General features: G+C 39.7%; 3 protein-coding genes, 1 long non-coding RNA gene and 3 pseudogenes across 4 annotated transcripts; 2 read left to right on the top strand and 5 right to left on the bottom strand.

Moving 5' to 3' along the window:
• Positions 1–5,262: 5,262 nt before the first annotated feature.
• LOC147909610 (uncharacterized) lies at positions 5,263–5,986 on the bottom strand. The gene has a single exon (XM_087406833.1). It carries the CDS (start codon positions 5,812–5,814, stop codon positions 5,263–5,265), a length of 552 nt encoding a protein of 183 aa, XP_087262959.1. The 5' UTR covers positions 5,815–5,986.
• A 921-nt stretch (positions 5,987–6,907) lies between these two features.
• On the bottom strand, positions 6,908–9,191 carry LOC147909609 (uncharacterized; annotated as a pseudogene).
• A 4,164-nt stretch (positions 9,192–13,355) lies between these two features.
• LOC147909608 (uncharacterized) lies at positions 13,356–14,884 on the top strand (annotated as a pseudogene).
• Positions 14,885–15,806: 922 nt separating this feature from the next.
• On the top strand, positions 15,807–16,530 carry LOC147909607 (uncharacterized). Its single transcript, XM_087406832.1, has one exon. It carries the CDS (start codon positions 15,979–15,981, stop codon positions 16,528–16,530), a length of 552 nt encoding a protein of 183 aa, XP_087262958.1. The 5' UTR covers positions 15,807–15,978.
• An 8,728-nt stretch (positions 16,531–25,258) lies between these two features.
• On the bottom strand, positions 25,259–26,334 carry LOC147909606 (uncharacterized; annotated as a pseudogene).
• Positions 26,335–49,619: 23,285 nt separating this feature from the next.
• LOC147909605 (uncharacterized) lies at positions 49,620–50,376 on the bottom strand. Its single transcript, XR_015545440.1, has 2 exons — positions 49,822–50,376; positions 49,620–49,725 (listed from the first exon to the last, which is right to left on the bottom strand). It is a non-coding gene; the product is annotated as an uncharacterized LOC147909605 (long non-coding RNA).
• A 1,279-nt stretch (positions 50,377–51,655) lies between these two features.
• LOC147909604 (uncharacterized) lies at positions 51,656–55,178 on the bottom strand. The gene is made up of 3 exons (XM_087407099.1): positions 53,975–55,178; positions 52,408–53,896; positions 51,656–52,274 (listed from the first exon to the last, which is right to left on the bottom strand). Exon 3 carries the CDS (start codon positions 52,222–52,224, stop codon positions 51,676–51,678), a length of 549 nt encoding a protein of 182 aa, XP_087263225.1. The 5' UTR covers positions 52,225–52,274; positions 52,408–53,896; positions 53,975–55,178; the 3' UTR covers positions 51,656–51,675.
• Between the last annotated feature and the right edge of the window lie 16,911 nt (positions 55,179–72,089).

Raw genomic sequence — 72,089 nt, 5'->3', positions numbered from 1 at the left:
CGCCGTTTTTTAATAATCAAAAACCTCGAATTCTATTCCGGTGGCGACTTTTTTTGAGCATTTTAAACCCAAATGCCTTTAAAAAAAGGGTGTTTTTTTATAGATATATTTTGCATTAACTTGCATAGCTCAACAAAAATTTCGCTCGCTCTTCGAAATGGTGAGATCGAAGGTTTAAAATTTTTACACCGCGCCCGTCAGAATAGGGCCTTTTCGAACGCCTTTTCGGACCGCCAAAACGAAGTTTACTAATGCAAAATTCCACGCACGTTTCCTCGACTCCGATTTTGCGTGATACAGCGATCAGTGTTGCTATTACCGATTTTTTAAGGGGGGGCGATTGATACGGCTCTCTCCCCCAAGATTTATAAATTTGTCGCTCGCTTTCCCACGCGCTGTAGTTATAAAACAAGCAAAGGGAGCTTGCTCAAACAAAATTTGCCCTGTTGCCCCTTGGCGTCGAAGACTAAGACATTTTTTGACTAAAACTATTTTTTTTTTATCATAGTACCCATTTTTTTAAAAAAGCTTAAAAAAATGTCATGCTTTGAAAAAAAATTTTAAAAAAAACGCTAAAAAGCACATACTTTGATTTTAAATTGCAAAAATATTTTTTTGCAAGGGGTTTTAAATAATTGTGACCGTCAAAACACGTAAAAAATTTTTTAAAAAAATTTTTTGTTTCGCTGCAAGATTTTATGATACTTGCAAATTTTCTGCTTGCAATTTGGCGGGTCAGATTCAATGATGTTTTATGGGGCCTTTAAAAATTTGTAAAAACAAAAATTTTCATTTTTTTTTTTTGTCATGATCAAAAAATATCTTTAAATTCCGCAAGTTTTGTTTGGAAGTCAGTCTGTTAAAAGGGCTAATCGTAATTGTTTACTGCTCCCGCATTTAATTCGTAACTTTGGTTTCCGCAATGGTGTTAATACGCATTAATATTTGGTGGTCAAAATACCAAATAGCATAAGATTACATTTCAATAAAAACGTTTAATAAAATGGAAATAAGATCTGAAATTCATACGTGTACTCTAGGCACGTGTGTTATAGTTGACTTTGTATCTTGGGCGGAGACGTATGTATATTACCGACCTGCATGTCTATTTTTTCTATAGATAGCTTATCGTTTATTCTTCTTCATTAAACGTTCTTCACATACAATTTGTGAGGACGGCGACTTCATATTGGAGCGGAAGGAGATATTATGTGTGATAAAATATATGTAAAATAAATAAATAAATAGATAAACTCCGATTAACTTGTGTTCCAAAAATTATTTATTCTCTCTATCATTCCTTCTATCTCTGCGGCATCGTGTTATGCGCGCGTCATCACGCGCGATACCATGCGCGCGATCGTATCATCGCACTTCTCTCTAAAATATAGTTATAATTCAGTAGAATAAAAATATTTCATGAATCGCATGTAATAAACGCTGAAGAGAAGATTACATAAGAAAAGGATAGCGACGCATAAGCGGAAACAATTGATACATTAATGTAAGTAAACATAGCAAGTATAGCGCGCGGTAGAGATCGCGTTGATGGTGGCGGCGGGGAATTGGCGGCAGCGAAACTGCGCTGAAGGCGGGCCATGTTCAGAGCGGGCAAAGGGGGACCGGCGGATCGTAAAGACGCCATTGATTCCGGCCATGTTTATCGCGACGCGGAGCAATGCCACACACCTCCGCTACGTAATTTCCCGCACCGGGATATCCCGGGACATTCTCCGCATCCCCGTACCTCCTTTCCCCCTCCTGTGACGTCCACCCGTTAGTGACTTACCTCCTGTGGCGTTATCCCTCACCTCTTCCTGTGACGTCACCTTCCACAGATAAGTAACATTCCCCTTCCCCTCCCGCAGATCCACCTCCGCGCCGCGGATACCCCCTGCCACTCCCCTCAGAGCTCCTCAGAGTTCGTTAGAACCGACCTTGTTTACTACTGATGCGCCTGAATAAACTTTGGCTAGCCAACAGCATTAGATCGCTGCTGGAATTCGCGATAGTTACTGCGATCGCGAAGATGGCACGAATCGGACATGTCGAATAAATTAAAAAAAGCCAACGTTATCCGCGTAAAGTGTAATGTAACCGCGGGCGCTTTATCGCTGTCGCACGTGCAATCTGATCTCCTTTCCGCGAAAATCGACGCGATATTGCAACGACAAAGATGCATACATGATACATGAATTTTCGCCAAGCGTGCCTGCCGGAATATAAGATATCGGAAGATCCGCGTAGATTCATTTATCTACCGACTTTGCACGAGCATTACGGATCTAACGATACGCGTCGTTGATTAGAACGGACAATTGTTCTATTTTTCGTAAAGAGGAGATACAGTTAGATTGCATGTGCAACAGCGACAGCGATACGCGAGCGTAAAATGCTCGTATTGAACGGAGCGGAGCGACACAGCAGAGAGATAACGCATTCTTTACAAGGCCGATTGACATCGCTCCATAACGCTCGCTCATCTAGCCGCATCAGCAAGAAAAAGCTGAACGCGTCGAACATTAATTTTTACAATTTTTGAGATTCGCGGTGCGCAACTTTTGAGATTGATATCTTAATATACGGCAAGCCGATTTTTGAAGATTGCATCGTCAAGATTGAGACACGTACAATCGCCAACACAACATTGGGTACAGCGACGAGATACGAATATCCATACTGCAACAGGATTTGTACAGTTTGCCGTGCAAAAGTTTCTTCTATATCGAAGAAAGATTAACGGTGAAAAAGAAATACGATCAGATGCCATTCGACGTTTGTAAATAATTGTGTGGTGTTTATGTCGATGGAATTCGATATGTACTCAACGGTGTGGAGGATTTGACCGCAAAAGAAACGTAGGCATAACTAATACACTCAAGAATTAACATATCAATAACGTACGAAAAAACTTTGATTTTTGCACTGAACGCTGGATGGAACTCTAGATCCGACAAGGAGAAAGAACATTTTAATTTTTGCATGCCGCGTCAGCATGCTGTTGAGCTTTTGCGAAGATTACGCCTGATCTCAACCATCGCCACGAATTGATTTTGATACAAGTGCGCAACGATTACAATTGTTTAGTGAGAAATCCTGTGACGGAGTCTAAGATTAATTATTTAAACTAGTGGATGCACACCTCATTTTGCGTTAACAGGATCATCAATGAATTATCAATGCTACGAGCATTGAAAAGCGATTGTATTTGAGCGTGATATTTCGCTCGTACGGGATCTATACGAGTATCCTCTATTATGGACAGAGCATTCATGGGCATCAAAATGTCCGATTCAGTTTGAGAATCTGCGATACGTTATCTTTGCTCTGCAGACCGATCGAAACAATATCATGTCACGAGATATTAGCGTGTTTGACGATTGTAATTTGAGTAACGTGAAATTTTATTTAAATTTAGCGTTTATCTTTATGACGATTTAAATCTAAATTTGGCAAAAAAAAGATATGTCGCTCTGTTTGATACGTACGCGCGGTTTCGTAGAGCATATTATAGAATCGATTGCTTCGAAACGCTTATGTGCTTTCAATTATCGAGAATGGGCCTCTTGTGATCATTGAGTGTTCGCAACAAAACAAATCCGTCAAGAGTGTCATTGGACATACGCAGAATTTGAATGCAAGGAAATGTGCCTGCAAATACAACAGCCTATTATCTCATCATACACGATCGCGTGGCTCAGTATAATCCGTTGACCAACGTAGTGTGCAAAATCATGTAATGTCGACATGATTTAGAATTTTAAAAAGAGAGAAAAAACTAGAGGGAGGTGCAGTCTCGAAAAATTGCTTGTCATGGCCACGTTTATGCCGACGTTATGAATCTGCAAAGAGATTCATCATTAACAATAAAGTTATCGTGAAGAAAGTGGCGGTATTGAAACAGGGGGCTGTTCTCATGCATTATATCTTTACGAGCCCCGTGCCATGGAAATTTTTAAACAAGATCTGACAAGTCATGCGCTTCTTGATTGATTGCTTGTCATCATGAATTGTGGGTGTACGGGAAGATCCCGTACAGCGAGACGAAACGCTTAATAACGATGGCTATATTTGAAGATGATATATATACATCAAATGACGCGAGAAACGCACGTGGCTGTAGAAATTTCTTCTGGCTGACAAGCGAGAACGCATATAAGTAATTAATACAGTGGCGGTTCTAACCCAGGTCCTCTGAGGGGGACGCGGGGCGCGGGGGATACTCATAGGCGCGGGGGAGTAGGCGCGGGGAGTACTGATAGGCGCGGGGAAGGGAGGGGAGGCGCGGGAAGTCTCGGCGCTATCGGTGTTTACTGATATGATGAGTCCCAGCGCTATCAGTGTTTACTGATATGATGATACGTATCGCCATTGTGATGTCAAGTATTATTGGGACCGCCGCCACCCAACACCCCATCGCCGCAGACGCTGCCGCCACCGCCGCCACCTCACATCCCCGCCGCAGGCACCCGTGCCATCACCGCAGACCTCGCGTCTATCTCAAAAAATGCGTTTCAGACAGCCACTGCGGAGTCCATTCCCTAAATGCGTGGCAGTAGTATAACGCGAACAAGAAATATTAAAGAAAAAAAGAAAGAAAAGAAACTATATAATAAAAAAATATTCTTACTTTCTCCACACCCTCTCCCTCTCCGTCCTCCTCCTCCTCCTCATCTTCCGCTGAATTCTTATTCCTCTTCCTCCACAGTCTCATCGAGATTGTCGATGAGATGGTTGAATAATTGATCTACATGCAATTGAGTGAGATTAACTATGATATTATTCTGAATCTCCTCTAAGAAAGAGGAGAAGGAGGAGGAGGAGGAGGAGGCAGTCCTCCTCAACTTTTGTCCTTTGCATGCTTATAGCTGCACAATAAAAAAATTATCACTTCACTTAATCACAGAAAATGTGCAACGATATTCTATCATTAACGCTAAATGGTAGAATATTGTTGCACGTTGGGGAAAAAAAAATATCACTCACGTCTTAACACGTCTTGCGCGCGGACAAAGCAGGACAAAGACTGACGTTGAGAATCGATCTTCGCCGTTGAGAAGCGAGCCTGCCTAGGATCTATAGGGGGGGGCAGTTGTATATAAAACACTTTAGATCATAAGTGCCGTCACGAAAAGTTATCGGTATAGCGCGTCGAGATATAGGATGAATGGATGGATGGATGGATAGACGGATGGAAAGTAAAGAAAGTACATATATATAATGATATGAACAAAAAAAATTTTTTATTCACATATTATTATATCATTTCTTTTTTGTATTAAAAACTAAAGCTAATAGCTCGCAATCGACGAGCTGATGTTTGTTAAAGATATCACTATCGCGTATAGCGTTTTTGGACGCGATATTGGAGAATCGCGTATACTTGACATCAACCGTATCGACGAGTCGGATTAATCGTTCGAACGTTACATCGATACATTCGTCAAACTCAAACATACGTCGTAGCGTCGTTTCGGTCATCATCATCATGCGTACGGACGAAGAATTGAGACGTACGAGCGTAGCATCGTTCAGCATGCAAACGCTGACAGTTAGCGGTCCAACACTTATAAAATTGTCCTTGTATTTGTTTCGCAGCATCTTGTAAACATTCCATCGCTGCTCGTAGAGACCCTTCCACGTTTCGAGAGACAGCAACAGTTCATGTCCGCGATGATCTCCCAGGGCGATCTCCACGTAACTCGGTGGATCAACGTTGATTCCAATTTCCAAAAATTTGTAGCCCGTAGTCGTCAGATCGTAATGTCTGCCCAATAAACACATCTTGCGATGCTCCATGCTGTGTATATACATAATATTAAAAACGTTTCTTTTGTGTATAGAATGTTAAAACTTACATGTTATTGCAGTTCTTCTTCTTCGTTTCGTACGATGTGTTGCTGTCTTCAGCGAAGTACATTTTTTTTTTCAACCGTTTGTACAAGCAAATATCGCAAGACTAATTGCACCCACGTAAATTGCGATATATATAAAACTTCTAGAATCGAAGAGGGGGGTAACTCTCTCCCCTCTTTTTCTAAGAATTGCGAACCTGTCGCAACACTTTCTACGTATTTTTATTTTTTTTATTTTTTGTTCGCGAGTTTATCAATGCTTATACTTTATGATTTATATTTCGATGGCATCGATGACGTTGGTGATGAGCACGTTGGCGACTTTGACGCCTTTTCTCCAGGATATTCCCAATATCTCGCTTTTTCCTTCGAAGGCGGTGGACTTGGCGGACTTGGCGACAATGGACAGTACCCCTTTCGCTCGATTGATTTTGGATTATATATTCTTTTATTCGATCCATGTCTTAACGCTCGTAACTGAAGCTTACGATTGAATGAAAAAAATCTAATATTGCCTATGTACATTATATGTACTGTCAGATGTACTGTCAGATCGGACATGTCGCGACACGTTTAACAGAAGCGTTGACGTTTTTGGATACATACATACGTATATACATACATACATACATACATACATATGTGTTTATACATATGTGTTCATACATATACGTTCATACATATATGTTCATACATATGTGTTCATACATATACGTTCATACATATATGTTCATACATATATGTTCATACATATACGTTCATTCATACGAGTACATGTATTACAAAGGAAGAGAAAAAAGAAATACGTAATAAATACGTTAACGTATTTTTATTTTAAAAATTCTTTTGCAACCACCAGTTATATATTTTCAATACATTTTGTAACGCGCAATTCTGAACATGTTGTCCATATCGCATAGTATTAGCAACATCCAGCTTGGTTAAAGATTCCAGGTCTTCGTAAACTACATCCAAGATCTCGATGCACATGCGTTCTCGCTCATCGTCCAAAGCAAGTTCCACAGCCACGTTTTTTCGTGTCCCTTAACGTACACGATAGCATCATCTTCAAATACAGCTGCTGTGATCAGACGTTTCGCCTCGTTGTACGGGACCATCCCGTCCTCCCATCGCAATCCATGGTGATAAGCAGTCAACCAGGAAGCGCAAGACCTGTCGGATCTTGTCAAAAATTTCCATGGCACGGAACTCGTAAAAATGTAATGTGTGAGAACGATCCCCTGTTTCAGCACCGCCACTTCCTTCACGATAAATTTCTTGGTAACGATGAATCCTTGCAGATCCACGAACGTTGGCACGAGCATGTTGTCGAGAAGACTGCGGTCGATTGCGACGTATCGTAGATCTCATATCGTGTTAGAGATGCATCTTAGGTGATTTTGCGCACAACATTGGTCAATGGATTATACTGAACCACGCGATCGTGTATGATGAGACAATAGGCTGTTGTATTTGCGGATACATCCTCTTTACATTCAAAGTCTAATCGCACGTCCACGGTGCCACTCTTGACTGATTCGTTCTGTCGAGAGCAATCGATGATCACGAATGGGCCATTACGTAAAAAAATTGTAAAGGTGAGACTCGGCTCGAGATACTCGTATCCGTAGTAGCCCTTGCAGAAACGCGCGTACAAGTCGTACATCTGTTTTTGTCAAAATCCAGATTCAAGTCATCGTACGGATAACATTCCGAATTCAGGTAAAGTTTCGCATTGGTTAATTTGCAGTCGTCGAATCGACTTACATCCTCGGACATGACATTTTTTCGACCTTTTTTTGCATAGCGAAAATAACGTAGCGCGGCTTCTCGAGTTGAGTAGCCGTCTTGATGGCCCACGAATGCTTGGTTGTGCTCTGCAAGAGTGGAAATTCGTACAGATCCCACGAGCGAAAAGCCATGCTCAGATATCGTCCGCTCTCCAAAGCGCGCAGCATCGACAGCTTATTTATCTCGCTCAATAACACGTGCGGCATTCGCCACTATACTTTGAATAATTCGAGCGTTGGCTCTATCGCCGGATCTCCCGTCAGACAATTGTTGTCGTTGCGCGCTCGTATTAAAATCAACTCGTGACGAGCGTTGATCACCACGCGTTTGTAATCTTCGCAAAATCCCAGCAGTACGTAGAGCGGTACACAGAAATTAAAATATCCGGCTGCAATAGTCTGCGCATCCCAGCCGGCATTCCGTAGAATCACGCTTCTGTCGGATGACACTGTTACATAGTTTTTGAGCGTGCTAGTTATACCCACATTTCTATTACGGTCAATCTCCACACCATTGAGTTCATATCGAATCTCATCGAAAATGAACGCGACGCAATTATTTCCCAATGCCACATGAGCACCCTGGACCACTTTGTTCTTCGTCAGTTTTCCCTCGACATATAGAAAGCTTTCGTACGGCAGTGTGTACAGATCTTGTTACTGTATGGGTATTCTTATTTCGTCGCTGTATCCAAACGTGGTGTTGGCAAACGGGCTGTACGTGTGAGTCTCAATCTTGACGATGCGATCGTCGAAGATCGGCTCGTCTTTCATGTTTAAGATATCGGTCATCTCAAATGTTGCGCACCGCGAATCCCAAAGACTTTAAAAATGTAACGTTTGTCGCGCTGAGTTTCTTCTTTTTCTTCCTGATGCAGCTGGATGAGCGAGTGTTGTCGAGCTGTGGCGTCACCGACCTTGTAAAGGATGCGTTATCTCTCTGTGTACGCTCCGTTCCGTTCAGCACGAGCATCTCACGCTCACGTTATTACTGTCGCCGTCGTACGTGCAATCTAACGGTGATCTCTTCTCCTCGAAAATCGAGCAATCGTTCTGATCGACGATGCGTATCGTTAGATCTGTAATGCTCCGTGCGATGATCGGCAGGTAAATGATTTGCGTCGGCCTCTCCGATATCTTATACCCTGGCGCCACGCTCGGCGAAAATTCATGTATCGTGTGCGCGCTTTTGCCGTTGCTGTATGCACCTGCGGTCACGTTACACTCTACGCGGATAACGTTTACATTCATTATGTTGATCGACACGTCCGATTCGTGCTACCTTCACGGCTGCAGTATACGCTTCGACGAGAATCCCAGCAGCGATCCAATGCTGTTGGACTTGTCAAAGTTTATTCTGTACGCACATCTAATCTCACATTTCATCGTGTTGTAGTTTGCGCAAAGCGTAATCGGGTATTCTCCACCCTCATCATTATCATCATCATCATCATCATCATCATCATCATCATCGTCATCATCATCAGTGTTATTGTTATTGTCACCACGCACTACATCAACGGTTTCAAGTGCGGACGTTTTCGTAAAATCGCGCGTTTCAGAAATTCATTTATATCTCGCACTTCGTACGAACCTTCGGGAATTGTAATTTCCGCGTCGTCTTTGGTGAAATAAAATTTGTTGTTCGATTCGTTCACGTTCGGTATCGTGATAAGTCTCAAAAATCGCCAAACCGAGCTCGTAATCTCCGTCACTCAAATCTATGGCGGGGAAGTAATTCGCCGTGAGGACGGTGCTCTTTCCGCTCAGCGTAAGCGTCAACGACATGACGGAAAAAAGCGTTCGACTAATACTAAGATTTCACAGCGTCTCGTCGAGCTTTTTAAATTCACGCTCGTCTACCGTTTGTAGAAACCGACCAGACACATCTGTCCGCAGAAACTTTGATCATACGTCTGATAGGACGTGCGATTGTACTCTATCATCGTAGCACCGTTCTCGAAATATCGCACCAGTTCCTTAGGCGGTCGAAGATTGCCGAAACTGTCAAAATACACGACGCGATTGTTCCTCTTCGCTACCCAGTGAGTACCAGGCCCCGTCGCATCGTCCAGATTCACGATACCGCTTTCGTTTCGGCGCACACCGCTCGTCGGTAACGTGTTACGCATGAAAACGCCTCTAAAGTATAATACACGCATACGTCTCGCGAGCTCGTTCAATTGTACATTGGTAGTTGCGCCAGACGGCATTTTTATCGTCTTTTTGACATTTTTTTTTTCTTTGCAGCTACGCCCTGTCCATGTTTGTATGGACCGAGATACAGTCCGCGTCCATATTTGTACGGAGCGAGATACAGTCCGCGATCCTGTTCCATCGTGCGATCGTGACGTTGCAGCTCTTCGAGCTGACGTCGCGCGGTTTTGCTATCGTTTACCGCTTTCGCCACGCTGGCTGCTCCGCCGATCAAGGACGAGTGCGCCTAACATTGGTAGAAACGGTAACGCACCGCCTCGTTTCGCCGTCGGAAGTATCCGCTTTTTCGTCACCTTTTTCTTCGTCGTCTTCTTCTTCGGTTTCATACCCATGCCGATCTTGGTCTTGGCTTTCATCGCTGCCCAGACGGCAGCTGCGGCGGCTCTCTCGTCCAGAGCCGAATCTCTCGCGACGACGCATCCTAACGCTTTCGGCGAGTACCTCGTCCGCCGTGTGTCTATCGGTGAGATCGTTGCTTCGAGAATACGCAATGTCGTGTTCTCGACATGCCGCGTCCAGCGGATTTATGCCCGCGTCACCTCTGGTTAATCGTTTCGTAAGTCGAGTGCCCGGACCGCAAAACTGGTAACCCGAAATATGTAACTCGAAAGGAAGCGCGTTTATCGCTCGATTTAGCAGACTGCCGTGCGACGCCGACATTCGCTACAATCCTTTATCTTCGGTGGTAGGGCCGTCGATATGCGTCCGCTGCCACGGCTGATTGTAGTGTTCGTCGCAGCGACCTATAATAGAAGTATAATATGAAGTATAATAGATATTTTTTTTTCCCCCAATGTGCAACAATATTCTATCATTAACGCTATTGTTGCACATTGGGGAAAAAAAAAATATCACTCACGTCTTAACACGTCGTAGACGTACACGTTCTCGAAACGTACGCCATTTGGACTCTCGAGCAAACTTATGAAAACGTTAGTTTTACCACAATTCGACGGGCCGCAAATGATCGCGCGTATAGTACTCGGCAGCATTTCGCCGTGCTTGCGCTTCTCCGCACTGCCTCCCATCATTTGTGATTTCACGTCACAGTTTGTGATACGTATTATCAGCGGTTGCAGCACGAATTTCATGCTCACACTAAAGACTACGCGCTCTCGAACGATTATTTAAAGGCGTGCGAATCCGCGAATCGCGCAGTAGCAAAATGTATCTCGCGCTGTGTCATCCTTCCGATATTCGAGATTTGAGCGCCGAGCAGTTACAATATATACCGAAGGTCGTACTCTTACGCGTGTACGGAATCGAACACGTCTGGGACAAGCTTCCGGAACACGTGAAGGCAGATTCGGAAGTTCGAACTTATCGTCGCTGCGACGAACACTACAATCAGCCGTGGCAGCGGACGCATATCGACGGCCCTACCACCGAAGATAAAGGATTGTAGCGAATGTCGGCGTCGCACGGCAGTCTGCTAAATCGAGCGATAAACGCGCTTCCTTTCGAGTTACATATTTCGGGTTACCAGTTTTGCGGTCCGGGCACTCGACTTACGAAACGATTAACCAGAGGTGACGCGGGCATAAATCCGCTGGACGCGGCATGTCGAGAACACGACATTGCGTATTCTCGAAGCAACGATCTCACCGATAGACACACGGCGGACGAGGTACTCGCCGAAAGCGTTAGGATGCGTCGTCGCGAGAGATTCGGCTCTGGACGAGAGAGCCGCCGCAGCTGCCGTCTGGGCAGCGATGAAAGCCAAGACCAAGATCGGCATGGGTATGAAACCGAAGAAGAAGACGACGAAGAAAAAGGTGACGAAAAAGCGGATACTTCCGACGGCGAAACGAGGCGGTGCGTTACCGTTTCTACCAATGTTAGGCGCACTCGTCCTTGATCGGCGGAGCAGCCAGCGTGGCGAAAGCGGTAAACGATAGCAAAACCGCGCGACGTCAGCTCGAAGAGCTGCAACGTCACGATCGCACGATGGAACAGGATCGCGGACTGTATCTCGCTCCGTACAAATATGGACGCGGACTGTATCTCGGTCCATACAAACATGGACAGGGCGTAGCTGCAAAGAAAAAAAAAATGTCAAAAAGACGATAAAAATGCCGTCTGGCGCAACTACCAATGTACAATTGAACGAGCTCGCGAGACGTATGCGTGTATTATACTTTAGAGGCGTTTTCATGCGTAACACGTTACCGACGAGCGGTGTGCGCCGAAACGAAAGCGGTATCGTGAATCTGGACGATGCGACGGGGCCTGGTACTCACTGGGTAGCGAAGAGGAACAATCGCGTCGTGTATTTTGACAGTTTCGGCAATCTTCGACCGCCTAAGGAACTGGTGCGATATTTCGAGAACGGTGCTACGATGATAGAGTACAATCGCACGTCCTATCAGACGTATGATCAAAGTTTCTGCGGACAGATGTGTCTGGTCGGTTTCTACAAACGGTAGACGAGCGTGAATTTAAAAAGCTCGACGAGACGCTGTGAAATCTTAGTATTAGTCGAACGCTTTTTTCCGTCATGTCGTTGACGCTTACGCTGAGCGGAAAGAGCACCGTCCTCACGGCGAATTACTTCCCCGCCATAGATTTGAGTGACGGAGATTACGAGCTCGGTTTGGCGATTTTTGAGACTTATCACGATACCGAACGTGAACGAATCGAACAACAAATTTTATTTCACCAAAGACGACGCGGAAATTACAATTCCCGAAGGTTCGTACGAAGTGCGAGATATAAATGAATTTCTGAAACGCGCGATTTTACGAAAACGTCCGCACTTGAAACCGTTGATGTAGTGCGTGGTGACAATAACAATAACACTGATGATGATGACGATGATGATGATGATGATGATGATGATGATGATGATAATGATGAGGGTGGAGAATACCCGATTACGCTTTGCGCAAACTACAACACGATGAAATGTGAGATTAGATGTGCGTACAGAATAAACTTTGACAAGTCCAACAGCATTGGATCGCTGCTGGGATTCTCGTCGAAGCGTATACTGCAGCCGTGAAGGTAGCACGAATCGGACGTGTCGATCAACATAATGAATGTAAACGTTATCCGCGTAGAGTGTAACGTGACCGCAGGTGCATACAGCAACGGCAAAAGCGCGCACACGATACATGAATTTTCGCCGAGCGTGGCGCCAGGGTATAAGATATCGGAGAGGCCGACGCAAATCATTTACCTGCCGATCATCGCACGGAGCATTACAGATCTAACGATACGCATCGTCGATCAGAACGATTGCTCGATTTTCGAGGAGAAGAGATCACCGTTAGATTGCACGTACGACGGCGACAGTAATAACGTGAGCGTGAGATGCTCGTGCTGAACGGAACGGAGCGTACACAGAGAGATAACGCATCCTTTACAAGGTCGGTGACGCCACAGCTCGACAACACTCGCTCATCCAGCTGCATCAGGAAGAAAAAGAAGAAACTCAGCGCGACAAACGTTACATTTTTAAAGTCTTTGGGATTCGCGGTGCGCAACATTTGAGATGACCGATATCTTAAACATGAAAGACGAGCCGATCTTCGACGATCGCATCGTCAAGATTGAGACTCACACGTACAGCCCGTTTGCCAACACCACGTTTGGATACAGCGACGAAATAAGAATACCCATACAGCAACAAGATCTGTACACACTGCCGTACGAAAGCTTTCTATATGTCGAGGGAAAACTGACGAAGAACAAAGTGGTCCAGGGTGCTCATGTGGCATTGGGAAATAATTGCGTCGCGTTCATTTTCGATGAGATTCGATATGAACTCAATGGTGTGGAGATTGACCGTAATAGAAATGTGGGTATAACTAGCACGCTCAAAAACTATGTAACAGTGTCATCCGACAGAAGCGTGATTCTACGGAATGCCGGCTGGGATGCGCAGACTATTGCAGCCGGATATTTTAATTTCTGTGTACCGCTCTACGTACTGCTGGGATTTTGCGAAGATTACAAACGCGTGGTGATCAACGCTCGTCACGAGTTGATTTTAATACGAGCGCGCAACGACAACAATTGTCTGACGGGAGATCCGGCGATAGAGCCAACGCTCGAATTATTCAAAGTATAGTGGCGAATGCCGCACGTGTTATTGAGCGAGATAAATAAGCTGTCGATGCTGCGCGCTTTGGAGAGCGGACGATATCTGAGCATGGCTTTTCGCTCGTGGGATCTGTACGAATTTCCACTCTTGCAGAGCACAACCAAGCATTCGTGGGCCATCAAGACGGCTACTCAACTCGAGAAGCCGCGCTACGTTATTTTCGCTATGCAAAAAAGGTCGAAAAAATGTCATGTCCGAGGATGTAAGTCGATTCGACGACTGCAAATTAACCAATGCGAAACTTTACCTGAATTCGGAATGTTATCCGTACGATGACTTGAATCTGGATTTTGACAAAAACAGATGTACGACTTGTACGCGCGTTTCTGCAAGGGCTACTACGGATACGAGTATCTCGAGCCGAGTCTCACCTTTACAATTTTTTTACGTAATGGCCCATTCGTGATCATCGATTGCTCTCGACAGAACGAATCAGTCAAGAGTGGCACCGTGGACGTGCGATTAGACTTTGAATGTAAAGAGGATGTATCCGCAAATACAACAGCCTATTGTCTCATCATACACGATCGCGTGGTTCAGTATAATCCATTGACCAATGTTGTGCGCAAAATCACCTAAGATGCATCTCTAACACGATATGAGATCTACGATACGTCGCAATCGACCGCAGTCTTCTCGACAACATGCTCGTGCCAACGTTCGTGGATCTGCAAGGATTCATCGTTACCAAGAAATTTATCGTGAAGGAAGTGGCGGTGCTGAAACAGGGGATCGTTCTCACACATTACATTTTTACGAGTTCCGTGCCATGGAAATTTTTGACAAGATCCGACAGGTCTTGCGCTTCCTGGTTGACTGCTTATCACCATGGATTGCGATGGGAGGACGGGATGGTCCCGTACAACGAGGCGAAACGTCTGATCACAGCAGCTGTATTTGAAGATGATGCTATCGTGTACGTTAAGGGACACGAAAAAACGTGGCTGTGGAACTTGCTTTTGGACGATGAGCGAGAACGCATGTGCATCGAGATCTTGGATGTAGTTTACGAAGACCTGGAATCTTTAACCAAGCTGGATGTTGCTAATACTATGCGATATGGACAACATGTTCAGAATTGCGCGTTACAAAATGTATTGAAAATATATAACTGGTGGTTGCAAAAGAATTTTTAAAATAAAAATACGTTAACGTATTTATTACGTATTTCTTTTTTCTCTTCCTTTGTAATACATGTACTCGTATGAATGAACGTATATGTATGAACATATATGTATGAACATATATGTATGAACGTATATGTATGAACACATATGTATGAACATATATGTATGAACGTATATGTATGAACACATATGTATAAACACATATGTATGTATGTATGTATGTATGTATATACGTATGTATGTATCCAAAAACGTCAACGCTTCTGTTAAACGTGTCGCGACATGTCCGATCTGACAGTACATCTGACAGTACATATAATGTACATAGGCAATATTAGATTTTTTTCATTCAATCGTAAGCTTCAGTTACGAGCGTTAAGACATGGATCGAATAAAAGAATATATAATCCAAAATCAATCGAGCGAAAGGGGTACTGTCCATTGTCGCCAAGTCCGCCAAGTCCACCGCCTTCGAAGGAAAAAGCGAGATATTGGGAATATCCTGGAGAAAAGGCGTCAAAGTCGCCAACGTGCTCATCACCAACGTCATCGATGCCATCGAAATATAAATCATAAAGTATAAGCATTGATAAACTCGCGAACAAAAAATAAAAAAAATAAAAATACGTAGAAAGTGTTGCGACAGGTTCGCAATTCTTAGAAAAAGAGGGGAGAGAGTTACCCCCCTCTTCGATTCTAGAAGTTTTATATATATCGCAATTTACGTGGGTGCAATTAGTCTTGCGATATTTGCTTGTACAAACGGTTGAAAAAAAAAATGTACTTCGCTGAAGACAGCAACACATCGTACGAAACGAAGAAGAAGAACTGCAATAACATGTAAGTTTTAACATTCTATACACAAAAGAAACGTTTTTAATATTATGTATATACACAGCATGGAGCATCGCAAGATGTGTTTATTGGGCAGACATTACGATCTGACGACTACGGGCTACAAATTTTTGGAAATTGGAATCAACGTTGATCCACCGAGTTACGTGGAGATCGCCCTGGGAGATCATCGCGGACATGAACTGTTGCTGTCTCTCGAAACGTGGAAGGGTCTCTACGAGCAGCGATGGAATGTTTACAAGATGCTGCGAAACAAATACAAGGACAATTTTATAAGTGTTGGACCGCTAACTGTCAGCGTTTGCATGCTGAACGATGCTACGCTCGTACGTCTCAATTCTTCGTCCGTACGCATGATGATGATGACCGAAACGACGCTACGACGTATGTTTGAGTTTGACGAATGTATCGATGTAACGTTCGAACGATTAATCCGACTCGTCGATACGGTTGATGTCAAGTATACGCGATTCTCCAATATCGCGTCCAAAAACGCTATACGCGATAGTGATATCTTTAACAAACATCAGCTCGTCGATTGCGAGCTATTAGCTTTAGTTTTTAATACAAAAAAGAAATGATATAATAATATGTGAATAAAAAATTTTTTTTGTTCATATCATTATATATGTACTTTCTTTACTTTCCATCCGTCTATCCATCCATCCATCCATTCATCCTATATCTCGACGCGCTATACCGATAACTTTTCGTGACGGCACTTATGATCTAAAGTGTTTTATATACAACTGCCCCCCCTATAGATCCTAGGCAGGCTCGCTTCTCAACGGCGAAGATCGATTCTCAACGTCAGTCTTTGTCCTGCTTTGTCCGCGCGCAAGACGTGTTAAGACGTGAGTGATATTTTTTTTTCCCCAACGTGCAACAATATTCTACCATTTAGCGTTAATGATAGAATATCGTTGCACATTTTCTGTGATTAAGTGAAGTGATAATTTTTTTATTGTGCAGCTATAAGCATGCAAAAGGAACAAAAAGTTGAGGAGGACTGCCTCCTCCTCCTCCTCCTCCTTCTCCTCTTTCTTAGAGGAGATTCAGAATAATATCATAGTTAATCTCACTCAATTGCATGTAGATCAATTATTCAACCATCTCATCGACAATCTCGATGAGACTGTGGAGGAAGAGGAATAAGAATTCAGCGGAAGATGAGGAGGAGGAGGAGGACGGAGAGGGAGAGGGTGTGGAGAAAGTAAGAATATTTTTTTATTATATAGTTTCTTTTCTTTCTTTTTTTTCTTTAATATTTCTTGTTCGCGTTATAATACTGCCACGCATTTAGGGAATGGACTCCGCAGTGGCTGTCTGAAACGCATTTTTTGAGATAGACGCGAGGTCTGCGGTGATGGCACGGGTGCCTGCGGCGGGGATGTGAGGTGGCGGCGGTGGCGGCAGCGTCTGCGGCGATGGGGTGTTGGGTGGCGGCGGTCCCAATAATACGTGACACCACAATGGCGATACGTATCATCATATCAGTAAACACTGATAGCGCTGGGACTCATCATATCAGTAAACACCGATAGCGCCGAGACTTCCCGCGCCTCCCCTCCCTTCCCCGCGCCTATCAGTACTCCCCGCGCCTACTCCCCCGCGCCTATGAGTATCCCCCGCGCCCCGCGTCCCCCTCAGAGGACCTGGGTTAGAACCGCCACTGTATTAACTACTCATGTACATCGAGACCTTGGATGCAGTTTACGAAGACATGGAATCTTTATCTAATCTAGATATTACCATTACTATACGATGCAAACAACATGTTAAGTATTACGCGTTACAAAATGTATTGAAAATACAATATCTAACTAGTGGTTGCAAAAAAATGTTTTAAATAAAAATATATTATGTTTATATTATGTACGGTTTTATTATGTATTTATTTTCCCTTCCTTTATAATACATATTATATATTGTTTGAGATCGGTAATTCGAAAGAAAAGCAAGAATTTTTTCAGTCGACTGACAGTAATTGTCATTGAACGCACGCATAAAGTGAGCTCGTGATTTCATCTCGAGCATGATCTAAATCCTCGATAAAAATCAGCGATTTGGCGTTCTTTGTTCTTTTTAAAAACAAGTCGTTACACGCAAACAAGTTGTCGTTACCGGCAACGGACAATCGAAAGTTCTAGAACGATTCAATTCGCGCACGCGAGCGCCGCGCTCCGACGAATACGTCACGCGCTGTCACCAATTCCACGTACGGATTTTCTGTCGCGCATGACTGTTACGTTGAACGTTGTGAGAAAAGAATCCAAAGCGCCAATCAATTTTGTACACCTAATGCCACGTAATAATTACGATTGTGGCAAAATTTTATTGGATTTTTTCCCAAGAAGAAAGCCCAGGCCGAAAGCAATAAATGCTTCGATCTCGCCGTCCTCGTTCTTAGAGTCCTTAGTTCTTAGAGTCTAAAAGTTCTTAGAGTTCTTAGAGTCATAATCTCGCTTCGTAAAATCGCCGTGCTAATCGCTTAGTGAAATCGCGATAAAACGAATCTTTCGAGAAGTGCCGAGAAAATCGCCGAGATTTTCCATTACTGCAATTCCAAAATATCATTTGTTAAAGGTGACCGCATTCAATATTCTGTTAATCTATTATAATATTTAATTAATTATATTTTTTGACTTTGTAACTGAGCATATTAAAGAAAATTCTTTTGTTAAATTACAAAGAAACGGAGTTCTCTTTACTGTCGTGCATCATATCAACCTTGTGCCGTTTTCTCACTCGAATCTTTCCGCGCGGTGCGCTCTCGCACATATATGAACGTATGTATGAACGTACATATGTATAAACGTACGTATTTACGTATAAATATAAACTCGTGACAAAGAATATATGTAAAAAGACGCAATAAAACATGTCGCAACACGTTCGAAATTCTTGGAAAGATGGGGAGGGCCTGTCTCCCTTCTTTGATTCCAGAAGTATTACCATATACGTCACAATTTACAATCAGTCTTGAGATATTCACTTGTACGAAAGGTTGAAAATGTACTTCGTTAAAGAGAGCAGCGATCATACGATGTGAAGAAGGAATGTAACATATAAATTTCAACATTCTATACAAAAAAGAAAATGTTTCTCAACATTATGTACATATACAGCATGGAGGGTCGCGTGATACGCTTACTGAGCAGATGTTACGACCTGACGAATACGAGCTACAAATTTTTGGAAATTAGAATCAACGTTGGTCCATCGAGTGGAGATCATCCCGAGAAATCATCACGGACACGAACTGTCGCTGCCTCTCGAAACGTGAAAGGGCTGCCCCTACGAGCAGCTATGGAATACTTATAAGATTCAAGATAAATACAAAGACAATAAGTGTTAGACCGCTAACAGCCAGAGTTTGCACATTAAATGGTGCTACGCTCGTACGTCTCGATTCTTCGTCCGTACACATCGAAACGATGCTATGCCGTATGTTTGACTTTGACAGGTGTATTTATATAACATTCGAGCGATTAGCCCGACTCGTCGATACGGTCGATGTCAAAGTATACGCGATTTTCCAATATCGCGTTTGAGAACTATGTGATAGCAATATCTTCAATATACATCAGCTCGTCGATTGTGAGCTATTAATTTTAATTTTTAGAACGTACAAAAAATCAGTGTAATAAGACGTGAATAAAAAAATGTTCGTTCGCATCACTACATATGTACTTTCTTTTATTTCCCATTCGTCTTATCCTTTGCCTTGACGCGCTAGTATAAAACCGTAATAAAAATGACTTTTACTTTATTGATTCACTTCTTCCGTTCTTTCTTCGATATCACGTTACGCACTCTGGCATCGTCGCGCTCTATCTTTTTCTAACATGTGAGCCCTTGTTGCCTATGCATTTTTTGTGGCATCTTGAGTCCTATAGTTCTATATTCTGCAAACACTTATGATCTTAAATGTTTTACATGCCGCACAATGTAAATGTATCCTGAATAATATCGCTATGGCAAATGATGCTTGTCAGCGTCAGTTTTTATCAAATCTCATCTGCGCGAATATAGTGAACATAGTGAAGAGTTTGTACCGTGAGTGATTTTTATAAATATAAAAGGGTATTCTACCATTTATCATTACTGGTAGAATATTTTTGCATATTTATGGATTTAAGTGAAAGTAGAAGAGACTGTGATGACTATTAGAAATTTTTTAGAAAAAAATTTTTGTCGACTTTTCCACAGGATATTTATAACTTAAGGACAATTTATAACTTAACTATGAACCTAGAACATTAACTATGAATAATTTAAGAGATTTAATAGAGATCCGTTATGAGTATCCTGTCGAAAGATTAACTAGTTTTTTTCTTTTTCATTTGTATCAAATTTTTTTTAGCGAATTTGTGTTTTTAACATTTTTTTACTTTTATTTTTTCAAGTATCTCATAGTGAAAACGACTCAATGGTCAAGCTGTAATTGCAAGATGAGTTGGGGATACAGATCATTCCCTCGATAAGTTCATTATAAATAGATTATTTTTCTAATTCACATTTTTAATACATTTTTTAAAATTCCCTTTGTAATCCATTTTTCCGGGAGACACGTCGTAGCAACTAAAAATTAAAGGTTTTGAATATGAATATATATAAACCAAATAATTTGTGATACCATGTAGCAATTTAGAAAGGAATGGATGGATATGTGGGAGAAATCCGATTTCAATTTGGTGGAACTATTTGGTCTCCGGCTATATGAGCCAAATCCGGAGCCTGAAGATTAGAATTGTAAGTATTATAAATTTTTTTTAGATTATATGTGAATTTCTCTTCTTATATATATATATATATATATATATATATTTCATGCTAATATAATGCTTTTTGTTTTACAGAAACGATAGTGCTTGAACACATATTTAAAAAAAATTTTTTTTAATTAAAATAAATTTTTAATTTTTTAAATTTAAGTATTCAATCTACTTAAATAAAAGTTTGATAAAATATTTTTGCGTGTGAGAAGAAGATACAACGGGAGCTATAACGCCGGGAAAGATTAACACATAAGGGGAAGAGAGATAGTAAGTATATGCGGTAAGTGTATGTGAGGTCGCATGATGGCGCGGCAGTGGGGCGACGACGGCGACGGCGGCGGTGGTCGACGGCGGCTGGTGATGGCGGTAAAAAAAAAATACGGAACGCATAACGGAATATCATCACGCGTATCATGTTTATATAATCCATCGACCGGAGTTCTATGTTCACATAAATATAGAGAGAGAGAGAGAGAAGAGAGAGAGGGGCCTGATTATCACTGTTTATATAAACAGTGATACCGGAGATCGGGGACCTTGCGCCTACTAATATCCTCGCGCCCCGCTCTCCCAGAGGACCTGAGTTAGAACTCGCCTAATATACCTACTGCTGCCGCCGCCGCAGACCGTCGCCGCCCCGCGTCCTCTCCAAAATGCGTCGCAGGTCGCAGTCGCCAATACAAGATATTTTAAAGAAAAATATATAATAATTATTTTTACCTTCTCCTTCTCCTCCCTTCTCTTTCCTCCCTCCCTCCCCCTCCTCCCTCCTCTTCCCCCTCCTCCTCCTATTATCTTTAGTGTTCCTCCTTCTCTTTCGCCTTCTCCTGTCCGATCGTCAGAGCGTCAAGAAGGTAGACACTTAAGTTCAATTCATTTATCATATCGAATAGTCTTGATATACGAGTAGCTTCCTCAGAGTCATTCAGGAGAAGAGGAGGATCCTCCAGCGGAGACGCTCTCCTCTTCAGCCTCCTCTTCCTCCTCTTTCTCTTCAGCCTCCTCTATCTCTACCACATCATCGGCTATCTCGAGATGAAATAATGCAATTTCACCAACATGCAATCGTATAATGTTCACCACAATAATCCCATCATTCTGCCGAATAATGAACCCGAGGAGAAAGCAGCTTCCTCAATTTCCTCCTCATCATTCATTTCACCTTTTTGTTGTTTATCGAAGGGTTTTTTATCACCCATTGTTTTATAGATAATAAAACTGCACTGTAAAAATCACTTTCATTTAATCACGTATATATATTTAAAAATATTCCACCATTAAGGCTAAATGGCAGAATACTTTTATACATTTATAAAAAAATCACTCGCGTAAGAAAAAAAATGACACGAATCTCACGCAGACGAGACTTGACAAAGACTGACGTTGAGAAGCATGTTTCGCTGCGGCGAAGCTGCTCGGAATATTAGTTACAGGCGGATGTTGTATATTAAACATTTTAGATTATAAGTATTAGCAAACTATAGAACTCTAGACATGTTAAGAGAAGCGCGCGCATTGGCTGTTGTTTATATAAACGGAGTGCGAAGCATAAAATATGATAGATAGGAAGTAAAGACAGTACATATATAGTGATGTGAATGAAAATATGTTTATTCACATTTTATTATATCATTATTTTTCATATATATTAAGAACTAAAGCTAACAACTCATAATCTACGAGCTGATGCTTTTGTATATGTCGCTATTGCGTACAACGTTTTCAGACGTGATATTGGGGAATCGCATATACTTGACATCGACTGTATCTACTAGTCTAGCTAATTCAAACGTTACATTAATACATCCATTAAATTCAAACATACATCGTAGCGTTGTTTCAGTCATGCGTACGGAAGAAGAATCGAGATGTATCAGCGTAGCATCGTTCAATATGAATATAAACTTTGGCGGTTAGCGGCCCAACGCTTATAAAATTGTCTTTGTTTCGAAGCATCTTGCAGATATTCCATCGCTACTCGTAGAGACCCTTCCACTTTTCAAGAGACAGCGACAGTTCCTGTCCGCGATGATCTCTCTCAGGGTGATCTCCACGTAACTCGGTGGACCAACGTTGATTCCAATTTCCAAAAATTTGTAACCCGTAACCATCATGTCGTAACATCTGTTAAGTAAACGCACCGCGCAATGCACTATGTGTACATACATATTGTTTGAAAACATGATTCTTTATTTTTTGATGTATAGAATGTTGAAATTTACGTGTTACTACAGTCCTTCTTCGTTTCGTATGATGCATTGCTCTCTTTGACAAAGTACATTTTTCAATAAAAAGCGTTCGTAAAAGCGAGTATTGCAACATTGATTGCATCTACGTAAATTGTGACGTATATGGTAATACTTCTAGAATCAAAGAGGGGGTAATCCCTCCCCCTCTCCCTCTTTCTAAGAATTGAGAACGTATCGCGACGTTTATTATATCTTTCTATATATTTCCTTTGTTTGCGAATGTATCAAATGTTATACTTTATGACTTATATTTCGATGGCATTGATGACATTGATGATGATGAACACGTTGATGACTTTGATGTTTTTTTATCAGGACATTCTCAATAACTAGTTTTTTCCTCAATGGTAGGGGACTTAAAGGACTTGATGGCAAGGGACGGTACCTCTCTTGCTCGATCGATTTTCGGTGTATGTATTCTTTTACTCGTCTATGATATAACTACCTTATATACTACCTATATATACTACATATACACTGTCAGATCGGTGGCATGTCGCGATGCGTATAAGAGAAGCATCAATTCGAACATATACATACATACATATATACATACATGTATACATACGCATATACATACATACGTACATACGCATATACATATATACTGTACATACGTTCATACATGCTCACATACATATACAGGGTGCGTCACCAAAATCCAGACATATTTCAATTGAAATTTTTCGCTATATTGTATCTCCGCCAGAGGTTGTTATTGGCGTCCGAGAAAGCCTAATGCTTCTAGTAAACAGTCATTCTCAAAATGGCCGCGATGTTGAAGTGCGGATATAATCGAAGAGCCGCGATCATCGAAAGCCTTTGTGCTGGGCGCTCAGCAACGGAAATAATTCGGTTCTTTGGATACCCAAGATCAACCGTTTATGACGTTGTGGCAAAATATACGGCTTTAGAACAGTCCAACGAAAGTTCCAGTATGCCAGCGAGGAAGAGTGACTCGAAAGAATGCACGCGAGGACTCCCACAGTCGTTGAAATGCTCAAGCGCTGATTTCGGATGACTCAGGGCAATCATTGCGAAAATTAGCATCGATTGTTGATGTAAGCGAGCCAACAATGAATCGGATTTTCGAGAAGGACCTTCGATACAATTCGTACACATTAAAGATACAACAGATGCTCTCTGAGGCTGCCAGGACAAGCTCGCCTCGGTTCCATTCTGGTCTCCCAACAGCTTAGATTTAAATCCCTTAGACTACTACGTATGGAGCGTAGTTGAAAGGGTCACAAACAAGTTTCGGCATCCCAATATGACGTCATTAAAGATCGCTATTGAGGCAGCATTTATCGGCATGGACAGCGCTACATTACAGCGTGCCTGCGAACGCTTCAGACCGAGAATAGAGATCGTCATTCAAGTTAATAGGAGATATATCGAATAATTGTGCTCTATAGGGATCTCTTAAGTGTCATGTAAAAGGATTTTTTGTAATATTTAATTTTTCATTAAAAAAATTTTGTTTAAAGAAATTGTTCGATTTATCCGGATTTTAGTGACGCACCCTGTATGTATTACAAAAGAAGGGAAAAAGAACTACGTAATAAATACGTTAACATATTTTTATTTAAAGAATTCTTTTGCAACCACCAGTTATATATTTTCAATACATTTTGTAACACGCAGTTCTTAACATGTTGTGCGCATCACATAGTATTGTAACAGTTAGATTAGATAAAGTCTTCCATGTCTTCAAATTGCATTCAAAGTCTCGATGAACATGCGTTCATCGTCCAGAAGCAAGTTTCACAGCCACGTTCGCTTCTCGCGTTTCTTGACGTATGCGATAGCATTATTTTCAAATATAGCCGTCGCGATCAGGCGTTTTGCCTCGCTGTATAGGATCCTCCCATCTTTCCATCGCAATCCATAATAAGCAATCAACCAGGAGGCGCAAAACCGTGGGCCGTACCACTCAAAAGCAAGGGTGGAAGCGAAACGGCTAACGCGTATTTGTTCAACACATCGATGACGGAGTATGTAATGGTGGCCTCTGTTGAAACCCGAGTACGGGCGCATCTCAACGACATCAGCCTGCCACAGATCGTCGTATCCCCGAACTATGACACGCCTTCGCGGAAAATTTCTTCTCGCAGGAGCGTGCAATTCCTCAACGAGTCGACGTCTCTCGGAGCTAATTTTCTCTCTCTTTTTCTCAGATTTTTTTTTCATGATTCAACGCGTAATACACTGAGTACGAGAAAATAATGTATTTTTTCTCGCTGATGTTACTCAACTGAATCGTTTCATGGTTATGCGATTTAATTTATAATAAGACCAGCTTCGCGAAGTTCCTCGATGATCGACAGCATCTCGTTGTTGTGAGCGTTGTTGCCTGCTCGGTGCGAAGCGTCGAGCAATCGTAGACGATCCACCAGCTCGTTGGGATCGTCCCAGTGCTCGTAATCGATCGCGTTGTCATTCAATGTCATTGCATGAGGTAATCCCTTTCCAGATTTCTTCTTCTTGGGTGTGATCGACATCAACGGCGCGATTACATGTTTGTACTTGTATCCCCTGTTGCTCAATAATCGACCCTGCGAATGGTACTTGTGTTTGTGCGCGTTGTCACCAACAGCATGCTCTTGTACTTGTGCATATTGTCTTCCGTGTAGAGGGTATCGTCGGGAATTCTCTTGAAAATTAACTCGTAAAGACCAGGTGTACCGGCATATCATACGCCATCGATAATTATGTTGTCCGCGTCATCCACGTCGAAACGTTTATTGCCAAACATCAGTCCATCTTTGTGTAGGTAAATGCCGTACACGTGATATATACCGCTCTCTTTATCTTGCATTCCCCTCAGGACAGCCTCGACGTATTTTTGCCCCAGTGGGCCCAAGCCAGTTCGTAACGCCTCTCGACCTTCCGACGTTTGCAGCTGATTTTGAACCTTCGTCGCTAGCGAGTCTTCTATCGTTTCGAAAATGTTCTCCAACGACTCTATCGTCGGTACGATTTTGGCACGCGGTGTGGAGGTTATCGGCTGTGCACGATCGTGCGATCGATTATTGGATTTATGCAGAGTCGTGGAACGCTCGAACGTCTCGTTCGCTTCTTCTCCCTCCTCCTCCTTCTCTTGTTCCTCTTTCTCCTTTCTCTCACGTTTAGAGGCAGACGTTGCATCTTCGTCGCGCGACTCTCTTTTTGTAGCGCGCACGCTGGGGCTGTCGATGAAAAGTCGCAGCGGTTAGATAAGAGGTTTAAAATGTCTGTCCAACGCGATGCCCTCCTCGATTCTACCGGTCTTCAGAGCGCGATGTTTCTTGCGGATCGACTCGCTCGTCTTCTCGATCTCCCTCGCGATTTTTTCACTCTCGCGCACATCTGCCATGTTCGTCTCTGGCTAAGTATCGGCACGACTGGTCACGTTACGGTATCGCGAATTCGTTAAATCCTTTTCTGTATCGTCCGTTTGTGAGTCCACTGTCTTTGTCTATCACTAGAAATCCATATTTTTGCTGCCAACAGTCGCGGCATAACGTGCAAAATTCATCGTACGACATGTCGGTATTCACATGATCGTTGTAAACGTGTTTCAAGTTGGTACCGTCCTGTTTGAACAGGATCAGCAGGTTCGCGTTGTCGCGTATCAAATGTTTAGATATCCTCGCGTACGTCTGACAGAGATAGAAGCAGTCGACGTTCGCGTGGCGATCCATCGAAAAGTATTCTCTCACCGCATCCTGCTTATCACATGCTACGTCATTAAAGATAAAAATAGAATTTGGACACGCCTCGCTCGGTGGAACGACGTCGTTGTTGTTGGAGAACGTAAAGTAGCCGATTTCGTCGATAGACGTAAACAAATTTTCGAGATATCGATACTTTGGCTGTTGCAACGATTTCGAGTAGACGTACACGTTTTCGAAACGCACGCCGTTCGGGCTCTCGAATAAGCTTATGAGAACGTTGGTTTTACCACAATTCGATGGGCCGCAAATGATCGCGCGTATAGTACTCGGCAGCATTTCGCCATGCTAGCACTTCTCCACGCTCCCTCCCATCATTCGCGATTTCGCGTCGCAGTTCGTGACGCGTATTGACAACGGTTGCGGCACGAATTTCATGCTCACACTAAGGCTACGCGCTCTCGAATGACTATTTAAAGGCGCGAATTTACGAGTCGCGCAGTAGCAAAATGTATCTCGCGCTGTGCCATCCTTTCGACATTCAGGACTTGAACACCGAGCAGCTGCAGTATATACGAAGGTATATGAAGGTATATGAAGGTCGTACTCTTACGCGTATACGGTGACTATATCGACTACGTGTGGGACAAGCTTCCGGAACACGTGAAGGCGGATTCGGAGATTCGAACGTATCGTCGCTGCGAGCACTACAATCAGCCGTGGCAAAGGACGCACATCGACGGTCCCGCACCTAAGATAAACAACTGTAACGAATGTCAGCATCGGGCAGCAGTCTGTTGAATCGAGCGATAAACGCGCTTCCTTTCGAGTTACATATTTCGGGCTACCAGTTTTGCGGCCCGGGCACTTGGTTTACGAAGCGATTAGCCAGAGGTGACGCAGGCATAAATTCGCTGGACGCGGCGTGCCGAGAACACGACATCACGTATTCTCGGAGCAACGATCTCACCGATAGACACGCGGCAGACAAAGTACTCGCCGAGGAGGCGCGGAAACGCGAGAGATTCGGCTCTGAGCGAGAGAGCCGCCGCTGCTGCCGTTTGGGCAGCGATGAAAGCCAAGAATAAGATCGGCATGAGCATGAAATCAAAAAAGAAGACGACAACGAGGAAAAAGACAACGAAAAAGCGGATACTTCCAACGGCAAAACAAGGTGGTGCATTACCTTTTCTACCAATGTTGGGCGCGCTCGGGTCCTTGATTGGTGGAGAGGCCAGCGTGGCGAAAGCGGTAAACAATAGCAAAGCCGCGCGACGTCAGCTCGAGGAGCTACAACGTCACGATCGCGCGATGGAACAGGGCCGCGATTTGTATCTCGCTCCATACAAATATGAACGCGAACTGTATCTCAGCCCCTATAAACGCGGACAGGGTGTAGCAGCGAAAAAAAAAAAATGCCAAAGAGACGATAAAAATGCAATTACCAATTCGGGTGCACCAACCTGGGTGCAATTGGACGTGCTCGCGAGACGTATGCGCGTACCGTACTTTAGAGGTGTCTTCATGCGTAACGCTTTACCGACGAGCGGAGTGCACCGAAACGAAAGCGATATCGTGAATCTGGACGATGCGACCGGGCCGGGTACTCACTGGGTAGCCAAGAGGAACAACCGCGTCGTATACTTTGACAGTTTCGATAATTATCGACCGCCCAAGGAATGCGATATTTCGAGAACGATGCTACGACGATAGAGTACAATCGTACGTCCTATTAGACGTACGATCAGAGCTTCTGCGGTCAAATGTGTCTGCGGTTTCTACAAACGGTAGACGCGCGTGAATTTAAAAAGCTCGATGAGGTGCTGTAAAATCTCAGTATTAGTCGAACGCTTTTTCCGTCACGTCGCTGAGCGGGAAGAGCACTGTCCTCGCGGCGAACTACTTTCCCTCCATAGATTTGAGTGACGGCGATTACGAGCTCGGTCTGGCGATTTTTGAGACTTATCACACGATACCGAATGTAAACGAATCGAACAATAAATTTTATTTTGGCAAAGACGACGCAGAAATTACAATTCCCGAGGGTTCATACGAAGTGCGAGACATAAATGAATTTTTGAAACGTAAGATTTTACGGAAACGTTCGCACTGCAACGCACTTGAAACCGTTGACGTAGTGCGTGGTGACAATAATAACAACAACAACAACAACAACGTCAACAACAACGACGTCAACAACAACAATGACACTGATGATGATGATGATAATGGTGAGGGTGGAGAATACCCGATTACGCTCCGCGCAAACTACAACACGATGAAATGCGAGATTAAATGTGCATACAGAATAAACTTTGGCAAGCCCAACAGCATTGGATCGCTGCTGGGATTCTCATCGAAGCGTACACTGCGATCGCGAAGATGGCACGAATCGAACATGTCGATCAACATAATGAACGTAAACGTTATCCGCGTAATGTGACCGCGGGCGCGTACAGCAACGGCAAAAGCGCGCACACGATATACGAATTTTCGTCGAGCGTGCCACCAGGATATAAGATATCGGAGATGTAGATCATTTACCTGCCGATCACGGTACGGAGCATTACGAATCTAACGATACGCGTCGTCGACTAGCACGGAAGATTGCTCGATTTTCGCGGAGAGGAGAGCACCGTCAGATTGCACGTGCGACAGCGACAGCGACCGTGAGATGCTCGTATTGAACGGAGCGGAGCGCACACAGAGAGATAACGCATTCTTTACAAGGCTGGTAACATCACCGCTCGATAACGCTCGCTCATCCAACTGCGTCAGCAAGAAGAAGCTCAGTGCGTTGAACGTTAAATTTTTACAATCTTTGGGATTCGTGGTGCGCAACTTTTAAGATGACTGATATTTTAAACATTAAAGACGAGCCGATCTTTGACGATCGCATCGTCAAGATTGAGACTCACACGTACAACCCGTTCGCTAATACAATTCGGGTACAGCGACGAAATAAGAATACCCATACAGCAACAAGATCTGTACACACTGCCGTACGAAAGCTTTCTATATGTCGAGGGAAAACTGACGAAGAACAAAGTGGTCCAGGGTGCTCATGTGGCATTGGGAAATAATTGCGTCGCGTTCATTTTGGTGTGGAGATGGTGTGGAGATTGACCGTAATAGAAATGTGGGTATAACTAGCACGCTCAAAAACTATGTAACAGTGTCATCCGACAGAAGCGTGATTCTACGGAATGCCGGCTGGGATGCGTAGACTACTGCAGCGAATATTTTAATTTCTGTGTATCGCTCTACGTACTGCTGGGATTTTGCGAAGATTACAAACGCGTGGTGATCAACGCTCGTCACGAGTTGATTTTAATACGAGCGCGCAACGACAACAATTGTCTGACGGAAGATCCGGCGATAGAGCCAACGCTCGAATTATTCAAAGTATAGTGGCGAATGCCGCACGTGTTATTGAGCGAGATAAATAAGCTGTCGATGCTGCGCGCTTTGGAGAGCGGGCGATATCTGAGCATGGCTTTTCGCTCGTGGGATTTGTACGAATTTCCGCTCTTGCAGAGTACCAAGCATTCGTGAGCCATCAAGATGGCTACTCAGCTCGAGAAGCCGCGCTATGTTATTTTCGCTATGCAAACAGGTCGAAAAACCGTCATGTCCGAGGATGTAAGTCGATTCGACGACTGCAAATTAACCAATGCGAAACTTTACCTGAATTCGGAATGTTATCCGTACGATGACTTGAATCTGGATTTTGACAAAAACAGATGTGCGATTCTGTACGAATTGTACGCGCGTTTCTGCAAGGGCTACTATGGATACGAGTATCTCGAGCCGAGTCTAACCTTTACAACTTTTTACGTAATGGTCCATTCGTGATCATTGATTGCTCTCGACAGAACGAATTAATCAAGAGTGGCACCGTGGACGTGCGATTAGACTTTGAATGTAAAGAAGATGCAAATACCTGCAAATACAACAGTCTATTGTCTCGTCATCCACGATCGCGTGGTTCAGTATAATCCATTGACCAACGTTGTGCGCAAAATCACTTAAGTACACCTCTAACACGGTAAGATCTACGATACGTCGCAATCGATCGCAATCGACTGCAGTCTTCTCGACAACATGCTCGTGCCAACGTTCGTGGATCTGCAAGGATTCATCGTTAACAAGAAATTTATCGTGAAGGAAGTGGCGGTGCTGAAATAGGGAACCGTTCTCACGCATTACATTTTTACGAGTGTCATCCCGTGCCATGGAAATTTTTGACAAGATCCGACAGGTTTTGCGCCTCCTGGTTGATTGCTTATCACCATGGATTGCAATGGAAGGACGGGACGATCCCGTACAACGAGGCAAAACGTCTAATTACAATGGCTGTATTTGAAGATGATGTTGTCGTGTATGTCAAGGGACGCAAGAAACGAACGTGGCTGCGGAACTTACTTCTGGACGATGAGCGAGAACCCATGTACATTAAGACCTTGGATGCAGTTTACGAAGATATGGAATCTTTATCTAATCTAGATGTTACTAATATTATATGTGGACAACATGTTAAGAATTGCGCGTTACAAAATGTATTGAAAATATATAACTGGTGGCTGCAAAAGAATTTTTTAAATAAAAATAAGTTAACGTATTTATTATGTATTTCTTTTCCCTTCCTTTGTAATGTATAACGTATGTATAATCGTACATATGTACGTATAAACATATGTATAAACGTATGTATAAACATATGTATAAACGTATGTACGTATGTATAAACGTATGTACGTATGTATAAACGTATGTGTAAACGTATGTTTAAATTCGTGACAAAGAAAATACGTAGAAAGACTCTGTAAAACGTGTCGCAACATGTTCGAAATTCTTGGAAAGAGGGGGGGAGGACCTGTCTTCTCTCATCAATTCCAGAAGTATTACGTCACAATTTACGCGGATGCAATCAGTCTTGCGATACCTGCTTGTACGAACGATTGAAAAAATGTACTTCGCTAAAGAGAGCAGTGCATCGTACGATGTGAAGAAGGAATATAACAAATAAGTTTCAACGTTCTATATACAAAAGAAACGTTTTTTAACATTATGTATGTACACAATAGTACGCATCGTGCGGTGCGTTTACTGAGCAGACGTTACGATCTGACGAATACGGGCTACAAATTTTTGGAAATTGGAATCAACGTTGGCCCACCGAGTTACGTGGAGATCGCCCTTGGAGATCATCGCGGACACGAACTATCGCTATCTCTCGAAACGTGGAAGAGCCTCTATGAGCAGCGAGGAAATATTTACAAGCTATTTCGAAACGAATACAAGGATAATTTTATAAGCGTTAGACCGTCAGTGTTTGCATGCTGAACGATGCTACGCTCATACGTCTCGATTCTTCATCCGTACGCATTACGATGACCGAAATGACGCTACGCCGTATGTTTGACTTTAACGGGTGTATCGATGTAACGTTCGAACGATTAGCTCGACTCGTAGATACGATAGATACCAACTATACGCGATTCTCCAATATCGCATCTGAGAACATTATACGTGATAGCGACATCTTCAGTAGACATCAGCTCGTCGATTGCGAACTATTAGCTTTAGTTTTTAATAAGTACGAAAACCGGTGTAATAAGATGTGAATAAACATTTTTGTTCGCATTATTTCGTGTGTATTGTCTTTTACTTCCCATCCTTTGCCTCGACGCGCCAGGAAAAACCATATTAAAAAAACTGTATCGTACAAAAGAAACTCGTACTCTATTGATTCTTCCATCCTTTCTTCACTCGTAGCACGTTACGCGCGCTCTATCTTTCTCTAACATGCAATCCTTTATTACCGATACATTTTTAAAGAAAAACATGGTCAAATTTTGACGACAAAAAAAAAGAGCCTTATTGTATAGGAGCCCAGACCTTTCTTCCTCTTTCCCCGCGTTAGGTATCTCCCGCGCCTACGAGTATTTCCTCGCACCCCGCGTTCCCTTCTAGCCCCTGGGTTAGAACCCGCCTTGCTTTACTACTAACATTCGACGCGCTGAGTTTCTTCCTGATGTAGTTGGAAGAGTTGGAGTGTTATCAAGGTATGATGTCACCGGCCTTGTAAAGAATGCGTTATCTCTCTGCGTGCGCTCTGTTCCGTTCAACACAAGCATCTCACGCTCATATTATCACTGTCGTAATATCATTGTCGTAATGTACGTGCAATCTAATGATGATCTCTTCTCCTCGAAAATCAAGCAATTGTCCGTTCTGGTCGAAGACGCCTATTAGATCCGTAATGCCCCGTGCGATGATCGGTAGGTACATGATCTGGCCATTCCGATATTCCGGTGGCACACTCGACGAAAATTCATGTATTGTGTGCACGCTTTTGCCGTTGCTGTACGCGTCCGTGGTCACACTCTATGAAGATAACGTTTACGTTTATTATGTTGATCGACACGTCTAATTTTCGACACGTCGTACTATTTTCGCGGTCACAGTAAGCTTCGTCGTGAATCCCAGCAGCGATCCAATATTGCATAGAAATTTCCTAAAATCTTCCTAAATACATCTTAGATTTTGATTAGAATACTCAAATAAGTAAATCGCATCGCGATACCAATTAGCAAATTTATTTTTATCCCAAATTTGAGTTTTCTGTTTAGAATTGAAACAGAAATAATAGAAAAATTTGCATTTCCTTTTTTTCATGAAAATTGTGTCATTCTCTTATGGAAATAGAATGGGTAATCCACATTTGTCCCAAGTAGGTAAATCGCACTGCGATACGAATTAGAAAATCTATTTTTATCTCAAATTTGGAATTTCAGTTTAAAATCGGAATAAATCAGTGCAGAAATTTACATGATTCTTTTTGTATTATTAGTTAAAATCGTGGTTTTATACATGAAATCGAATGGAAAATCACACCTTTGTATCTATTAAATATGGAATTCGTTGCATTGCAATAGAATAAAAAATAAAAATTTTATTCATATATAAATATTGATTAATAATGCATATAATTTTTTTTTATATTGCTGTATAGAGTCATTAGAGTTATTAAGGGTAATTGTGACAGAGATAATTGTAGGGGTAAATGTGATATACAATAATATTTGAATAAAAAATAAATTTTGAGATTATTTTTATCAAATACATTGAAGGTAAATAACAATTATACTTTTAACATATTTGATAAAAATAACTCCAAAATTTGTTTTTCATTCAAATGTCATATTTATCTTCACTGTTACAATTCCTAATAACCTTATCTTTTATTTTTTATTTCTTATTTTAAAGTTAAATAACATTGTGATCGCAATAATATTATTTAAATTATACTTTAATTGTATTAGCATTTATTATTTATATTTAGTAGAATTGTGTGCTATACATTGATTTGTTTAATTAAAAAAGTGTACGAAATAATATAAAATTAATTTAATAGACAGTATTATACAATTTATTTATATAATAATTAACACAGAACTAACAATTCAATAATAACTATTTTATTAATATAATAAAGAAAACACAAATGTTTTGGCTTACGTTCTTCTAAATTTAAACATAGTGAAACGCATTTTTGTTTAATTAAATTTACAAAATACGTTTTTAGAAGAAAATTCGAGTATTTGTTTAGATTTTCTACGCAGGGTCTGTTTAGATTTCCCATATAGAATCTAGTTTACAAAACATTACACTTCTGATCAGAATCTTCATAGATTTCCCAATCAGAATCCATAATTTTTTTGGGAAATCCGATTGGATTCTAATCTAATCCAAAAAAATATTCTAAAAATATTCTAAAAATATTCTGCGGAATTCTGTTGCACATATATATATATATATATATGTATTATATATATGTATATATGTATATATTCGCATAGGAGCTGAATGAAGTAAACTGAGCAGAAAAGTTCTCTATTTTGCAAGTTTCGCAACAGTTAACAAGATATTATTAGGTGTACAAATAAGTTTCCGCCGTTTTTAATCAAAAAATTAAGCATTTATTGTGAAAGAACGATACATAATGTTTTATTGAAAGTATTGTCCATCGCTAGCCACTACTTTTTGCGTTTGGCACGAATCTTAATTCAATATTGCTTTCAATACCGCGTCTTCGTACACTTTCGACCTTCCGCTACGTTTTTTGTCTTCGACGTCAAAATCCGTTCTTAAATTTTTGAAATCATTCACGACATTTCTCTTACTTAAGGCAGCCTCACCATATGCTTCTACAAGCAATCGATGAGCCTCAGCTGCAGATTTCTTCAAATTAAAGAAGTAAATCAAAAGTTCCCACAAATGATGCTTATTCGGGTCAAAACTCGGCATTTTCGCATAAAAAAAAATATATGATGCTGATAGTATTTCAAATCGCTAGTATTTATGTTGTTGATAGATGTCCAACCTTACGATATAATGTTTTACATCAGACAATTTTAATAGCTTGCTAGTGGCGCCGTCTTTTGTCAAACGGCGGAAACTTATTTGTACACCTAATAATTGCTAAAAATTGCCGAAAATTGTTATTCAGTAATTTTTTACTCAAATATTATCAACTTTATAGAAAAACTGCAAGAGACAAAAATTGTTTATTTTCTTTACTTAGAACTCTAAGAATTTTTTCAGAATTTTTTCAGAATTTTTTAATATCATATCACAGGGGCAGAATACACTAAACTGAGAAAAAAATTATTTCTATCATTTTACAATTGTCGCAATAGTTAACAAATTATTAACTTATGAAAATAGACAAATTCGCCGAGCTCGCCGCCAAATGCAAGCGCGCGACAGAATAATACTCGCCCCTGTATAGCGAGGCGCGTGTCCGCCATCGCTAGGCACGTTATTTATAAGCGGCAATTGCTGTCGTTAGACACTACGTGTCTGGCGACGCCAAATACGCGTCTCACTGTGCTGGGCAGTCCTATCCTGTCGCTCACTTGCATTTGATCTAAGCGAATTTGGCTATTTTCATAAGTTAATAATTCGTTAATCATTACAACAATTGTAAAATGATAAAGAACTTTTCTTCTTAATTTAGTCCATTCTGCTTATGTGCAAAAGACTTATCACTAATTTCCAAACATCTTGCGCACACACACACACACGCGCACACACTCACGCGCACACACACACGCGCGCACACACTCACGCGACACACACACACACACACACACACACACACACACACACACACACGTATATGACTATGTATAGTCAGAGTTGGGCATAATTAAATCATAAATGTACAATAATTAATTATGATTAGTAATTAAGTTAGTACGTAGTAATTATTTTAATGCAATTACAATGTAGTTACAATTACGCTGCAATTGCAATTAAAATGATTGCAATTGAAATAATTGTAATTAAAAATAATTGTAATTAAAGTATAAGTGTTGAATTGCAATTATATTTAATTTAGTTACAATTGTAATTGCATATGATTCACAATTATGTTAGGCAAAATTATAAATTTATATAAAGTTGTACGTAGATTACAATACAAGATAATATACAATTAAGAAGATACAAGATAAGATACAATTTAAATGTAATTGACACGCAATTCATATTTAATAATTTAATAAAAATAATCCGAAAGTTTATGCAATTGTATTTATAGTAATTACAATTACTCATAATTACAATTATTTACAGGATTGGCAAGTAACGCGTTACTTATAAGTTGTAACGCTGTTATTTTATCACGTTAGCTTGTTATAATAACGATTTGATAATGACACTGTGATTTTTTATGACAGCAATGGTAACATCAGAGTTAAAAAAGTCAAACGTTATTTGTAACAGATTGGAAAAGATTCGTCACTGGAAAATGTAACTCCTAATATGTAACACGTTAATTTTTACTCGTTACTTTTACTCATTACTCGTTACGCGTTATTTTTTTCGGTAAGTAACGTATAATAGTAACAAGTTACTTTTCAATGTGACTCTTCTAACTTAAGCACTTTTATTATATTATATAAAGCACACATACATTGTATAGTATACAATGTATTAGGTGTTGGAATTAATTCGTAGCGTTTTACAAGTGATGGGAAGTACTTTCATTAATGTATTTTTTAATGCTCATGTGAAATAAATAACATTCTTTCATTAAAAACGCTACGAATTAATTCCAACACCTAATAATTACTTATAATCATAATTATTCTCTCTTTCTTCCCCTTCCTTTGCTTCCGATGAACTCGCAGACAATTCGATGATATTATTATACTACGCCAAGCGTGGACATATGTTGATTTGTCGTCATCTATTTATCGTTCAACTTAATCTGCTCCTTGCGTTCACAGACAAAATAGTCTTTTGATCATTGCCTGAAGGTAATTATTTTTCGTAGGTTTTTAGATGTTGAATATGATTTCGTTTACCAAATTTGCTCCATCATATTACAATTAATTGAATACGGATTTCCTCCTTAGTATTATGACGTCATGAAAACGTTTGAAATCATCGCTTTTGTCTTCTTTGTCATTTCTCTCAAAATTGTGGTACGATATTCAAATTTGAACAACGAATTCATACTTAACACACAAAAAAATATAAAAAATAGCTAAAGTTGTTTGAAAATTCTTTTATCATAGATTGTTTTAATAAAATGGATATGTCATGTAAAGAGTCTTCTATATCAGAAGATATTAATTTATCTGGCACTTCAAGAATTTCTCAAACTGAGATATTTCTATCGAATAATTCAAGCAGTGTGGCTAATTCGAAAATGTCTATATTCGATGGAACTTATTTGAAGAAGTCCCCAACAAGTCAACAGACACAAACATAGTTGCGGTATGCAAAAAATGTTTACCAAACCATATTAAAAGTGGAAGGTTTCAAAAATTGATCTTCAAATTTTATTAACCACTTAAAAAGGAAATACAGTCATGATGTGTTAGAAGAATATCGTAATCATTTAAAATAAATAAAACATAAAAAAGCAATATTACTTCAACAATAACATCTGAACAATTCATTTCGTAAATCAATAACAAACTCATATACTCAAGATAATTTTGATAGCGATATGGTAAAATATTTTATACATTCGCTAATATCTTTGAGAGTCATAGAAAATTTGTACTTCAGAAAAATATTTGAAAATTTAAATATTGTAAGTTTGGGTTTAAAAATGATAAGTTGGCGGAGAATCAGATAGATATCAAATTATTACAAAGATCAATCAGTATTAATAAAACAAGAATAATATTAATTTAATAATATTAAATATAATATGTTTTTACAGCAGTATATCTGGTTGGAACGTAAGCGGAGTTTTTTGGGTTTGACAACTCACTGGATTGATCCTATCAATTTAATAAGAGTATCAAAGGCATACCGAAGATTTAAAGAAACACATAGTCACGATAAAAAAACTGAACTACTTTAGGAATACATTTAGAATATGAACTAAATTCTTCTAAAATTGTTGCAATCTTTACAGACAACGGAAGCAACTTCGTAAAGCTTTTAAAACATTCGGCGTCATACATCATAAATATATTAGTAAAGAAGATGACTTAAGGAGGTATACTCAATTAGGAATTGATCCCAAAAAAAGACGAATTATCGTGAATTTTTTTCAAAAAAGTATATACACATATTTATATGAAAGGTTTTATATTTGAAAGAATCTACTTTGATAAAATTTTTATATTTTATTATACAATATAAAAATATTAATAAATAAATAAGTTGTAATACACATGCTTTGGATGTTCCTAGTGTAAATACCGACCGAATATCGCTGCGGCATCGTCGAGGGCGCGATATGCCCGGATCGTATACGTGAAACTCGCGGGTAACAGCCGCTTCGCCGGAGAAACTTGTTCGAATTTCATCGAATTCCGTTTCTCTTGCTCATATTGTACCGGCGGGAATCGCTGAACGATTCTGGAACAATACGGAAACAACAATTAGTATAAAAGCCGTGATTTTTACCGTGCGCGCTCTCTTTTCTATCCCGTATCTACTTTTCTATAATCACTATTCAGTTCTGAATGTTTCGGCCGTGAGCATAGAAAAGTGATAGAGAATATTCTGCCACTATCGAGCGTTCTCGATCGCAATCCCGCATAGAATATTTTTTGGGATCAGATTAGAATCCAGTCGGATTTCCCAAAAAAATTATGGATTCTGGTTGGAAAATCTATGAAGATTCTGATCAGAAGTGTAATATATATTATATATACTATATATATAAGCCTCTCATTTGTTAGCGACTATTGATTATTTGTCACATTGATGAATTAATATGCAATCTTAACAAATCGATCGTTTTTTAAACAAATATCACACTTATTTTCCCTTGATTTGTTCATATATAATAACAAAATCATTTCTCTCAGTGCAGTCGGATTAAAAAATTATAGATTCTAGTTGGAAAATCTATGAAAATTCTGATCAGAACTGTAATGTTCTGTAAACTATATTCTAATGGGAAATCTAAACAAATCCTGAATGGGAAATTTAAATAGATCACGAATGGGAAATGTAAACAAATACTCGAATTTTCTTCTAATGTAAGAACATATCTTGCAAATTTAATTATACAAAAATGTGTTTCATTATGTTTAAATTTAGAAGAATGTAAGCCAAAACGAACATTTGTGTTTCCTTTATTACATTAATAAAATGGTTACAATTGAATTGTTAGTTCTGTGTTAATTATTACATAAATAAATTTTGTACAATATTGTCTATTAAATTAATTTTATATTATTTCGTACACTTTTTTAATCAAACAAATCAATGTATAGTGCACAATTCTACTAAATATAAATAATGCTAATATAGTACAATATGCAAATACAGTATAACACAATTCTACTAAATATAATGCTAATACAGTTACAATATAATTTAAATAATATTATTGCGATCGCAATATTATTTAACTCTAAAATAAAAAAATAAAAGGCAGAGTTATTAGAAGTAATTGTGACAGTAAGGATAAATGTGACATGCACTTGAATGAAGAACAAATTTTGGGGTTATTTTTATCAATCACATAAAAAGTATAATTATTGATTACCTTCAATATGTTCGACAAAAATAATCACAAAATTTATTTTTTATTCAAATATTATTGTTGTGTTCAAATATTAATGTTATTGTTGTGTATGTCACATTTACTCCTACAGTTACCCTGTCATAATTACTCTTAGTGACTTTACACATCTATATAAAAAAGAAAGTTACATACATCATTAATCAATATTTAAATATGTATAAAATTTTTATTTTTTATTCTATTGCAAGGCAATGAATTCCATGTTTAATAGATATAAAAATATAATTTTCCATTCGATTTCATATGTAATTTTAGATATAAATATATAATTTTTCATTCAATTTCATGTGTATAAAACCGCGATTTTAACAAATGATACAAAAAGAATCATGCATTTCTGCACTGATCTATTCCGATTCTAAACAGAAAATTCAAATTTAAAATAAAAATAGATTTCCTAATTCGTACTGCAGTGCGATTTATCTACTTGGGACAAATGTGGATTATCCATTCTATTTTTATAAAAGAATGACACAATTTTCATGAAAAAAAGGAAATACGAATTTCTCTATTGTTTCTGTTTCGATTCTAAACAGAAAACTCAAATTTGGGATAAAAATAAATTTGCTAATTGGTATCGCGGTGTGATTTACTTATTTGGACATTCTAATCAGAATCTAAGATGTATTTAGAAAGATTTTGGGAAATTTCTACTTATATAGAAGTCATAGACGATTGCAAGGTCTCAAATGAGAAACTGACCAATTCTAGTCAAGTATTTTCCCTCCTAAGTATTTGACTTGATCAGTTTCTTATGACTTAAGACTTCACGATCACCTACGATTTCTATGTGAACGCGCCTAAAGCCTATATCCAAAAGATTATATTCTATATAGTTTGTTTCAGTTACTAATAATTAATTGGTATAACTAACTAGCCGCAATCACAACAATAAAATTTGTTGTTACATACAGGATGCATTACCGAAATCCGCTATATTGTGCCAATCAGAGTTTGTTGTTGGCGTCCGAGAAAGCCTGATGCTTCTAGTAAACAGTCATATTTTTAAAATGGCCGCGATATTGAAACCAAGTGCGGAGTATAATCGAAAAGCCGCGATCATCAAAAACCTTCACGCTGGGCGCTCAGCAACGGAAATAATTCGCTTCTTTGGATACCCGAGATCAATCGTTCATGACATTGTGACAAAATATACGGCTTTAGAACAATTCAACGAAGGTTCCAATATGTGAAGAAGAGTCACTCGAAAGAATGCCGGGGGATTCCCTCAGTTCGTTGAAAGATTGAGCGCTGATTTTGGATGATTCAGGGCAATCGTTGCAAAAATTAGCATCGAATGTTGGTGTAAGCGAGCCAACAATGCGTCGAATTGCCGAGGAGAACCTTCAATACAAATCTTACACATTAAAAATACGACAGATGCTCTCTGAGGCTGCGAGAACAAGCCGAGTTGCTCGCTGCAATCTGCTATTGTGTTCTTTGAAAAACGAAGCGTCGGGATGAATCAAGTTCTTTTCTGATGAAAAAATTTTTATTGATACCAAAATCAACCAGAAGAATGACCAATGGCTCGCCTATAATCCCGAGGATGTCCTTGTTGTTGCCAGAATAAAATTTCCGGCCAATGTTCACGTGCTAGGTGTTGTGTCCAGTGAGGGTAATGTCATGCCACCACATTTCTTTAAGAAAGGGGAAACTGTCACAAAAGAAGTATTTGCGCGTTCTGATGGATGTAGTGAATGGAAACTGTGGCGTTCGGAAGGCCATATGTTTTTCAGTAGGACAGTGCATCGGCTTATACGAATCATTTAATTCAAAATTGGCTCTCAACGTCGATATGTTTTGAAACCAAAGAATTCTGGCCTCTTAACAGCCCAAGTTTAAATCCCTTGGACTACTACGTATGGAGCGTAGTTGAAAGAGTTACAAGCAAATCTCGGTATCCCAATGTGACGTCATTAAGGATCACTTTCATTGAGGCAGCATTCGTCGGCATAAACAGCACTACATTACAACGTGCGTGCGAACGCTTCAGACCGAGAATAGAGCTAATGGGAGATATAATATCGAATAATTGTGCTCTACAGGGATCCCTCAAGTGCCATGTGAAAAGATTTTTTGTAATATTTCATTTTTTATTAAAAACATTTTGTTTAAAAAAATTGTTCGATTTGTTTGGATTTTGGTGACGCACCCTGTATTTACCGATCACCGGTTAAAGGTACTGATGGCTTATTAAATTAACAAAATCTTTTTTCTCAGTGTGAATTCTAATCCAATCCCCCAAAAAAATATTTTATGCTCGTAGAATCCGCAGGCACATCTGTCCGCGGAAGCTCTGATCGTATGTCTACAGGACGTGTGAGTGTACTCTATCGTCATAACACCGTTCCTGAAATATCGCATCAGTTTCTTGGGCGGTCGAAGATTGCCAAAACTGTCAGGATACACGGTGCTTTCTCTTCGCGTGCGCAACCCAGTAAGTACCGGGTCTAAAAAGATAGGGAACCGTGAATTTCTGTACTGATTTATTCCAATTCTAAACAGAAAATTCAAATTTGAGGTAAAAATAGATTTTCTAATTCGTATCGCAGTGCGATTTACCTACTTGGGACAAATGTGGATTTTCCATTCTATTTTCATATAAGAATGGCACAATTTTTATGAAAGAATGGAAATGCGAATTTCTATGTTGTTTTTGTTTCGATTCTAAACAGAAATCCAAATGTGCGATAAAAATAGATTTGCTAATTGATATCGGTGCAATTTATTTATTTGGACATTCTAATCAGAATCTAAAATGCATTTGGGAAGATTTTGGGAAATCTCTATGCGGGACCAACCGGTTCATCCTGACATTACTGCTGCATTGGGGGAATCCCCGAAACAGAGTGTACTCTGCCTCGCGGAGCGTTCTCGGCCGCCGACTTGCTTGCCGCCTTTCCGCGTACCGACATAATTCCTGGGGTAGAGCGTGCTCTGCCTTTATCGAGTTTTCTCAACCGTCGGTCCTTTAGACCAGTAGGTCCTCGACAATAGTAAAGGGATGGAGTTTTCTTTGCTTCTGCTGAGTGTTCTCGGCTGTCGAATACCTAAAACGTATTCTTGATTTTGCTATTGCATCAAGGAAAACTCGCGCGTTTTATTGCGACGAACACCGTGAACGCAACCGCGATTTGCTGGTGCGACCTGCGCCCGTGCCGTGACCGGCAAAAGCCGTCAGCGACGAAATAGAGCCAGACTGCGTCATACACTTACAGTGTTGCAAAATTCGTGGGACAAATCCCACTACAAGACGTACCCGCGCATGCGAACACTACGTCATGTTCGCCAGTTTCGGCATGTTTGAAGATTCAATATGTGGCGTTCTTTAGCATTTTTTATATCTTTAATCAACATTAATATTAATGCTGTAGAAAATATTGATATATTACATGCTATTTATTAAACATATATAAGTTTATTATTAGCTCTAGCACGCGTGTGTGAATTTGTTCCACGAAACTTGCAACACTGCTTGCACGTACACGAGCGAATTATACACACCGACACGAGCACACAGGCTTGCATTGTATATTATAATTACAATTACATTTACCGTTTTTTTGGCCGGCTCTGCGAATTCCGCGTTGCAACCAGAACCGATCTTATATCTTCAGTACTATTTTTTAAATACATTTCTTACATTATAGCATTAAATACGCCGATGTTTATTTGCATCTCACCTCTTCTGCTAGAACTTCTTTTTATGTTCCGCACTGATATTACCGGCGAGCTATGATATGTCCGCGCATGGAAAGTTAGGTTGTCACAAAATTATAGCTAATGTCCGGAAAGCTGTTTTCCAAAACGCGTTTTGCGGTGACCATTGCTATTCGGAACTGGTTGGTAGGAACTGCCTGATTATTTAAAATGAAAAAATCCGAAAAATTTATTTGATATATCAATTTATCTAGTTTTTAATTGATCAATATTCCGAAAAATTGAAGTACAACAAAACGGCGGCTGCTCCAAATTAAATTTTCGATTTTCATGAAAAAAAACAGACATTTTTTGTTCATAAAAAAAAGAATGCATTAGAAAATAATCCTTTGATCAAGATTAGATTTACATTTCTAAAAAAAGCATGTAAAATTTCAGATTGATCGATATAATGATTTTTGAGATATTTTGATAACCGATTTTGAAAACATAGTTTTGAGAAAAATACATTTCAAGTTTTATGTTTTAATTTACCAAATAAAAAATTTTTCTATTTACACAGAATTATCTATTTCCAAGACCATATAGCACATCCTCTCTTGAAGTTGATGTTCCCAAAATATGAATTTCTTATTGCTGAAGTATTCTTTTCTCGTATTCTTTCTTCTCGGGTCGCTACTGCGCGCGATAATTAGATCTGCTACGCGTTTAGTGTTGTACATCTCCGTGAAAATACAATGGATCAATTTGAAATTTTTAAGAATATTTCTAACAATATATATTTTAAGAAAATGTGCTCTTAGAAAAATCGAATTTTTTAAAATTTCTAAAATATATCCCCAATAGTAATGATACTAAGAGTTCAGATTATAAGGTAATGAATCAAGATATTAGATTAAGACTTCTGACTAATCGCGGCGGCCATGTTGGAATCGTGATGTCAGAAGCGAAGAATGATACATTAACTTATGTTGCATGCCGTTTTTAAATAAAGACAATTTGGATGAAACGAAATGATGAGATCACTTTAAAACACTTGTAAAAATCGATGAAAACTGTCCTTTCCTTCCTTGACAGTCAATAAATGGTCGTAAAAGGCATGTAAAGTGAGTCTATATTCAGGCAGAAACACGGTTCGACAGCTATTAAAACGAGCAAAATATACGCTTTTACATATAAAATTCCAAGATAACTTTAGTTTTCATCGAGAATTATGACTTTGATAAGTACAAGACAAGTCACATTTTCACAATTAAGCAAATTATAACGAAATAGCACGCAACATAAATTTTGTGATCAAAACAAAACATTTCCATGCTTATAAGTTCGACCATTTATCGTGGTGCAGCGTTGTAACACACATGCAAGGACAAGCCCATGTCCATGTGCTCACCTGCGGCACGCCGAGAGTGAACGAAACAGCGAGCTCCTTCTCACACTAGTCACTTATTTCAAGTGACTAAAAATGCTTTCATGACAATCTCGGCGGCCCTAGGCATCAATTAGGGGGGGGGGGAGGAGGGCATTCTAAATAACATATAAATTTTAATAATAGTATCCCTCCCATTAATACAAAATAGTATAAAACGATGTTAAAACGCAAACACAAGTTTACAAGATATTTAATCGTTTACGATTTTTCATACTCTTTATATAATATTATACCCCTCCATTCTCGAGTAGCAAAAATAGTTTAGTAGAAATAGAATTTTACCGGAAAAAAATTATAAACCAACATTTCTTTTCACGAAAATCGAAAAGCCATCAGAAAAGAAATGCGTATGTTCGAGATTCGAGACTTGTGAAGAAAATATGTGAAAAATATCGATATAATAGTTGCAAAAAGCACGTTTTTCCCTTATAAAACGAAAGATATTGATCGTATAAAAAAAAAATCGATACAAAAAATGTAGGTATTTGAAATAACTACAAAATGAGATGTGGAACATTAAAATCAATCTATTCAGTAAAAAAAAAAAAAATAAATAAAAAACACCGAAAAAGGCCTTTTTTCATTTGCTCTTTGTTTATTGAGATTTAAACGCAAAACTTTGAAATTCTCGTAAAATGTAGCTCGTAATAACGAACAAATCTAATCCTAAACAAGCCTGAAATGTTCATTAGTTTTTGCAAAAAGCCATTTGTTTACTAAAAACCTGTCTGTGGAAAATTATTAATTTAATTTTTTCGTCTTTGAGCAGTCGCTCAGCAATTTACAGGGGTAATTTTTTTTTTTCAAGAATTGGACTATCACATATACTTATATAATAACAAAACGATTTTTTGCAGTTAAAAAGTTTTGTAGTTACTATTATAAAACGACTTTAAAAAGTATCTTTTTCCGTATAAAAAAATGGAAATAATTTCGTTAATATGCATCATATCAAATAGCCGTGTAAAGCATTCGACATCTGAAATTTTTACGAATTTAAAAAATAACAATTTATCCTCCGATTATTAGAAGCCGAGATAACAATTCTTTTCAAAAAATTATTGTGGCTCTAATTTTTAAGATTAAAAGTTCCGTCTAGCACCAATTTATCAAGGAAGAATTGAATTTGCTGTTGAAAAATTCTCGAATTTTTTGCTGCCGAAAAAGTTTATTTAAAACTATTGGAAAGTTGAAGAATGCGAGTGAAGCAGTGCGTCGGGCGGAGTAAGATAAGCCGGCGCGCAGTCGAGTGAGGAAGATCGAGTTGCTCAGCGATTCGCGCGTATTTGATTTCGTGCGTTAAAATTTGCTAAATTTACATTTTCTCAGCAATAAATTGACGTGGAAATCTAATTTTTTTTAATCTATAACTCGACGAGATATAAACAAATAGTTTAACCAAATGTTTCGCAAAATAATTGTAACCATGAAATTTTTAGTTTTTTGTTCCTTGAATTTTTATTTTTTCAAAAATGTAAAAAACGAATGTGGTTATAATTTCAAAAATATGAAAAGAAAGAGCATAAAGAACCACAGCACAAGATGTAGTTAGTGATATTTAATTATTCTTGCATTATGAATTACAATAAAAACATTAAACGTTTCGGCCACAATCTGGTCATCTTCAATAAAATTAATAATATTCTTAAGACGCAGAGTTACATCAAGTTGGAATAAAATTCAACCATCGTGTGTTATAATTGTAAAAATCGTGTTTGCATCAAAGCGACGCTGCTTCATATAATAATGTTAGAACGTCAGAAGTCATGTAGTGAAAAGTGTAGAACGAGAATTTCCAGATTCTGTTTTACAGCAAAATAAATCGATGAATTACAAGTATACTCATTTCACAGATAGAAATTTGTCGTGATACTATGTGTTGTTATAATATGTGTTTTATTTTTTCGGTTTATTATAAAAAAATCACGTTTGAATATGGAGCGCATATCTGATTAACAAATTTAAGTCACATTAGCTATGTTTCTTCATTTAATATGCTGTAAAAAGTTTGTTTAGACAATAAAATGTACGAAATTATCAGTACAAAATTGTTTCTGTGAATTTAATTGCAGATGCAAATATGACATCTGTAAACAAATAATTAATAAGTAATTTGCCAAATGTTAGTGTAACTATTAAAGATGTAACACTAACTTTTGTAAATATAAAAGTAAATTAGTGTTACATGAAAAATATATTTTGCAACTATATTCAACAGTTCATTAAATTGGTTCGTACATTTTATTGTCCAATTGGACACTTTTTACAGCATATTAAATAAAGAAACATAGCTAATGTGACTTAAATTTGTTAATCAGATACATACATTCCATACTCAAACGTGATTTTTTAGTAATAAATCAAAAAAATAAAAATTCAAGAAATAAAAAATTTTTTTAAATAAAAATTTCATGGTTACAATTTGGAATTTTTTTAACAGCAAATTTAATTCTTCATTGACAAATTGGTGCCAGACGGAACTCTTAATTTTAAAAATCAGAGCCACAGTTTTTGAAAAAAAAATTTTATCCTGATCCTAATAATCTTTTTTTTTAAGTTCGTAAAAAAAACGTTAGATTTCGAATACTTTACATGGCTATTTGATATGATATATACTAAGGAAATTATTTAATTTTTTACTACGGAAAAAGCCACTTTTTAAAGTAATTTAAAAAAAAACGTTTTATAATAGTTTAACTGCAAAAAATCATTATGTTATTATTAAATAGTGCAACTCTTGAAGAAGAAAAATCACTCCTATAAATTGTAAACGACTGCTCAAAGAAATGAAGAAATGAAGTTTTCTGCAGAAGTTTTTAGTGAACAAATGGCTTTTTGCAAAAACTAATGAACATTTCAGATTTGTTCACGGCTAGATTTGTTCGTCATTACGATATATTTTACGAGAATTTCTAAGCTTTGCGTTAAAATTTCAATAAACAGAAAGCGAGTGAAAAAACGGCCTTTTTCGGTGTTTTTAATTTTTTTTCTACTAAATAGATTGATTTTAATGTTCCACATTTCATTTTATAGTTATTTCAAATATCTACATTTTTTGTACCGATTTTTTTTTATACAATCAATATCTTTCGTTTTATAAGCGAAAAACGTGCTTTTTGCAATTATTAGATTTTTTCGAATATTTTCTTCATAAGTCTTGAACATGCATTTCTTTTCTGATGGCCTTTCGAGATTTTCGTTAAAAAAAATGCTGGTTTATAATTTTTTTCAGGTAAAATTCTACTTCTACTGAATTATTTTTGCTACTCGAGTTTATGAAAGAGAGGTATACTATAATATAACGCGCATGAAAAATCATAAACAATTAAATATTAAGTAAACTGCGCTTTAACATGATTTATTCTGGATTAATGAGAGGGACATACTATTATTACAATTTATTAAAACTTATATGTTATTTAGAATGTCCCCCGTCCCTAATTGATGCCTAGGGCCGCCGAGCGAAATTGTTGAGAAAGCATTTTCGATCGTTTGAAACAAGTGACAAGTATGAGAAGGAGCTCGCTGTCTCATTCACTCTCGGCGCGCTGTAGGTGAGCACACGGGCATAGAATCGTGCTTAAGTGTGGCTATCGATTTCGCCAGACCGCCGTTTGATTATGTATCGCCATCGTCAATACAGAGTTCTTGGCTGAGTAGTCAGGAACCTTAAGTATTACTGACGCTACTGACAAAAGTAGCTAATAGGGCGGTTCTAACTCTGATCCTGTGGGGAGGAAGGGTTTGGGTGGTATTCATAGGCGCAGAGAGAGAGGAAGGTGCAGGAAAGGTCCCGGTGCTATCGCTGTTTACATAAACAGGAACCCGGTATTCGATTGAATAAAAATATGACGTCATTCCGCTATGCGTTCCGTATTATTTTCGTCGCCGCCATCGCCCGCCATGGTTCTTACCAAAAATACATCGGTAACAAAAGCTTGCATACATTACCGCACATACTTACCATCTCTGTCCCTCTTATGTTTCATCTTCTTTCCCGCCGCGTTGTCGCTCTCGTTGTACCTTCTCCTCGCATGCAAAAATATTTTAACATACGTTTTTTTATTTAATAATTTAAATAGAGAGAATGTTTAATATGGTCGTGACTGTCTGTTGAGCGCGAAGATGCTGGCGTATATGATAGCGCTGCGGTAATAAGAAAGAAATGAATAATGTCATACACCTAGATATATAATTTAAATATGCGTTTACTTTTATATATAACGTAATTTTACAATATATAGCTTTTATTATATAATTCTTACAATATTTATAAGCAGGAACTTAATATAATTTAAATTAATTTAATCAATTTCAAATCGAATTTTAAGCACCTGCTTCCGATTAGCAAATGTACATTTACTTTTCACACTGTTTACATTATTATAAACCATTAACTATTAACTCACATTCTATATTTGATTTTTTATTATAAATTTTGCATAAAAAATCTACACAAAAAATCACATTTGTACAATTTTTACCTAAAAGTGTTACAAAATATTTAAATTTTTCATTGACGATATGTGTATACTGGCGCAGCTCAGAGTGTACGTTCTCGACGCAATGTTTGAATTCGAATATGAAGAGCACGGTTGATGACTTCATATACAAACATGTTTTGCGCAGTGTTAATTTGACTACATTCACAACACGCATTTTTACGATTTTTATCACTAGATCTTGAATCGATAATGATGAAGGTGCGATTAATTGCACGAACCGCTCAATATCCGCGCGTCTTTCGATGAAAGCTTACATTTCACGAGGCAAGATTATGTTATTACCTACGTTGCAATTTCCACAAAAGACACAAGTCCCACGACGATTCCGACATCCAGGTATTTGTAAGCTGTAGGAGTCAGTGTAAATCTTCTTCCTAACATAGGAGGTGTATGACGGAGTTTATTACAAGAAGATACTCTGCAGAAGAAAGTATAATATATATAATAAAGGAAAAAAGAAAACAGATAAACAAACTGTAGAGAAAAGAAAAAAAATTTATAAAATAAAACTTACTGTTTATAAAACTCTTTATCTTGAATAAGAACGTAAAATCTCATGGAATCGTACATGCTTGGAAAGCGTTGCAGTAGCGATCCGTCTGAACGACTGATGCAGTAATATTGCCGAGCTCTTTCTAAGTTTCGCTCTTTCTAAGTTTCGCTCCCTCCATCACATTTCTTTAGGAATGCATATGGAATTGTTCAACCAACACAAGGGAGAGATAAAAAATGCAAGCGCCGATATACGACAGCTTTGTTAGTATAATAAAAGATTTTTTTTAAGACATTCAACGTATTAATACGACATATTTCGCGATGATATCATGAATGTGTTTGATACATTGCGACGTTGCCAAATTGTATGTATAATGATGTAAAATTTAAAGATCGAGATGCATTGCGACGTTACCAAATAGTGTGCGTAATACATGTCCCACCCGTTGTAGTCCTATACTCGCCATAATATTCGTGCTCTCTCTTCTACCTCATGATCCTATACTTATCATAATATTTTCGCTCTTTCTTCTCTCCCACGTTCTTTTTTCTTCTTGCTCACAATTTTATTAAATAAATATAATATTTGTTTTAAGATTTTTTAATGATATAACTTAGCAATGATTTTAATTTTGCAACTAATTATAATAATATTTTTATTAATGTAACGTAATACAAATAGCTGAGCATTCCTAATTATCAAACCCTAATTATAAACTATTATTGAGTAGTTATCAAACACTTGTTGTACTACGTCGTACTACTGAACAGCTATCATATTATTCACTAATTCTAAATAATTATAAAGAAAGAAGATCTTTTCCCACTCGCGGTAAGGAGAAACAGGAATATTTTTCCTTACCGCGAACTTTTAGCACAGATTTTAAAGTTATGTGACAAGCAGATAATGTTATAGAAGGGAACGAATAAAATATTTTAGGATTGTAGAGGAAAGTCAGAAAGAAATATAAAGATTAGAATTATAATTTCTTATTATTCACAATAAGATTGAAAACAAGACCGTTTATGTTAAATAACGTTACTTTAAATACGGAGCGCAACTACGGTCTGAATGTTGAGATGTTGAACTATTATATATATTCATATAATCATGAATTAATTTCAGAAATGATAATTGCGTGCCGATATGGTTGTCGGACTTCCAACGCAATCAATCTGAAATATTAATAATCCCTCCAAATTTCTTAAATTAATCTTAAAAAACTGTAATAAACTTATTGCGAAAAATATTGCTTTGTTCAACATTCAGACCGTAGTATTTAAAGTAATCTTATTATTCAATTTTTATTTTAATAATTTGATTAACTTATTTGAGAAAAAATTGCACGCCTTCTTATCATATATAATTCTAAGTCACCGCATAGAGGCAGGGAAAAAAGAGACTGAAAATAATTTAAAAAATTCAGTAATATATTTAAGTATCATATTATAAATTTTTTTTTCTATCAAACATAAATTTATTTCTTACTTTAAATGTAACGCAGTGTATATAATTTCATCTGAGGTGCACATTACTTAGTTCACACTCCATCATTGAAGTTTCATTATAAACTTTACGCAATCTTTTAATACATCACATTTATTGTTAATACAATAATTTTAGCGTATAGTAATAAATTGTTACAATTGAATTTTCTCGCACGCGATTTTATTAAAAAGATATGGTATTCATTTTATGGCTTTTATGCGATTTTACAATAGAATGATAGCACAATTTTAATGATATAAGTCGATCAGCCGGACGCGTTTTTTTATTAAGTAATTTATTATCACGAAGATATGAAAAAGAAATGATGAAGAGATTAGGGAAAAGATAAATTTTCAAAGGAATATTATATTTTTTAATATAGATTTATTTATCTAATTTTAATATAACATGTACAATATAATTTAAACCACAGACCACTAGTTCACATTCTATAATAGAATTTTTATCATAAATTGTGTGCAAAGTGTTTACAGCATCGCGTTTACTAATACAATTTTGTCTTAAAAATGATACAAAATATTTAAATTTTTTACTAACACCGTGCGTACATTGACTTAATTTATAGTACGCATGCTCGATACATTGCTCGAGCTCAAATAAGAAAAGTACGGTTGTTGATTTCATGTACAAGCATGTATCATACAATGAAAATTTTACGTTTTTCGAATCACATACTTTAAGTTCTACATTCACATCTTGAATCGATGATGATGATGATGAGACAGTTGATTGCATTAATCGCTCAATATCTGCACGCCTCTCGATGGATGCCTTCCACGTAGCATGAGGCAGGATTATGCGGTTGCCTCGATTGTCGCTGATCGCAATTTCTACATCTATTATTTGAGATCCTATGACGATCTCGATGTCCAAGAATTTATACGCTGTCAATGTCAATACATATCTCCTCATTTAAAATATGAGGTACGTAGCGAGATTTCGAAGATGCATGAGAAGATGCGCTGTAGAAAATAAAAAACCTAAAGAGATCTTAGAAAAGTACATAATGTATAAAATGTATAATCCAAATTTTATAAAAATTGATTAAATTTACTGTCTCTTACTTACTTTAATATACATAGATATCATAATTACATTTTATGACATTGAAGTAATATATTTTCCACAACATTTGGATGTGTGGATGAGTTTCTCTGTATGTTCCATCAGTAACACCATGAATCGTACAATAACATGTAGGAAGTTTTAAATTTAATCATCAAACGTAATCATCAAACTTCGAATCACACACCTTGGAATGTTCATATATCTGCTGTATCTTATGTTTGGTATACTATGTATTACTGCGAGTAAGAACGTTACGAAATTCTTTATACTGCGACTGAAATGCATCATCGACAAACAATATTGTTTATGAATAGTAGGAAGTTTATTATCGATCACAATAGTGAAATAGAACCATATTGCAATTTAATCAATCCTATTATAACACTAAATGATTGTCGTTATTAAGCAAGAATTTGATATTGTAGTGAAACAATAGCAATTGCAGTGAACAATATCAAATTCTTGCTTAACGACAATCATTTAGTGTTATAATAGGATTGATTAAATTGCAATATGATTCTGTTGTAGATCATGCAAACGTTCAAAGAAATAAAGCATTTATTTATATTTAAGGGGTCAGTTGATCAACAATATTGGTTTTTATATCTTTAAAAAGATATTAAGTTAATCTTCGCTTTTGTGGAAAATGAGTCCGCTGGACTGGCTGTGAGGCGCCCGAAGTATTTCCAACGAAGCCCCTAGGGAGATCCTCTCCGTCCGAAACCACTACGTGAACGTGAACCCTGCAACTAAGAAAGAAAAATAACTCGCGCAGCTTACACCATAAAATTATAATTCTTTTCTAGTGATAGGGCTCCGATTAGTTAACCTTTTCAACTCGTTTCTCTTAAACGTCTTTTTAAATAAGGCCAGCCTATCCCAATGTACAATTTTATTTTTATGTTTATTCGACTTGCATATACAGTATACAACATCGCTAAGTTTTTTAACCACAAAATATAGTCCTTTCCAATTGCTCTGCAATTTGCGAGTTCTTCCCTTCTTTCTTCGGGGATTATATAACCACATTTTCTGTCCCTCCTCAAAATAGATCTGTCTGGCTTTAAGATCATTCCAGGTTTTTGTTTGTAAAAATTTGATATCTATTTGTTTCTTTACTTCTTCATGAATTTCTCCAGCTTTCTTTTTACTTTACCTACATAATCTTCCGGAGAACCAATCTCCTCAGTTTTTGATGGATTACCACGTAACAAATCAATCGGTAAACGGAGATCTTGAGCAAAATAAACCTCCGCTGGAATCATTCTACTAGTTTCGTCTGTAGATCATCCAGCAGATATGAAGGAATCCACCGATCCCAGTCTTTTTGATTTTCGGTGATAAATTTTGAAACAAATAGTTCAAGATGATTTGATGCTGACGTTCCACCTGTCCGTTCGACTGTGCAAAGCGGTTCTCATTTTCTTCATCCCTATATAAATGTGACAGTTCATGAAAAATTCTCGATTCGAAGTTCCTCCCCTGATCAGTATGGATTTCTAGAGGTACTCCGTGCCTGGAAATAATTTGATTTAGAAATGTTTCTGCTATAGTTTTAGATCTGACATTCTTTAATGGAAAAGCTTCTACTCACTTAGTAAAACAGTCGACAATGACGAGCAAATATCTATTTCCAGCAGAAGTTATTAGTACAGGGCCGAGAAAGTTCAATTGAACTCTTTCGAATGGGGCTCCCACATTATATGTCTGTAAAGGAGATTTTTCTTTACCGGGAGAACCTTTTTTAGCTAAACAGATCTTGCACATTCTTCCATATCCTGTTTACATGTCGCCCAATAAAATCATCTCCGTATTTTGTCAAGCGTTTTATTGATGCCGAAGTGCCCATCTGCAGGAAAATTATGTAGCTCTTCCAAAATTTGTGTAATGAGCTTTCTAGGCACAATTAATTGAAAGATCGTTTTCTTCAGATTAGGGGCTTCCTATTTCTTGTAGAATACACTATCCTACACTATCCTTCGAAAGAATCCAATAGGATCAATATACTTTGATAGAAACATCACTCGCCGCCACTTCTTGCCATGAAGAACGTTCCACTCCTGCTTCTTTTTTTGAAAATAAGCAAATGCAGAGATCTTCCATTTGCTCCTTACACCAAGGAGCAATTTTCGCAGCTGTCTTTTGCAAAAACCATTCTTCTAACATAACTTTCTTGCTTTGCAGTTTCTTTTAGTTCCACGTTAGCACAATAGCAGCACTGATCACTCGCGCATGGCCGCCTCGACAATCCGTCCGCGTTTTTATGAGAAAGACCTTTACGATAATCAACCCATTAGAGTATAATCCATTTTTATGTTGAAAATTATTTTTTTGAATCAATTTTATTGCTTTCCCTCTTTTGATTGCTATCCTTAACGACCCTTATGCCCTGCTATCCTTATCCCCTCCATTTGGAGAGCCCTTTTTACAAATCTGTCAAAAAGAGCGGAAACAAATTGCGATTTTATTGCGAACGAATCAGGACACGAATCAGGATAAGCTAATTGTGATAATCTTTCTATGTCATAACCCAAAGAAGTGATATTTTCTCCGAATTTCTGTTTTCTATTAATAAAATAACTTCGAATAATAGTTTTGTAACGAATGCGTCTCACCGAAACGCATCTCCAATTTCGACTTTAACTTTTCGAATTGTAAGTTCTCTAAATTTTACATACTGCACGCTTTTTGCCTCGCATGAAACCAAGAGCGGTTTTTGTTTCCTCTTCCGCAGTTCGCGCTGAGATTGAATTGTGCGAAAAACTCGTATAAGGGCGCACCTCCGTCTGGTTTCAGTTTCATGGATGCCCCCTCCCCCCCCCCGCCCCCACGAAACAGTGCAGGATCGAAACGATCAACATTCCCGACCGAATGCGCGGACAATACACGATGATTCACTATATTTGTGCAACCGGCAATATTTACATTGGAGTCAATAAAGTTAGCAGCGCTCGCAACAAGATTCGCGATTAACAACGCTCGCGACGGATTCAAGGAAATTGACGTAACTCGCGACAGGATTGGCATGCACAATATCATTCGCGGCAACAACAGAATGACTATCGATACAGGAGGATAGATTATTATTAGAAATATTATTAGAGAGATTTAGCTGGTTTGCAGGAATCCCTCCCAGTTTTTCCTGTAGCTGCGCAATCTCGGTATCTCTTTGACGCAACGTCGCCGCAAATTCCCCCTGTCGTTTCTGCTGTTGTGCAAGCTCTGCATCCTGCTGTCGCAATGTCTCCGAAAATTCGGCTCTTGTTCGGCGTTGTTCCTCACGCAGCTGTTGTACCTCTCGTAGTATAGCTTGAAGCGTCGATGCGACGGAAAAAAACTTCCTCTGAAGCGGCTCGCTGAACTGTCCGTCGTTTGCTCCAATTCCCGCTGAGCTGTCGTTTCCTGCGGATTCTCCATTAGAGCTTTTTTCCGGATTGGCAAACGAATCATTACACGATCCCGGACGAACCCTCAAAATGTTACGTCCGGGCGTCCGGCTCGCGGAGACGTTCTCGCGTACGCGTTCACACTCCCGCCCGCAGGAATGAACAACACGGATATGATTGAAAGAAGAAAAAGAGTTTATTTTGTAAATAGACGCAGAACAGTCATACGTAAACTCAAAGCACATGAACGATACTAGAATCAGAGGATCGAGAGTTATGTCCGAGCGCAACGACGGCTCACGTCCGAATCTGCCGATCTTGTTTAATAACAGAGCTGCTCGCGTTGCTAGACAATGCGATCTTCGGGACTTTGCGAGCGACGAACTACGATGTCGGTATCGACACGGTACGTGCGTAATAATATGATGAAACGGCTTGAATTGCTCGGATCCATCATCAATTTTCTTATTAAATGAAATGATTTACTAATCAATTTGACATTTGTTGCTATTACAATTATTCATTAAACCATCAGCGATAATGGCAGAATTTGGAGCTCATTTTCTAAATTATTCAATTAAATAATTGATAAAGAACTATACCGAATTCCGTTTCAGGAAGACAGTAACTATTAATTTAAAATTCTGAGTCAATTATAATAGATCAATTATCATAAGGAATTCATGTAGCATGCGATACGCCGATGCTATAGCGTCTTATGATTTGCCGCTCGATCCGAGACTCGCTCCTACTCTGTTCATATCTCTCTTACTCTAATAACCACTCCCCCCCCCCCCTCTCTCTCTCTCTCTCTCTCTCTCTCTCTGGTTGTTTGTTTCTAGCGACCGAAAATGCTTTCTGGGAAATTTCGGCCGCTCAACGCGTATAATTAAGAGGAGATGAAACGTTATAGATGACATAAGTTTTAATAAATATACTATACTAATCCTATATCCCTCTAATTTATGTACAACAGCAAAATAATTTCAAAACACAATAATTTTCGAGATATTGATATTTCCTTGTTTTTTCATGAGCATTATATACCACATTCATATAAGTGATTTGCAAGACCTTAGCATGGTCTCGCGCATAAGGTGCGAGATCTGAATAAAATCCCATGATCGATTTCTTTTTTCGTAATTTTTTTTTTTAATAACATTTTTAATAAACACATATTACAGGCTAAATATATTTTTATTTAATTATTGAAATTATATATGTATTTCTAAGTTTAAAAACCGACAGTTATAGCAAAAAATAATTCGACATAGTATGCGTCGAATAGATAGAAAACCAGTATTTTTATATGTAAATGAGATCTGTTTACTTTTAGAAAAAAATCCGAAAAGAAATCATGTTTCTGTAATAATGTTACGTTTAATGTCGATCAGTACTTTCTGTGAAATGTTTCTTTTATAACTATCATCCGAATGCATGAAAATTCTGATAATCAAATCGCAAAAGTGCGATGATTAATACCAGGTGTATGCATAAGTTTTTTCCGGTTTTTTGGTAAAAAAAAAACACGTAATTTTCAAGGGAAATTAATTTTTTTTTATTCAAAATATTGGCCATCGGCTTCTACACATTTCGCCCATCTTTCAGGTAATTTATGAATACCATGCCAGAAAAACTGCTTGTCTTTTGCGGTAAACCATTCGTCGAGTCATTTTCCAACTTCCTCGAAATTGCTGAAATGCTTCTCTGCGAGCGCGTGCCCTTGATGCGAAGAGGTGATAGTCAGATGGCGCCAGGTCTGGGGAGTACGGCGGGTGCGGAAGGATGTCCCATCCAAGCGATTTCAAGGTGTCTTTCACTGGTTTTGCTGTGTGAGACGGCGCATTGTCGTGTAACAAAATCACTTTGCCATGTCTTCTGGCCCATTCCGGTCGTCCTTCGATTAATGCGTGGTTTAAATTAATCATTTGTTGGCGATAGCGTTGTGTATTAACGGTTTCGCCGGGCTTCAAGAGTTCATAATACACAATACCGCTCTGGTCCCACCAGACACAGAGCATGGTCTTCTTGTCGAAGCGATTTGGCCTTGGTGTTGATGGACCGGCTTTGCCAGGTGAAAGCCATGATTTTTTCCGCTTCGGGTTTTCAAAATAAATTCATTTTTCGTCACCCGTCACAATTCGATGCAAAAATGATTTCCTTTCGTAGCGTTGAAGCAGTATTTCACAAGTGACTTTGCGATTTTCCATTTGACGTTCATTCAAACTGTGTGGGACCCATTTACCGAGTTTATTGATCTTTCCCATTGCTCTGCTGATTGTTTCTTGTGATACATGTAATGCTTCTGCTAATTGCCGTTGAGTTTTAGTTGTGTCTTCATCCAATAACTACTGCAATTGCTCGTCTTCGCATTTTTGTGGTCTACCAGAGCGCTCACTGTCTTTCACATTGAAATCACCATTTTTAAATTGTCGAAACCATGTTTCACATGTTCTAATCGATGGAGCGTGTTCACCATATGTTTCTACCAGCAAACGATGACTTTCAACAGCCTTTTTCTTTTGATTAAATAAAAAAAGCAATGCGTGCCGCAAATGTTCTTTTTCAGGCACAAAACTCGACATGATCACTGAACGATAAAACAAAGACGCTAGTTTTTGACGGACTCAACTTGTGTGTGTTTGTAGTTAAATGTCAGACGAACAAAATGGCGTATGTGTCAAATTAATACGCTGCGTACTTTTCGCTGGCGCCATCTCTTAGTTAAACTGGAAAAAACTTATGCATACACCTGGTATGTCAATATACTTATATAATTAACAAATCAAAAAGCTTTTATATGTGCCTTTATATGCAATGTACAAATAATTTTTTATTTATATATTGACGTGATTCGGTATTCTTCCTATAGTTATTGGAGTACATGTTAAATTTTGGGCCGACTTTTGAAGCGTCGCCTTCTTTTCCCTCGCTGCCGCTGCTCAATGCTTGACGGCTGAACCGCACCGGATCGCCCGCGGATGTGTATCTCAGGAGCGTTGCACTAAGAAATATGCTGCGACCGTACCTTCCAGCAAATTATCAATTCTTTATTTTTTTTAGTCTTCTGTGATGTGTTCTTTATTCACATGTTGGATAAAGAAGACATCGCGGAGTTATTGGAATTAAGTCATCATTCCAGTTTAAAATTACGCATCTCGTTTTGTATCGACTCTTATTAGCCTTAAATTGATAGTATTCTATATTAAAAGATATTACATTTTGTGGCACATAAGCGTGGTCAGTAGCTCTTCGAAAGAAAACCGAATGTATCATAAAAATAATAAAGTAATATTTTAAAAATACATTATATTCAGTAAAATGTATTTACTTATTAATATGATGTTGAATCACTATTATTAAAAAAAACAATTATGTAGAAAGGAAAATATTTTCATAATAATTTTCATGCTAAAATGTCATATTATCATGATAATTTTCATGTTGGAAGATATGGTCGCAGCATGTTTCTTATACTGTGACGCTCCTGAGATGCACGTCCGCGCGCGATCCAGCGGTTCAGCCGTCGACCGTTGAGCAGTTGTAAAGGAAAAATAGGCAGCACTTCAGAAATTGGCTCGAAATGTTTAACTAGTTCCGAACACACTGAAGTACACATATAATTTCTATAATTTTATAAAAATATATTTGGAGTAATATGTTTATTAATAACGTTATTTATTTAAAAAAAAATTATGAAAAAAAGGAAAAAGCAGGAACGAACATAGGATCCTCAACATTCTGATCTTGCACTTAACGTCCGAGACCACGCTGAGTTTTTACGAATCGTCTCTATGAACGTGGTACATAAAATACATGGAAAATCGTAAACTATATCTCGTCAACTGTCACGTTTTGAAATCATTTTTGCTATTATATGTTAATGAGAAAGGTATATGATTAACTCTTTCACTTACAATAATGTGTGAAACTCGTGGTAAAGAAATCGGGCCAAACATATACATCTATTGAGCCAAACATAAACAACACGTTCCAGGCTATTAATTATGGCACGTGCCATCGTAACTTAAATCGTAGAGGGTGAATATAATTTAATAAAAATTATGTATTATCTAGAATGTCTCTTTCCCCCTTATGATACACGCCAAGCGGTCGAGATCGCCGAGAAAGTATTTTCGGTCGCTAGAAACAAGCGACTACAAAGAGAAGGACAGAGACAGAGTTTTGCTAGACGAGCCTAGTTCGGCGCGGAGACTCACTGATTACAATCGGAGCTTATATCCGTTTTTTCTCTGTCTCGCTCTATTGAAACAACAGAAATTGAAAGAATTTCAAATCACAAACACGATTGCTAGTTCTCTGTTTTTTTTTTGACAGACTTCGGTTTCTTGGACTAATATTCGATACTCCAGCAGATGTGAAAGTCTCCAATTTTTGTCGTGTGCTGGAGTATTGAATATTAGTCCAAGCAACCGAAGTCTGGCAAAAAAAAAAACTGACAACCGTGTTTGTGATTTAAAATTCTTTCATTTTCTTTTTATTAATTATATTAATCATATATCTTTCTCATTAACGTATAATAGCAAAAATGATTTCAAAACATAAACATTGATGAGATACAGTTTTCGTGCGCTGTATGTATCGCGTTCGTCGAGGTGATCCGCAAGAACTCAATGTGATCTCGGGCGTTGGATGCAAGATCAAAATATTGAAGATCTTATGTTCGATCCTGCTTTTTCCTTTTTTCATAATTTTTTTTTAATAAATAACATTATTAATAAACATCACTCCAAATATATTTTTTATAAAATTATAGAAATTATATACGTGTACTTCAATGTGCTCGAAATTAGTTGCGCATTTCGAGCCTATTTCTGAAGTGCTGCCTACTTTTCCTTCACAACCGCTCGACGGCCGAACCGCTCACGCGCGGATGTGCAACTCAAGAGCATCACAGTATAAGAAACATGCTGCGACCATATCTTCCAGCAAAATCATGAAAATATTTTTCTTTCTACATAATATTTTCTTAATAATGATAATTGAACATCATATTAATAACTAAATGCATTTTACTGAATGTAATGTACTTTTAAAATATTAGGTGTAGTAAAAAGAAATCCATTATTTTTCCAATAGATCTCGTCTACGCGTGATACAGATTACTAAAGTCATCTATTGGAAAAATAATGGATTTCTTTTTACTACACCTAATATTACTTTATTATTTTTTGATATATTCGGTTTCAAAGAATTACTGATCACCTTTTTGTGTCACAAAATGTAATGTAGAATTTTACTTTACCACGTCATATATCTGATCATCTATTTGTATTTTTTTTTTAGTGGAATAAACCTGGACAATGCATTTAAATGACGTATCAATAATAGAACTTCAAAGATAATACAGAATTTTTACAATAACGTGGATTTAGGTGAACGCCTTTGAACGTCACGATGAACGCCTTTTCTTAATTAGTCGCTAAGAAGAAAATAATGTGTCCATGATATCGATTATGTATCTTTTTTCTTAGAGTGAAAAGTTAACATTTTTTGTATGTATGTGTGTATATGTATATGCATACATATATCGTTTTGCGTGACGCTATACACGTAGAAAACAACGGCATTATATGAGTCAATCAGCTGTAACCAGTATGACCCGCGTTCATAGTATCGTTGCCGCGCAACATTACAACTGTTAATTCAGTGTAGTGTAGTAGTGTTCTACACACATTCATATACAATATATGTGTATATATATATATATATATATGTATATATAGAATATATATATATATATATATATATATATATATATATATAGTGTTTTGTGTCCACAAAATAGAAAAAATATAGTAGCAGAAAATTGTCTGCCTTTTGGAAGAGAAGGTTATGGGTGCTTTCTAACAAGCGATTCACTCAGTACAGTGATTATCTCATCCTTGTATTGGCGAACAAGACTGTAATGATGCACCGTGTCACTCTGTGTTTCTTGTTGGAAGGCATTCTATAAGGCCAAAATTTGTTATTGTGATGTATATGTTTCTTGTTAGAAGGCATCCTATAAAGCCAGAATGGGAAAGGTTAGCATCTTTATGTCATTCGTGAAAATATCACTTTTATTTATCATAGTGATAGTTAAATGTTATAACAATAAATTGTGCTTTGCCTAATTATGATCCAATGTCAGAGGCGTTCATCGTGAGCTGATTATTTTTAATTTATTGCCAGAGGCATTAATTATGATCTGGCCAGCTATAACAAAATGTCACATCCGTAAATCATGTTTTGGCTAGTTATAGACAAATATCAGAGGCGTTCGTGGGCTGACTATTTTTAATTTACTGGCAGAGGCATTTCGATTATCAAATTTAATGAAATACGATTGTGGAACCAATTTGTAGAATTTTGCGTCTGCAATTAAAGAAATGTGAATAAATGCATTGTCATGATGGAATCAAAATCTGATTGCTTGACACAAACAAAACAGAGAAACTAATGAAGAAAAAAGAACTGAATATTAATGAGTAGTTTCTTTAAAATCTTACAACTTTTGTCTGAAACTTTTTCCAAAAACATTATGTAAGAGCCTTATAGCACAAGGATGGCCCTAATTAAGTCGTAAAACGTAAATCATAGTCATAGGTCAACGCATTATATTTTGGAGTACTATGTATGCCGATACAAGTACAATTCACATTCCTTCACGATTAGTTATAGTCACATTTATGTTCAGCTCATAAATCCGGGGTTTTCTTATATAATACCTTATATAATATATATGTATACATATATAATATATATGTGCTCTATACACACACACACACACACATACACACACACACACACACACATATTGTATATATTGGGTCATCTAAAAAGTATCCGCGGTTTTTTGTCACTAGATGATGTTGATGGTCATATATCGGGCAACACTAATCCGATTGTGTCAAACGAACGCGCGTCTGAAAGATGACATTTTAGGTTACATTTTTTGTAAACAAAGTTTGGGGATTCATCAATCGTGTCAAAAGTTATATTGGTTTGAAAATGAATGAAATATCTGAAGAAATACGCTGTGATGATTTTTTACTACAAAAAACGCAAAAACGCAGCATAAACATGCAGACATTTGTGAAGTTTACGGCGCGGATGCTGTAAGTGAACGCAGGACGCAGGAGTGGTTTGTTCGATTTCGTTCTGGAAATTTTGATGTCAAAGATCGACCTCGCTCTGGTCGGCCAGTCACTGAAAAAGTCGATGAAATTTTGCAACTGGTCAAGCAAGACCGGCATGAGAGCTGTCAGGAGATAGCCAATGCACTAAGAATCAACCATATGACAGTTTGGAATCATTTGAAAAAGGCTGGCTACGCAAAGAAACTCGATGTTTGGGTGATGAATTAACGCAAAGAAATTTGATTGATCGAATTTCCATCAGCGAAACACTACTAAAACGCAACGAAATCGACCCATTTCTGAAGCAAATCATCACAGGCGATGAAAAATGGGTGAAATACAAGAATATTGTTCGTAAAAGATCATGGAATAAGCGCGGTGAACCACCACAAACGACTTCAAAGCCTGAATTAATGGCAAATAAGGTGATGTATGGTGGGATTGGGAGGGAGTCGTCCATAATGAGGTGTTACCACATGGCCTAACGATTAATTCAGAGCTCTACTGTTCACAACTGGATAGATTACAGGAAGCGATTAAGAAAAAACGACCAGAATTGATTAACAGAAAAGGTGTTGTCTTCCATCATGACAACGCCAGACCACACACATCTTTGATGACGCGCCAAAAATTGAGGGAGCTTGGTTGGGAAGTTTTGATGCATCCACTGTATAGCCCGGACCTTGTACCGTCTGACTACCATTTGTTTCGATCTCTGCAGAACTCTCTTGATGGAAAAACATTGGCCGACAAAAGAGCTGCCGAAAATCACTTGAAAAAGTTTTTCGTCGATAAACCACAAAAGTTCTACACGGATGGAATTATGAAATTACCCGAAAAATGGCAAAAGGTTATAGATAATAATGGCCAATATATATTTGATTAAAATTGATTTTCAATAAAGAAAAATTTCATTCAAAAATTGAACAAAAAACTGCGGATATTTTTTAGATGACTCAATATATATATATATATATGAGTGTGCGACGAAGTTGCACACTCACAGCTAAAATTTTCATAGACGATCGGATGACGGGTGGCATTAAACGGAACGCGGCAGGAATACGTCTTCACGCGGCCGTCCTTAAGGGCGGCACACAATCACAAAACACTAGTTGGGCGCCAGGCCAACGAGCGAGCGTGCCACTCTTTCCCGAAATGATGCGATATTTTCTTTATGCCATATTCTAATGAACTGTGAATGTCGACGGGCTCTCAATCGGTAGCTCAGCCTCGGAAATGGCAAAGGGGGCGGTTCGCGGTCGAGGATAGCAGATCGTTTGGAGAAGCGAATGGGGGCGAGAATAAAGTACACACGAATCAACAATAGCAAAAGTAACAAATATATTAAATAAATTTTCGACTTACATTTACATCTGGCGATACAATCGAGACGATAGCTCTACTTGAGCGCGATAATGGATTTACGTAGGTCCCGAGGTTTTACGCTAAGCGTCAACTTCGTTAGATTCCCGCGACACGAGCTCACGCCACACAGGAATACTCTCGCGAATAATATGAACAAGATTTCGTCGCCTCGAAAGTACTAGGGGATTCGACAGCGATGGTAGCGTGGACACGGCGTGACCTCGTACGTGCTCGCGGGGCCTCGCGCCGCTCAGCTGAGATGCAGAGAAAGCTCGAATACGTGCAAATTCGACACTACGCAGTCTCGATACGACAGAATGCACAATGACCAATTGCTATTATAAATTGTCGTTAATGGCTATGACACAGAGGGTCGATGCCCTAATAGGCATGCAAATCTTACACTATAGACACTTAAGATAACACGATACGCGATATTACGGTACGAAACTTCGACGCAACATGTGATCCGCGATAAAAAAAAACCGACAACGAGAGACGAAGCTGTGGCCTTGGCGGACGCAGTAGGATTATCCCGACGATAAGGGCCGTTCCAGGAGGCGACACGCGTACTTGAAATCCCCGAAAATCTATCGCACGTGCACTCACTCTCATACACCCGACATAATTTCGATTAGACTACGCCTCCCGGACGCGGAAACCGGCGACTTTACAACTGTGACGCTTGTCTCACCGTGACTCCCTCGCAGGTGCTCGACCTTGGAAGGTTCTCGCTTCGCTGGCATCCTGCGTCCTCTAGCGTGCTTTCGTCAAGCGGGCCACAGCTCAAGTGCCGGGTGCACACAGGGCTCGTTATCCCCGCGAGGAGGCCTTATCGCGCCTGATTCACTCGCGTGGCTCCGCTAATCGCGGGAACCGCGTCATGCCCGTGTCGCATGGTTTGGCGCACGAAATTCGAGAGATCGTGGGAGTCTTTTTCGGACCGCCTCGTGGCCTCGAGGTGCCTATTCGGGGCTCTCGCTGTCTTTGGGACGTAGAGTGGCCTTCCTCGTCATGCCATTCCAACTCTCGGTCCGCTTTGCGCCTGGAAGAGGGTGTGATAGGAAATGCCTTGCGACAACAAAAAGGGCATAATAATGGAGGATGTCACCTGCGTGCAACCTGAGATCAGGTGTCGTGCGCCCCCAGCGGGTCTCTCAGCAGCGGTCGTCTCTTGATTCCCAATCCTGGTCGTTCTTTCTCCTCTTCTCTCCTGTGAGGTGGCGTCACTCTGTCAAGGTCGCGGGAGTCGCCTCTGTAACCCTCGATACGGGAATACACAGAAACGGAAAAACGAAAACGTCAACGCGGAACGCGTAAGGTACGCAAACAACGTCGCGGGAAAAAAAAGCACAGGTGCGTCCGCCCCCAAAATGCGAGAGAACTCAGGACGCTAGACTGCACTGTTCGGTCAGGCAATGCGGCCCTTGTGACGGACGGAAAACGTCACGTCACAACTCCTCCTTCCCCGGGGAGGACCGAGGAGGTCTCGGCTACGACGAACGTCGATAGCCGCCAGTTTCTTCCTAATCGTGATCTAGCGGTACGTCATTCGGGCGAGCATCCGGGTAGCCTTTTTGCTAAATACGGTACGGTACTGATTTTCCTCCTCCGGCCCCCTGAACGTGAGGGCTCCTCGAAATCTACGGAAAGGACCTACGCAAAACGGTACTAATTCCAAACAATGAGGGGAGGCAGTCGCTGACGGCCTCGCGAACACGTCTCGCGATCCTGAGAATGTGTTCTATCGCGGCCTTCTCTCGAGCTCCTTTCTCTCCGCCACGTCAACACACGCCAAAATCATTCTTCGAGTCTCCCGACTCCCCGTATGCGGGGAGTTCCGATACGGAAACACAAAATAAAGTGGTGAGAGCAGGGAACGAAGGGAGGAAAAAGAAAAAAAAATTTTTATTCCTGCAATATTCTGCTCGCTAAGCGGTACGCAATTCGACTTCCGGTAGTAGCTCGCTCGATAGTCTTCCCCCCCCCCCCTCAAAAATCTTATGAGGGAGAAACGGCACTGCTGGATCGTGACTATACAAACGGAGGTAACTTCGCGTCAAACGCCTCGCCAACAGCCATGTCGTACTTTCAAACTCCATCACCAACGAAAACAAAACCGAGAAACCTTAGTACACCACAAAGTCGAAAAGCAAAAAAAGACAAAGAAATATGGTGAGAGCAGGAATAAGCTCTACCACTTACCTCAAACGAAGCGCAAAGCCGCATACATTCGCAGGAACATTAAGTAGGCGGCAGGGTCGGCATTACTGGAGAGAAGAAAAGGAAATGGAGCGGCGAGCCAAGGATCGGAAATAACTAGGGGTTTGACGATAATATTTTATTGTGGATATGCGATATGATAGTGTTCGATACGTCTAAGGTGCGGGACGGTACGGGCCCTTCTGGGCGTACTCGTCTTTACAGCGGGGGCAGTTCTTCCTCGTGGTCCCCGCCCGCCCGCAGCCGTAACAAAAAGAGTGGTCACGGCTATAGGGGCACTCCGAGTAGCGGTGGGTGTACCGGCCGCAGTTCCAACACCCTCCTAGGTGCGCCGGTCCCCCCACCTGCCGGTCCCGTCTGATCTCCGTCGCGGCGCTGAGGCGGCGATGTTCTCCTCCCCCCCCCCCGCTCCGCGAGGCGGGGGTATAGCGGACGGTATGGGATCCGTCTGCTGGGATGCATCTCTTGTCCGGGGTGGTCCGTCCCCCGTTTGCACAGCGACGTCCCAGATATCGGGCCATTCTCTTACGACGGCCTCCCCGGTGCCGCTACGCCGGTACTCCTCAGCCACCTCTCTTGCCTCTCGCCAGAAGGTTGGATAGTCCCGTCGGAATTCCCCGGAATACGGCGTCATACCTCCTTCGGAAGGTTTCGCCTCTCTCTCCCATCCTCTCAGGGTGGCGGCGCACCATTAGAATGTCCTCCATCTCTATCCAGCGATAACTCCGATACCGATAACTGTAAGGGTGACGCTAGGGATTAGTAAGGTCAGGGAATGAGGTATGGCTTAAGATCCTTCACATGCAACTTTCCCATCCGAACGCCTTCGAGGCTCGCCAACTCATATACTACTGGAGAAAGAATCCCATTAACCTTAAATGGTCCCTGGAATTTCGCGATAACTTGGCGGCGACATTGTGAACCGCCGACGATAGCGTGTGTTGTCGTTTCAGAACGAGATCCCCCACTTTAAAAGTGCGATCGCGCCTTCGTAAATTATAGTGTCGGGCCTGCTGCTGATGGGCCTGATCGAGGTTATCGCTAACCCAATGGTGCAGCAATTGCAACCTCCGCATACGCTCCTCCCAGTTCACGGGGTCTCGCGGCTCCATCCCGGTCGCCCCTCGGTCCTCTCGTCGTAACGACCGTGCCGGCTCCAATTCGCGGCCTAGATTTAGAAAAGCGGATGGGGTGCCGACCGATGAGTGGTGAGCGGTATTATATGCGAACCGGAAATCCCTCAGATGAGCATCCCACTCGCGGTGATCACGGCCGAGAAAGGCCACAATCATGGTTTTGAATATCCTATTTACCCTTTCGACGGGATTAGCCTATGGGTGATACGGCGGGATGGTAGTAAGAATGATGCCGCGCTCATCGGCAAACGCTTGCAATGTTTTATTAACGAACTCCGTGCCGTTATCCGTGAGCAAGAATCTAGGCGTCTACCCCAGCGCGAGATGACGAGGTCCTCCAGGGCCTCGCTTATCAACTTTCCGTTCGCGGCCTTCAGGGCGCGACATTCGATTCACTTGGTAAACAAATCCTGGATTACGAGAACATACGCGAAATCTAACTTACTACGCGGGAAGAGTCCCATAATATCGGCGGCAACGACCGTCCACGGGGTTTCGCCGACCCATGAGTCCCACAGGGCCCGCCTGTTCTACCTTCGTACGCTGAAATATCACACACGCGGATATACCTCGCCACATTCCTAAATATATTCGGCCAATAATACGCGATAGCCAGACGCCGATACGATTTATCGATCCATAGATGGCCCGCCTGAGAGTCATCGTGAGATTTTCATTCAGAGCCTCCAGCCTCCTCTCACGAGGCAACACTAACTTCCAACGATCGAGATCCTCCATCACGTCCGACGCTGTGGCTCGCGGCCTCAAATAATAAAGTTGGCTATCGACCACCTTCCAATTGGTAAACAACTTAGGCTTCTCCGAAACCTCACGAAAGCGCTCACGATACCAAAGATCTCCTATACCATCCGGAACCTCGACATCCGCGGCAACTACCAACAAAGCATTAGCATTCTCGTCATCCCCAGTGTCTCTCTCAAAAGCACGCGATAAGGCATCCAGTACGTGGTGCAAAGCACTCTTGCGATGTATTATCTCATAATCATACTTTAATAATGCCCAACGCGCCAATCGGCCTGTCGGATTTTTCAAATGGTGAAGCCAACGCAAACTACTATGATCGATTATCACCGTGAATCTATAGCCTTCTAAATACGGTCTAAACTTCTGTATCGCCCATACAACCGTCAAGCACTCCTGTTCAGTAACCGAGTATTTCTTTTCAGGGTCTGACAGCGCGTGACTCGCGAACACGATAATATTTTCCCTGCCCTTGATGAACACTAAAATCATGATAAGGTCGGAGCGGATACTAAGTTTACACGAATCCGCTCGAAAGCATGATCTTGTTCGCCTTCCCACTCCCAGCGCTGGTTCTTCCGTAATGAGCGGTTCGCTGACCATAGCAAATCGCGGAATGAAACGACGGTACTAGGACGACATGCCCAAAAATCTGCTTGAGATTGTGTGGAGCAGGATAGTTTACAATTGGCCTTGCTTTCTCTGGATCGACGATTAAGCCGTCCCTTTGCACTATAAATCCCAAATAACGAACTTGTGAACGAAAATTCACACTTCTCGGGATTCACAGTCAGACCGGCGGCAAAGATCTCATTTAAAACTCAAGCCATTCCAAATGTCCTTCGAAGGTAGATGTTACGATAACGATGTTCAAGTATGCGAACGCATGTGGTTCCATCTCCGGCCCGATTAATTCGTCTAAAAGTCTTTGGAAAATCTCGGGCGCTCCCGTCAACCCGTACGGCATTCGTGTGAAATGATAAAGTCCTTTGTCCGGGACACTGAACGCAGTAATTTCGCGACTATTCCTCGCCAGTGATATTTGAAAGTACGCCTGGCTAAGATCTGTCGTCGGAATATATCATGCAGACCGCAATTTATCTAAGATGCCATTCATATTAGGTAGCGGGTACGCATCCTTTTTCGATACGCTATTGACTTTACAGAAATCCAAATAAAATCGATACTTTCCGCTAGGCTTCTTAACCATCACTATAGGGTTCGACCATTCGCTATACGACAGTTCTATTATTCCGGTCGACAACATTCGGTCCACCTCTTCGCGAATAGCCTCCTGGACCTTCGGCGAGACCAAATAGCAACGCTGCTTAATAGGCGCGCTTTGTCCTACATCTATTTTATGTTCCGTGAGCGAAGTAACGCCAGGATTCTCGGCAACTTCCGGCATTTTATCTCGCCAAGCTCTGTTCTTGGTCGCGGCTCAATTCCGGAAGTCCACTGCAAACGCTTAAGTCTTCCCCCCTAATATTCTCGAAAGTATATCGCTCTCGGGGGCGATCGGTAAAATGCCACTCCGACGACGCGAAATCTAAACTGACGCCAAAGGCGTGTAAGAAATCTACCCCCACGATACATGGAACAGCTAACCTCGGGAGCAAGCAAACAGAAATCTCCCGAGATTCATCCCTCAATTGCAATGGTAACCTCCTCTCTAATTCTTGCCATTTGTTCGCGATACGGATACGGAAATTTTTAGGGAGGTCTGTCGGTAAGTTCAACCGTCGCACCACCTCGATACTCTCGTCCCCAAAAAGAGTTCGGCTTGATCCAGAGTCCACCAAAGCCGGTAAAGAATATCTCCCGATAAAAATACGAAAGTATCGTAGCGGAGGCAACTCGGACACGTGAAACGTCATCGCGAGATATTCAAGGGTTTCCCTGTCGGCCTCCACGCGAGTCTCGCCTGATTTCGCGGGAGCCGCTTCGAACTAGCGGCTCTCCTTCGCGTTTCCCGAACAGGGAATGGGGCATGTCCTCACGTATCGCAGCAAAAACAATACGTATGGTGCGTCTCCCTACACTCTCGCGCGATATGACCAGTTTTCTCACAATTCCAGCACTTAACCGTCCGCACGGGCGTCGTCGCCGAGGTCGCAGGTACTCCCGTTCCCTTGGCAGCCGCCTCAGCCCGATTGCGGCTCGGAGCTTTCCTACTTCCGGCAATCGCTGGGGCCGAAAACTCGGTCGCGTCCACCCGACTACTACACGGGGATTTACGCGGGTGATAAGCTAATTCCGGGAATAAAGATTTCTCCGGTGCGGGAGGGACTCTACGCGTGAGGTTAGCCTTACCTCCAGTCGCGAAGCTCGAGAGTCACGAAATTCGAGAACTCGTTCCTATGGAGATTCATTTGCAAACGTGGCAGCATATTACGGTGCGCGTAATTCAACTGTTCCGTCAAGTCCCACGGCGGACTCAAACGGCCGAAAAGGGCCTGCATGCACGTCAAATAATCAGCGACCGGCTCATTATCCCCCTGCATGCGGCGCAAAATCTCGTCCCACAACGCGTAATGAAAATCCGGATCGCCGAAACATCTTCGCCACGCAACCACGAACTGATCCCAGATCCGCCAGTCCGAACGCCGAAAACGATACCAGAACAGCACAGTACCCGACAGGAAAAATGGCAAATATCGGAAAAAATCGGCATCGCTAACGGGAAACAACTCACGCCCCTCCTCGATTCAAATCAGGAAGGCTTCCGCCTCACTACCTCGCGCGCCCGAGCATTTTAAATTCCATCTTCACAGCGCATTAATGATGTCCGAGATTGAAGCCTGTTGCGTCCGACGCGTCGGCGGGACACGAAGGTGAGGACGTCACCGGTGAAGGAGTACGGTGCGTGTCCACGCGATCCCCCGAATAATCATGCAGGAGAGGCCCCGGGCTGTCCGGCTGCACAGGCATCGCGGCCGGCGGTCGCAAACCCATGGGGGCGTCCTCCCTCGCACGCTGGGACGGTTCCGCGGGCACCAGCGCATTCAATTCGTAACGCAACAAACGATCGTGCAGTACGGCGGCATCCCCCTCAATCGCCTGCCCTCTATGCGACAATTCCTCCCTTAACTGCTTGACGGACAGCCGGTAACGGAAAAACGAAAACGGCAACGCGGAAGGTACGCAAACAACGTCGCAGGAAAAAAAAGCGCAGATGCGTCCACCCCCAAAATGCAAGAGGACTCAGGACGCTAGACTGCACTGTTCGGTCAGGCCATGAGGCCCTTGTGTGAGGCCGCTCTAGTGAATATAAATTATAATTATATTTTATATGTATTATAATTTATATTCACTAATAATGTTTTTTTATATGTTACGACAATGTTAGAATTATCATAGTATAATATACATACAATTTTCTATATTAGATATATAAGTCGACGTGTTAGTAATGTAGGTATCTATCTCTTTTTATTAGATAGAGCAAAAAAAGTTACATTATGTGCAATGTCGTATTAATTTATTGATAATATATTATCGTAACCTAAAATGGCATTGGATGTAAGAAAAAAGTGCTACTACGGGTTCGTATCGATATATTATATTAATTAAAAATCTGTACTTTATGTATATTACAGACTTTTAGTACTAGTGGTATATATTGAAACACATTGCATTTGTACATAATACAACTGTATTTGTAAGGCCTGATTCTACAAATATAAGATTAA

Source organism: Acromyrmex echinatior, chromosome 6 (assembly GCF_024713525.1).
Source record: "Acromyrmex echinatior isolate Ae372 chromosome 6, ASM2471352v2, whole genome shotgun sequence".
Taxonomy (NCBI): Eukaryota; Metazoa; Arthropoda; class Insecta; order Hymenoptera; family Formicidae; genus Acromyrmex; species Acromyrmex echinatior.
This window is presented reverse-complemented; position numbering and strand designations above follow the sequence as displayed.

Bases quoted from the DNA above. Each gene is read 5' to 3' on its own strand.
- LOC147909610 (XM_087406833.1), bottom strand. From the start codon at position 5,814: ATGTATATACACAGCATGGAGCATCGCAAGATGTGTTTATTGGGCAGA.
- LOC147909607 (XM_087406832.1), top strand. From the start codon at position 15,979: ATGTATATACACAGCATGGAGCATCGCAAGATGTGTTTATTGGGCAGA.
- LOC147909604 (XM_087407099.1), bottom strand. From the start codon at position 52,224: ATGAGGAGATATGTATTGACATTGACAGCGTATAAATTCTTGGACATC.